Source organism: Gorilla gorilla, chromosome 13 (assembly GCF_029281585.2).
Source record: "Gorilla gorilla gorilla isolate KB3781 chromosome 13, NHGRI_mGorGor1-v2.1_pri, whole genome shotgun sequence".
Lineage (NCBI taxonomy): Eukaryota > Metazoa > Chordata > Mammalia > Primates > Hominidae > Gorilla > Gorilla gorilla.
The window spans coordinates 42,855,364-42,927,452 of NC_073237.2; the positions used below are offsets into that span (position 1 = coordinate 42,855,364).

General features: G+C 38.1%; 1 protein-coding gene and 2 non-coding genes across 3 annotated transcripts in view; all 3 read left to right on the top strand.

Moving 5' to 3' along the window:
- The first annotated feature begins 32,706 nt into the window (after window positions 1–32,706).
- Window positions 32,707–32,782, top strand: LOC115935900 (small nucleolar RNA SNORD55/SNORD39). Its single transcript, XR_004071491.3, has one exon. It is a non-coding gene; the product is annotated as a small nucleolar RNA SNORD55/SNORD39 (small nucleolar RNA).
- Window positions 32,783–45,197: 12,415 nt separating this feature from the next.
- MIR31 (microRNA mir-31) lies at window positions 45,198–45,268 on the top strand. The gene has a single exon (NR_106227.1). It is a non-coding gene; the product is annotated as a microRNA mir-31 (primary transcript).
- A 23,532-nt stretch (window positions 45,269–68,800) lies between these two features.
- Window positions 68,801–72,089, top strand: part of IFNE (interferon epsilon) — a 37,372-nt gene continuing 34,083 nt past the window's right edge. Inside the window, exon 1 of the mRNA XM_063696325.1 lies at window positions 68,801–72,089. This exon is cut by the window's right edge and continues 4,556 nt beyond it. The gene's annotated coding sequence lies outside the window, so the exon portion shown is untranslated.

A 72,089-nucleotide genomic window follows, 5' to 3' on the forward strand; every position in this document is an offset into this window, starting at 1 on the left:
AAATCTCATGTGAAAATCCTTAATCATGGCTTTATCGAATACACAGCTTACTCTATTTTGTCTAAATACCAGCTTCCAAGCTGTCAGCATTAATTTAGAAGCCAATTTCTAAATTAAATGTGTTATTAAATTGATTAAGTAATTTCCAATTAAGAGCAATGTCCAAATAGCACTGATTCTTTAAGTAAAATAATAATTATATTAATAAAAATTATACTTTTGGGCAAATGGCAGGGGAAAAATGCCATTTTTATTGGCCTTGGAAACATTTATGCTAAGCAGTTTGTGGCCCAGTTTCCATTTCTGTGATTGTGCTGCCTCTGACAAAGGATCGACTACTGAGCGGTGAAAGATTGTATAGGGAAAATTAATAAAACCTGCTACGTGGGTTGATCATAGTTCTGCCTGATAAGCCTGAGTCCATATGAATCTGAGCCAGTAAAGAAGTTCTGAGTCTTAATTCACCACAGCTCTTTTACATTGATTCCTGTGAGTTAGCAGTAGTGAAGGAGTCCCCTTCTCTGCCATTTGCAAAGCCGACTTCATGATCCGCAGCAAATCAAACCCACGAAATGTTTTGGTCTTGTCCAATTCAGCTTTACTTCCTTGCCAGGGGCATAACAGTTGAAGTTAAAAGACTTAGACCCAAATGGGAAAATTAGTGCCATTTGTGTATAGGCAGTAGCCTTATTCATACTACTTTCAACCTAATTAGAAAAAAATAAAGTTTGATTTGATTGTAAGTCCCCCAGGGTAGGTAGCATATAGGGGAGTGTGGCTCAAGAATCTAAGTTTTTCACTTATTTTGAATTATTAAGAGTTTGCGTTATAGTTCTCTTTTTTGTTTTACTTCTATAGAGTGCTTCTACAATTTGGAAGAGGGGAAAAGTACAATAAAATGGCAAATATTAAAGTGACCAAGAAGGCATAGCATTGGTTACAAAAAAGTTCTTTCACTTCTCCTTAGGTAATTCTGTGTTGGATTTTCTTCTTTGTATTTTAAATCTAGGTTCTTTGCTTAGAGGTAATTTTGATTCTGAGGAGGGTAGCAGGAAAGGAAAATGAACTGCATCTAAAAACCAGTGTAATCTGACAACTGACGTCTTATCTCTGCCAAATTTCAGGTGGACTTGGGCCACGTTAGTAAATTGGATATGTATAAAATAAGATAAAGAAATCATCTCAGAAAGTCCTGCTCTAGAAGCTTCTAGTATGTGAGGTGAAACTGTTTTAGAGTCCAAGGTTTGAATACAAGCAAAGGATTGATTTCCCCAAAAGTCAAACTGGTACGATCTTACTATCTAAAATAACTTGAGATTTTTGAGTTATAGCACATGTTGGAGTAGAAATTCCAGTCATAAAGTCATTATTGAATGATTATCCTGGGGAGTTTTGCCTCACTGATCAAACCTTTTACTGATTATCTCAACTTCATTAACTAAATAAAAAATTTCATATAAGAAGCAGTGGACTAAAGCACTAAAAGTGTGAGTTCTCTGTAGTAAAATCCACATGAAGTAAATGAAGCCTTAAAAATTAGGATTTAAGTAGCTTTTTAACTAGAGTGGTTTTTCAAGTAAAAACTGGTAATATTGTCACTTGACATTTTCTTTTCATATTCTGTGCCATGACTCAAAACTCATTTCCTTTTTATAGGTGAGAATGGAAGTAGATAAAATTTGAAAACAAACACACAAACCCCAGCTTTTTTGCAGCTGGACTTTAATAATTTTATAACATGGCTGCATGTTTCCTAGCACGTTAACAGTGATAAAATTTTACATTGCTTTTTATGCTTTTGGAATTGGGATTAGGATGATATAACAGAATGAAAACTGCAACATTAATTCGCTTTTCAAATGAATATGTTTATGCAAATTAAATGGAGGTATTGAAAAACAGTAGTTTGAATTGTAATTCAAAGTAAAAATTACAGGTTAATACCTGGACTGATATGTGTTAAGTAGCTTTCTAATTGCTTCTAATAATCGAATAATCAGAATTTTATCATAACTTTTTAATCTCTGGAAATAAATTTCTAGTTTTTATATGAGGAAAAATTTAATGACATATTAATGTTATTAAGTATTAAATAATATAAGCTAAAAGATATTTTCTTTCAATACCCAGAAATGACTGAAAATATTTTTGTAGACAAAAGAAGACTATATGGAAAGGTAATGGAAAGAGATATAAAAGACTACCCAACTAGATGGTTTTTTGAATAATAAATCTTTAATATAAATTTTATTTTTGCTGCTAAGAGGTTTTCAAATTCTGGAGAAATAGCCATAAATCTTATGAACTGACAAAGATGATCAAAACATTTTAAAGATTCAGCTTCCTTTTAAAATAAATGTATTTATCAATTGGTCAAAGCTAATGTTCTGTATTTCCTTTTGTAAATTAACACACTGTCAAAAGGAAATATAAAAATGGAGAGCTAATTATAGCCCAGTTAAGAATAATTTAAAAAACAGATTTATTTGAAAAGTAAATTTTCCTTTTGAAGATGTTCGTTATGCTAATCGTAAGTGTTGGTGGCCTTTTTGTTTTGCAAAATTTATTGAAGTAGAGATGATAAGACCACATATTTCAGAATAATGGGCAAGTTACTATGTGTTAGATAGTTCTATTAGCTAAGCTATAAACATAAATTTTACTGGAAATATTAAAATATAAATGGAAATAAATTATTAAAATATAAACAGAGCCACATAATTGACTGTTGTCTACTTTTATTTCAGAACACATCTAAAATACTAACTAGAACTAACACAAAACTGTTTTCTAAAACTGCCAGGGTGTCAGCTTCATCCAAATATTTTGTTCAAAAGTAAATATTAAAATAAAATGCATCCAACTCTTCTGATTGTCAAAGCAGTGATAACAATTATAGCGCTTTCTGTTGATCATTTCCTGGGTTCCATGCTTTACTTGTATTACCGCAGATAAGCTTCAAATAACCCTCCCATCTAAGCGCCATGATTGTTCCTATTTTACAGAGAAGAAAACTGGCCTAGTAAGATTAAAGGGGTCAGACAGCTAATAAATGGTGTAGTACTGGGACTCCAATCCAAGTCTTTCCTATTTCTATGTCTCTGCTCTTAATTACTTTGTTATATATCACATTAATTAAGCAGAATATCTGTGGAACTCTTCTTGAAACCTGTTTGGGAGTCATTTGTACAGCATTTTGGATGTCCTCAGCTATAGCACATATTTTAATTTTTATTTTTAGAACTAATTCAAAGTCCTTCATGTCCAAGTCTGGCAAAAGACACAGATGGTATAGGTAGTAATTAATGTTTATGACCAAAAGAGGCAGATAGTGTCTTTAAAGTACTAAATCTGATATTTAAATTTTCTCTGAAGACCATACTAAAGGAACCATATAGATCATTGTTTTTAGAGCCATGGCATTGGAATTGGAATATAAGTATAGTCTTCGAGGCACCTAACCCAAAATTGGTGTTCATTGAACATTTCTTAAAACAATGAATGAGACAATGAATAAAAGGATAACATGTCTTTGCCTATGAAAATTATAATATGTGCTTGCGAAGTATAGTAACAAGCGTGGGTAGCTTATCATTAAAAATGATAATTCCCTCTTCATTATTATCACACCTGACCTTTGGCGTGGATATATAGATCTTGTGTGTGGGTATAAAGTCTGTTGGAATTGTGGACTTGAGACAGAACTGTCAGAGCCAGCCATAATTAAGATGTGTGCTGAAACAAGATTTCATAGAACTAAATTCACAAGAGAAAAAGTAAAAGCCAAAGAATAAGGTGGAAATGTTGCTTTGCTAGTATTAGCAAATAGTATTCACAAATAGTATTAGCAAATAGTATTTGCAAATAGTATTTACAAATAGTATTAGCAAATAGTATTTGCTAGTATCCTACTATTAGAGGAAGGGATCTGGGTTGCCATGCTGAATCTCTAGTGTTTACTCCCATGTGGCTTTGGGTGAGTTGCCTGGGCTATCAATGTGTAAGCTGAGGACCCACTTCAGGGCTGCCTAAGAGTTTTTAAAATCTTCAAGGTCTCCTTGCTAAGTTTCACGTGACTGCTGTTACTGTAACTCTTCTAGGGAACTTATGGGAACTCCACATGTGAGGACACTACCATTGCATACACACACACACATCCATATCCAGGTGAAGCACTACTGGGACCTATGCTTTCCCTTTGGCTCTAGTCTACCTTCCCTCTCAGGGCTTCCCCACTGCTTTCTATCCCTGATGGCAGAGGAAGTTGGAACTAGTTTTTATTTTGTGGTGGTTAATGATCCTGCACTCCTGAATAGGGTAAATGCAAAGGCCCTTTTCAGGGCTCACATTTTGCAGTGTCTGAAATTCAGCATGGGGACACAATAAAAGAACCAAAACAGAGGACTGAACAGTGAACGGAGTCAGTTTGCAAATGAAACAAAACAGTGATTAAAATGCAAAGAAACAAAAGGAGCTTTAATAGCAAAAACATTGATAACAGGGTATGTTCAAAGGTCAAAGCAAAAAGGTTAAAGACAAAACTAGACAAATTTATATGATAAATTTTATAATGGAAAATGGCTTTTAAATAGTAAAAGTAATTAAAGCTTTAGATTTTTAAAATCAGAATTTTTCTTTTGAGGCTCACCAGAGCAGAGTGGTTATGTTCTAGGAAAGCAAAGCTTGTGCATGGGGGGAGAGGTTGAGAGCAGGATGATGTAAACCAACATTCTGGGACACCACCAAAGACAACCAAACCTCAACATTTTGAAAGAGATTCTGAACAAAAGAATATTCTAAAGCAGTTTGAAAAGAGGAAGCCATTGTCTCTTTTTGTGTCTGGAAATGAAAAACAGGGACTACATTTAAATTCATCTGAAACATAAGGTTTCGAAAGAAAAAAAGACAAACAAGTTTGTCATCAGAAATAGAGTTAGTGGAACCTATGGAATTCTAGAAAATGACACTAGTTTATGCATAGTCATGTATGAGAGTGAACAATGAGGAAATGAGCAGATGTTGCTTATCAGTTACCACGGCCTGTTCAATCTAAGCAGTACCTGGGTTAAGAGGGTTGCTGAGGATAGAAGAGTCTTAGCATACACCTTGGTTTCTCCCTCCCTGACCCCAAGATTACAGATGCCATGCAGAGTCATAAAATGGGTATGGACTTTAATAGATTAAAAGAAAGGATAACCTATATGTACACTGGCTATTCTTCCAGAGTAAAAGATTCCAGTTATACAATTTAAAATATCTTAAGGTTGTAATATGAAGAAATCGTGCCCTGGACAATACAAGGCATACTCATTTCACTTTGTATCCCAGAAAAGTACATCTCTGTCGTGCGTAGAGGATTCAGGCCAAACTTTTACCAGTGCACTCAGGGAGGAAGAGTATAGTGAATGACAAATAGTACACATGCCCTGCAGTTTAAATACCTTCCTGGCCCCTGTCAATGATGGCTGAACAATAAGGTGGTATAAAACACTTACTTGGAAACCCAAACGAAAAGATAAATGTTTATATTTCATTTTTAAATTTTATTTTGTATTTTGCTGTTGTGCATTTGACTTATCAAAAATGGCAATAACTGAGATGACTCTGCTCCCATTGGTCTTTGTTTAAATTGTCAGCACTCACTGGATGTCTGATATATGTGCATTTTTCTCCCCAAATAGAGTTTTAGTTCCTTGAGGTAGCAATCCTTTCTTGCCGTATTCTGTGCTGATTTTATTTAGCACCTAAAAGATAATTGAGGAGATAATACTGGTCTACACTTTAAGTAGTTGAGATTTTTAAAAAATTGCACCATATTGTTCTTTGCTAGCTTTGCTTTCTGTTTAAAAAGTTAGACTGCATTTGCAAAAACACAACAGATAAGGCTAGTTTTTATATCATGTTCCTCTTGATTTCCCACATTGGATATTTGAGCTTCCTTAGTAACAGGAATTTGGGGAGCATAATTATCCTGGGAATTGTCATAGCTCTTCATTTTGCTTGACCCTGGTGTCCTTGACATCTGACAGTGCATGTCTTTGAGGTCTGCAGTGATATGCTACAACCAGGAGCATCAGAGAAGCTGAGACTTTCTGATCTGGAAGGGCTTTTTTTTTTTTTTTTTTTTTTGCGTTGGTGATCACTGAGGCCAAGAAAAGTCAAGGGCCTTACCCAGCTTCATGGCAGATAAGTGATAGACTCAAGAGCTGAATCCTGTTTATAGAGTCTCAGTATATGCCCTTTCACCACACCGGCCTTTCCCTAAAAGTGTTCAGTCCTGCAAGATTCTGCATAGGATTCTTTGGTCAGATCAATGTGAAATTCTCCATGTCCTATATTTTTGCTTATTAGAGATTCCAAGCATTTACACAACAAAGAAACTTGTGTGATTTTAACCTACCATTTTCCAACTTTATTTTAACACAGAATCCTCTTTCACCCCAAGAATTCACCTAATAAAGGGTCATGCTGCATGGTGGTAAGCTTTGATGATGATGATGCTGGTGGTGATAAGAGTGACATTTATTTAGCACCTACTTATGTCATAGGCGTGGTTTTAAATGCTTTACATAAATCAGACTCAATCCTCACAACAACACAATGAAGAGGCACTATAATCATCTTTATTTTACAGATGAGGAGACAGGATCAGAGAGGCAGCTGGAGTATAGTAGTTGTGTTGTCCACGAAATATTATTGCATTGAAAACCAGGGTTTCTCAACCTTGGTAGTATTGACATTTTGACCATATAATGTCTTGTTATGGGGGGCTGTCCTATGCATTGTAGGATGTTTAGCAGCATCCCTGTCTTTTACCCAGTAGTGTCAGCCAAAAATGTCTCCAGACATTGCCAAATGTTCCCTAAATTGTTCCTGGTTGAGAACTAAAGTTATAACAAAAATATGCTTTTTTTGAACAACCTTCTCAGTAACTTTTACAGTGACTCATGGTCATGATTGGGCAAATTACACATTGCAGGTTTTGTGACTACGTCAAGCAGCGTACACTTGTGTGGGGGTGCATGTGAGTTAAACCTGACCCGTACTGTTCTTTTCCGCTCCATTTCCTTACACTACTTCTGCTGAGAGCCAAAAGGCCAAAATTGTTGATTCTGCCTTCAAAGTCTTTTAACTGCCCGATGCACACACCCCCAATTTATATTGTTTCCATTTTTTATTTCCTCTTGGACATGATCAATATAAACACACACACACACACACACACACGCATACACACGAGAGAGAGTCTTGTTTTTTCTCTGTGTAATAGAGGACTTAACGTATCTGAATTACTCTACAGTAAGAACTTATGTCAGAGCCAAGATTAACAGCTGCCAAGAAAAACATACCCAGCAGTGAATAACTCACAAAGATTTGGCAAATAAAAAGTAAAGTTATGTGATGAAGTATATTACTAAGTTATAGGGTTTTATTTTTCCAGCACGATAACTTGTTAACAATTCACACACTTCAAATGGGTTTGAGGCTTCTGGTCATTGTTTCTTTGTAATTTAATATGCCATTTTTAAGAGCAGCTGAGGTATAATAAAGAGCAATGAAATACCTAGTTTAAAATCCTGGCTCTGCCAAGCATTTACTAATTGTGTGACCTCACTTCTTTTTTCCAAGTGTTTGGTTTCCCACCAGTAAAATGGGTTGATGATATGAAACTAAATAGATTGTTGAAGGGTTGAAATAAGAAAATACATGCACTAATATCCAGTCCATGTTTTGGCAGGTCCTTCTTTCCAGTTATCAAGGGACTCTATCATGATTTGTAATCTTTTTTGGTAATTCCTTAAGTGTAAACTAATTGTTTTTGAAAATAACAGAGATACCATCAAGTAGCCTAGTACAGGTAACTCTTATTAAAAGGTGGAGTTTGGAGAGCAGGGACGGTACATACAGTACTCAAAGTGATTGAATTTTGAAAGCTTTATATTTAAAGATAGCAAAGTAGCCAAAAGATGGAGTGCAAGGAGCTACAGAGGGCCTTCAGAAACCGAAGCTTACCCTCTGATCTTCTTAGTGGCCGTTTACTGATTCACCTCTTAGTGGTTATTTGAGTGCCCGCTCTGTTCTGGATGCTCTGCAAGCACTGGGGGTACAAACAGTGCAAAATAATAAAAATAGCTACTCTGTCCCTGCACTTTGTCCTCTTAAAACTTAGGTAGTGACTGTGTCCCAACTATAGTTGATACTCGCTGCCTGGAATGCTTGTTTGAAATGGATTCTGAAGCTTAGCTGAACTTGCTGGGAAGAATGCTGGGATTTATGAATAATATGCCATGGGCAAGAAGATTTGATAGTCTTCTGGTATAATGTTTTTCAAAATGTGGATCTGATTCATTAGTGTATCATGAAATCAGTTTTGTGGGTCACCATGAGCATTACTTAAGAAGTTAAATAGAAATAGAGAAATATCATAGTGCATTGCACATAGCGATAAGTCTTGCTTTCTAAAAGTTTTGTTTTAGTTATGTATGTATTGTGTACCAGGTCATGATGTAAAATGCATATCCTACAATGGTTCATGTAAAAAATGTGAGTCTAGTGGCTATATGAACTCCTACTCCTTTCTCTCTACATTCAAACTTTTTTGCTTTTTCTGAAATGACATGACACATTTCATAGTTTGAGCCCTATTAATCCAAACTATAGGATGACATATTCATTCTAGTAGCATTCTTCAATATGCGATATGTTTATCCTTTGAGTCTACTTTTATTTGAGTCTTTATAGTTTGTCTGGGATGGTTAATAATTATATTTATAGTCAGTTCTGGTGGGAGGCAAAAATATTCAAGTATTTAGAAACTTAGTTGCTGGAGTAACACTTGCTTTCCAATATAGACCATACCACTTTAGAGTGATGCTTTTTTACTGCATGGCCAGATGATCATATACACGTGGCAGAATTTGTAGAAACAGCATTAAACACAGAAAGTAAAAATGTATATATATTGCAGGTATTGGGAGCATGTCCACTGTGAATGGTTAGGAACTGCAAGCCCTATTTTATTACTTGATCTTTATTATAGATTTTGTATTTCTTGTAGGGTAAGAGGTCTCACTGAAGACTTGTTTTTATACTTTTCTGAATTGGTAAAATGAAGCTATTAGACTATCCCGTCTAGTTTAATAAAGGTTCCATCCAAATTTTCTTTTTTTTTTTTTTTGAGACGGAGTCTCGCTCTGTCACCCAGCCTGGAGTGCAGTGGTGCGATCTCCGCTCACTGCAAGCTCCGCCTCCCGGGTTCACGCCATTCTCCTGCCTCAGCCTCCCGAGTAGCTGGGACTACAGGCGCCCGCCACCACGCCCGGCTAATTTTTTTGTATTTTTAGTAGAGACGGGGTTTCACCATGTTAGCCAGGATGGTCTCGATCTCCTGACCTCGTGATCCGCCCGCCTCGGCCTCCCAAAGTGCTGGGATTACAGGCGTGAGCCACCGCGCCCGGCCCCATCCAAATTTTCATATCCTATGACTCAGTGGTTCTTTCTTCAATTGGATTATGATCTTCAGTGTCCCTCTTAACTTTTCTTCTAATGTATTATCTTGAAGGCTTTTCTGCTTCCAGTTGGCTTGAGTGGTAACTATACTTCCAATTAAAACGTGAGCAAAAATAGATGCTCTGTTCCTGACACTTTCAATCCCTACCTCCTAAAATCAGTGGCTGTAGGGAGATCCCTTGTCTGTTTCCTCAAGAATTGCTGAAAGTAGGACTTCTTTTTGAGAAGTAATTCACAAAGTGCCAAGTGACAAGCCATACTTGCATGTGAACACAAAGCGATGTTTATCTTTGTCCAAACAAGTACCTGTTATGGCATGCACTTTATAAAAACAGCCAGAAAAATGCGCCTCAGTTAATGGGCACTTTAAAAGAGCATTCATTCATTTGGGTTACTGAGAAGGACCAACTCAGAAATGACCCTGCTTGCCTAAGAGAAATATGCCACACCATGATTTCTCTAACCATTTCAAGAGTTTGCTGCCCTTGATCCCTGAATGATTTTGATGTGTATTTTCTGTTCCATTCCTCTGTAGGTTGGCGTTAACCTGTCTAACCACTCATAGCTCTCCTGGACTTTTTATATGACAGTTTTCTGCTTGGTTAGTTATGAGTTTAAAAGACTTGAGAATACTGGTTTTAGGGGAAGGTTTTGAAATTGCCACCTTGCATATTGTAGAACACTTTATCACCACAGTTAAAATTGTAGGGGTTACTAATTGAGGAATAACACAAATTATATTTCAGTAACACAGAAGATAGCAATTTATTATCTTCCTGGACTTGGGGATACTTTTATCAATTAATTTCAAACTGCGGTGTTTCAAATTATTGAAATTTATGAATATTTAATTTTACCTTTTAAGAGTTACTAATTCAGAAGCGTGATCTTTTAATACATATGATATGAAATGTTTACAGATTTACTGGCAAAATACTGTAATTATGAGTCCCAATGGAGTAAATGCTTTTAAAAATTGTATTCACTTAAGTTAGCCAGCTGTGTTCTGCCTTTATACTGTTAATATTATTTTTCTCAGATTGTTATAAGCAATGAGCTTTCATTAAATCTTTGGACACTAGATTATAAATTTAGGAATACCCTGCAAGATACAGAAAAGACTAAATAAATAATCATATGCAAAAATCAAAATTATTATTTAAATAGACCTACTAAAAATTAATGGTGTTTTAACTTATTTTAAAGTTGTTGGCTCATCCTTTAAAATGTTTTAAAAAATGTTTGACATTCATTATCAGAATGAGGGAAAATTTAAATAATTCCGTTTCTTCTTTTGCTAGTAGGCATATTATGCTAATAAAATTACTAGATTAAAAGTGTGTCAAGGATTTGACAAACTGCCATTTTTCTCCAGAAGTCAAGCCCCTAAGTGATTGTCTAGAGGCAAGAATTTTCTGATATGTTGTCTCAACAATGCTTCTCACTTTGTCTTCAGGTGCCCCAACCCGCAAGTACACATACTATGTACTCACTTGAAAATGTTTAAAAAAAAAAAAAAAAAAAAGTGCTTTAAGGAAAGGCCAAACAGTACAAAGGCTTATTAGTAGGCAGAAATAATGGGGGTGCGGAGTGGGTGGGCATCCAACCTCAGGCTTAACCATGGGTTATAATTTCCAGCAAGGAAATCACTAGGTTCTTCTAAATTCTTAGAATTAAGTTCTCACTACTAGATGCACCAAGGATTTTGTCTTTTGAGAGATCTACTATTTAAAGTTTTTAAAATTGTTAATAATTATATAATTAATCAAATTTCCATTGTCAATCTGAATCATGCTTTTTGATGATAGAATAAAAGAGCTGATTTCCAACACTTGGTTATTTTAGGTAGCACAGATAGTGTTGAAGCTCAGTAGAGTCTGCTTAGAGGATGTAGTCCACCTCTCCTCTCCTTTATAGTTATTGGAATTGTGGTCACTATCACACCAAGCCTATCTGGTCCATTTCTGTCTCACTGCTTTTAAATGCAGTGCCTCTTTGATGCATTTAAAACATGCATGATGTACTTAGGGCCTAAAAGTTGTGAAGAGCAAAATCTGGTGTGAAAATAAGTGCATTTGTTTTTTCATACATGCTTGTATGTACTTAGGGCCTAAAAGTTGTGGAGAGCAAAACGTGGTGTGAAAAGTGCATTTGTGTTTTGTTTGCTTGTTTGTTTGGCTTTGCATTTACTTGAAAGAAAATATAGACAATATTTGTACATCTACACTGCCTCCTGACTTTGGGGGATATTAGATAAAAAAAAAACACACACACAAAATTATAGAATGGCAACTTCTTGTGATTTTATTTTTATTTTAAGAATAATTATTACTCTTGACATTTTATTTTATCCTCAAAGTGCTTGGTCAATGTTAATTTACTTTTTAAGACTTTAAAGGAACTCAACTCAGCTTCCTTTTTCATAGTGGCCCATTGAAGTCAAGTGGTATAAGATTGAGCTATAGTAGAATTAACAAAATATTCTTTTAGGATGCTTGGGATTCAAAAAACAGAGATCTAACTGGAGTAAAGTAATGTGCATCTAAGAAAGTAATTTGGTTCATGCTGAAGAAAAACTGAATTTATTGTCTTGGCCAAATAAATTCACGGCCAAATAAAATTTCTTAATGGTGAAAAAATTGCACTGGGTATAAATTTGATTTCTGTACTATTCAGGAGACTGTAGAGTGACACTTGACCTAGTATCTGCATTAACCATTTGTAGATTTTGGCTTACATAGACATATTAAAGAATTACATTTTTCAGTGTAATATATATACACCATGGAATACTACTCAGCCATAAAAAAGAATGAAATAATGTCTTTTGCAGCAATGTGGATGGATTTTGAGGCCGTTATTCTAAGTGAAATAACTCAGAAATGGAAAACCAAATATTGTATATTCTCACTTATAAGGGAGAACTAAGCTATGTGTACACAGTGGCATACAGAGTGGTATAATGGACTTTGGAGGCTCAAGAGGGAGTGGGAGGCAGTGGGGGGTGAGAGATTTAAAAAATACGTATCGGGTGCAGTGTATACTGCTCTGATGACAGTGCACTAAAATCTCATAGTTCACCATTATACAGTTCATCCATGTACCAAAAACCACTTGTACCTTAAAAGCTATTGAAATAAAAAAAAAAGAAAAGAGAAAAAGGAAGCTAGGTGAGTTCATCTGAAGTGGTAAATTCTTTATAATTGAAACATGAATAACCTTACCAAGTTAATGATACTTAACTTCCCAGTTATGCCTTCACTGATTGTATAAGTCTGTTTTCATGCCGCTGATAAAGACATACCTGAGACTGGACAATTTACAAAAGAAAGAGGTTTAATGCACTTACAGTTCCACATGGCTAGGGAAGCCTCACAATCATGGCAGAAGGTGAAAGGCAAGTCTGACGTTTCAGCAGACAAGAGAAGAGAGCTTGTGCAGGGAAACTCCCCTTCTTAAAACTGTGAGATCTCGTGAGACCTATTCACAAGCACAGGAATAGCATGGGAAAGACCTGCCCCCCATGATTCAATTACCTCCCACCAAGTTCTTCCCATAACGTGGAAATTCAAGATGAGATTTGGGTGGGGACACAACTAAACCATATTACTGACATTGTCATAATTAAACCCAACCAAAAGATAAAAAAAGAATTATGGTTTTCATAGTTAACTTGAGAAGTAGCAAAAAATAATCCCAGAATTAACCCCTTGTAATAAAATAAATGATTGAAAATGCCTACCATTGAAAAATATTTTCAAAACAATAAATGCAAAAGTTTAGAACATTCTACAATTTTAAAGTAATTTAATTCCCATATTGAACTTCTGAAAGTTTTGCTTTCATTGAAGGTTTTACTTTTAAGGTGATTATTCCAGTATAGCACTCATTATTTCCTGATTAATTGCTCACCAAACTGCTGATATTTTTGCAATACTTCATTTCCACCTGCGCCTAAACCCACCCACCCACACATGTACATACATGTTGGACAGGTATCAGCATGAGTTAATATTTAACTCCTGTGGCAATGAGGAAGTGCGCTAGTAGGTAAATCCAAAACCTTGAACACCACCAATTTATCTTAATCCTTTCTATGTAATGAGAACAACTGATAGAATACGATAATAGCATATATACATGAGAATACTATGTAGATAAAGTAACTAACCACCCATCAGGGTGTAAATTCCAGGAATATCTAAGAGGGTTCTTACTTACCGGAGCCTCAGTTTTCTCATTTCCTCCATTAAAGACAAAACAAAACACTAGCTCAATTTTTGTCACTTAGAATGTTTTTCATAAATGCTTATTCCTTCCAGTCAAAGTCAAGATCCTTGCAAGTTTCTATTTTAGGAGAAAGAAAGCAGAGCTAATTCTGTTTAGTTCCTGGCTGTTTCATGCTCGAGAACATTTGCATGGGGGTGTTTCTTTCCTAGAAAAGCTTCATCCTGCCATATCTGGTTTTTGAACTCCTGTTTAGCCTTCAGAATCCTGCTCAGTCATCACTTCCTCTGTGAAGCTTTCCATGACCTCCTTCCATAAAAAAAATTTGTGTCTTTTCCCTGTATTTTTGTATCTTTAGATATTTCTGGTTTTGCTTGTATCATAGCGATTCATTATTTTTTTATCTGACAACCATCTCCACTTGGTTGTCAGGTCAGTGATGCCGAACTGCATCAAGTTAATCTCTGTTCTCTATTCCCTGATATATCAAGGTAAAGTAGTAAATCTTTGTTCTGATGAAGTGAAAATGCTTTATACCACAGTAACTAAAAGATTTTTAAGATTCAGTTTAAAATGTAGCAGCTTTTTTTTTACTGTGCTCCATTTTTAAAAAGTAATGTTATCTTTGCTATAAAATACATCAGTTTAATGGCAGAAATTTTGGAAAACATACATTTGTAAAGAAGAAAATTAAATTATTATTCCACTACTCATAAACATTAGTATTAGCATTTTGATATAGTTCCTCAGTCTATTTACTTAAAGATGTAAATATATGTATACATACATATTTAAATAAAATTGAGATTGTACAGCCTATATTTTGTAACTGCTCTGCTTTTTGCTAAGTAGTTTGTATCTTCACAAATCAGTAAATACTTGTCCAAGACATTTTTTATGCTTCATTGCATTCTATGATATGAACCTTTATGGTTTATGATAAATAATAATTTATTATTGAAAATATATTTTTTCCAGTTTTGTTTGCTGTTATGTCATTCTGCATAAGGATTATTATTTGTAGGATTGACTATCAGCCAGTTTAGCCATACTGGTTGTTAAAATACTGAAATGTTTCCATATTGATGAGAAAACAGTCATATCCTGTGTTTCCCCGCCTCCCTCTCCTGGACTGCTGATGATCCAGTAAGCTAAGGGCACATAGCAGGTGGTATAGGTGGCATCCTTTCCTATTAGTCCTGATTGTGATATATCTGTCCAAAGTCGTTAATAACACCCCTGAAATTTTGCGTGCATCTCGTTATTTCTTTAAATACCTAGAAGTAGGAATCCTTTTTTTTTTTTTTTTATACTTTAAGTTTTAGGGTACATGTGCACATTGTGCAGGTTAGTTACATATGTATACATGTGCCATGCTGGTGCGCTGCACCCAGTAACTCGTCATCTAGCATTAGGTACATTACGTATATCTCCCAATGCTATCCCTCCCCCCTACCCCCACCCCACCACAGTCCCCAGAGTGTGATATTCCCCCTCCTGTGTCCATGTGATCTCATTGTTCAATTCCCACCTATGAGTGAGGATATGCGGTGTTTGGTTTTTTGTTCTTGCGATAGTTTACTGAGAATGATGATTTCCAATTTCATCCATGTCCCTACAAAGGACATGAACTCATCATTTTTTATGGCTGCATAGTATTCCATGGTGTATAAGTGCCACATTTTCTTAATCCAGTCTGTCATTGTTGGACATTTGGGTTGGTTCCAAGTCTTTGCTATTGTGAATAATGCCGCAATAAACATACGTGTGCATGTGTCTTTATAGCAGCATGATTTATAGTCCTTTGGGTATATACCCAGTAATGGGATGGCTGGGTCAAATGGTATTTCTAGTTCTAGATCCCTGAGGAATTGCCACACTGACTTCCACAATGGTTGAACTAGTTTACAGTCCCACCAACAGTGTAAAAGTGTTCCTATTTCTCCACATCCTCCCCAGCACCCGTTGTTTCCTGAGTTTTTAATGATTGCCATTCTAACTGGTGTGAGATGGTATCTCATTGTGGTTTTGATTTGCATTTCTCTGATGGCCAGTGATGATGAGCATTTTTTCATGTGTTTTTTGGCTGCATAAATATCTTCTTTTGAGAAGTGTCTGTTCATATCCTTCGCCCACTTTTTGATGGGGTTGTTGGTTTTTTTCTTGTAAATTTGTTTGAGTTCATTGTAGATTCTGGATATTAGCCCTTTGTCAGATGAGTAGGTTGCGAAAATTTTCTCCCATTTTGTAGGTTTCCTGTTTACTCTGATGGTAGTTTCTTTTGCTGTGCATAAGCTCTTTAGTTTAATTAGATCCCATTTGTCAATTTTGGCTTTTGTTGCCATTGCTTTTGGTGTTTTGGACATGAAGTCCTCGCCCATGCCTGTGTCCTGAATGGTAATGCCTAGGTTTTCTTCTAGGGTTTTTATGGTTTTAGGTCTAACGTTTAAGTCTTTAATCCATCTTGAATTGATTTTTGTATAAGGTGTAAGGAAGGGATCCAGTTTCAGCTTTCTACATATGGCTAGCCAGTTTTCCCAGCACCATTTATTAAATAGGGAATCCTTTCCCCATTGCTTGTTTTTCTCAGGTTTGTCAAAGATCAGATGGTTGTAGATATGCGGCGTTATTTCTGAGGGCTCTGTTCTGTTCCATTGATCTATATCTCTGTTTTGGTACCAGTACCATGCTGTTTTGGTTACTGTAGGCTTGTAGTATAGTTTGAAGTCAGGTAGTGTGATGCCTCCAGCTTTGTTCTTTTGGCTTAGGATTGACTTGGTGATGCGGGCTCTTTTTTGGTTCCATATGAACTTTAAAGTAGTTTTTTCCAGTTCTGTGAAGAAAGTCATTGGTAGCTTGATGGGGATGGCATTGAATCTATAAATTACCTTGGGCAGTATGGCCATTTTCACGATATTGATTCTTTCTACCCATGAGCATGGAATATTCTTCCATTTGTTTGTATCCTCTTTTATTTCCTTGACCAGTGGTTTGTAGTTCTCCTTGAAGAGGTCCTTCACATCCCTTGTAAGTTGGATTCCTAGGTATTTTATTCTCTTGGAAGCAATTGTGAATGGGAGTTCACTCATGATTTGGCTCTCTGTTTGTCTGTTGTTGGTGTATAAGAATGCTTGTGATTTTTGTACATTGATTTTGTATCCTGAGACTTTGCTGAAGTTGCTTATCAGCTTAAGGAGATTTTGGGCTGAGACGATGGGGTTTTCTAGATGTGCAATCATGTCATCTGCAAACAGGGACAATTTGACTTCCTCTTTTCCTAATTGAATACCCTTTATTTCCTTCTCCTGCCTAATTGCCCTGGCCAGAACTTCCAACACTATGTTGAATAGGAGTGGTGAGAGAGGGCATCCCTGTCTTGTGCCAGTTTTCAAAGGGAATGCTTCCAGTTTTTGCCCATTCAGTATGATATTGGCTGTGGGTTTGTCATAGATAGCTCTTATTATTTTGAAATACATCCCATCAATACCTAATTTATTGAGAGTTTTTAGCATGAAGGGTTGTTGAATTTTGTCAAAGGCTTTTTCTGCATCTATTGAGATAATCATGTGGTTTTTGTTTTTGGCTCTGTTTATATGCTGGATTACATTTATTGATTTGCGTATATTGAACCAGCCTTGCATCCCAGGGATGAAGCCCACTTGATCATGGTGGATAAGCTTTTTGATGTGCTGCTGGATTCGTTTTGCCAGTATTTTATTGAGGATTTTTGCATCAATGTTCATCAAGGATATTGGTCTAAAATTCTCTTTTTTGGTTGTGTCTCTGCCCGGCTTTGGTATCAGAATGATGCTGGCCTCATAAAATGAGTTAGGGAGGATTCCCTCTTTTTCTATTGATTGGAATAGTTTCAGAAGGAATGGTACCAGTTCCTCCTTGTACCTCTGGTAGAATTTGGCTGTGAATCCATCTGGTCCTGGACTCTTTTTGGTTGGTAAACTATTGATTATTGCCACAATTTCAGCTCCTGTTATTGGTCTATTCAGAGATTCAACTTCTTCCTGGTTTAGTCTTGGGAGAGTGTATGTGTCGAGGAATTTATCCATTTCTTCTAGATTTTCTAGTTTATTTGCGTAGAGGTGTTTGTAGTATTCTCTGATGGTAGTTTGTATTTCTGTGGGATCGGTGGTGATATCCCCTTTATCATTTTTCATTGTGTCTATCTGATTCTTCTCTCTTTTTTTCTTTATTAGTCTTGCTAGCGGTCTATCAATTTTGTTGATCCTTTCAAAAAACCAGCTCCTGGATTCATTGATTTTTTGAAGGGTTTTTTGTGTCTCTATTTCCTTCAGTTCTGCTCTGATTTTAGTTATTTCTTGCCTTCTGCTAGCTTTTGAATGTGTTTGCTCTTGCTTTTCTAGTTCTTTTAATTGTGATGTTAGGGTGTCAATTTTGGATCTTTCCTGCTTTCTCTTGTGGGCATTTAGTGCTATAAATTTCCCTCTACACACTGCTTTGAATGCGTCCCAGAGATTCTGGTATGTTGTGTCTTTGTTCTCGTTGGTTTCAAAGAACATCTTTATTTCTGCCTTCATTTCGTTATGTACCCAGTAGTCATTCAGGAGCAGGTTGTTCAGTTTCCATGTAGTTGAGCGGCTTTGAGTGAGATTCTTAATCCTGAGTTCTAGTTTGATTGCATTGTGGTCTGAGAGAGTTTGTTATAATTTCTGTTCTTTTACATTTGCTGAGGAGAGCTTTACTTCCAAGTATGTGGTCAATTTTGGAATAGGTGTGGTGTGGTGCTGAAAAAAATGTATATTCTGTTGATTTGGGGTGGAGAGTTCTGTAGATGTCTATTAGGTCCACTTGGTGCAGAGCTGAGTTCAATTCCTGGGTGTCCTTGTTGACTTTCTGTCCCGTTGATCTGTCTAATGTTGACAGTGGGGTGTTAAAGTCTCCCATTATTAATGTGTGGGAGTCTAAGTCTCTTTGTAGGTCACTCAGGACTTGCTTTATGAATCTGGGTGCTCCTGTATTGGGTGCATATATATTTAGGATAGTTAGCTCTTCTTGTTGAATTGATCCCTTTACCATTATGTAATGGACTTCTTTGTCTCTTTTGATCTTTGTTGGTTTAAAGTCTGTTTTATCAGAGACTAGGATTGCAACCCCTGCCTTTTTTTGTTTTCCATTTGCTTGGTAGATCTTCCTCCATCCTTTTATTTTGAGCCTATGTGTGTCTCTGCACGTGAGATGAGTTTCCTGAATACAGCACACTGATGGGTCTTGACTCTTTATCCAATTTGCCAGTCTGTGTCTTTTAATTGGAGCATTTAGACCATTTACATTTAAAGTTAATATTGTTATGTGTGAATTTGATTCTGTCATTATGATGTTAGCTGGTTATTTTGCTCGTTAGTTGATGCAGTTTCTTCCTAGTCTCGATGGTCTTTACATTTTGGCATGATTTTGCAGCGGCTGGTACCGGTTGTTCCTTTCCATGTTTAGCGCTTCCTTCAGGAGCTCTTTTAGGGCAGGCCTGGTGGTGACAAAATCTCTCAGCATTTGCTTGTCTGTAAAGTATTTTATTTCTCCTTCACTTATGAAGCTTAGTTTGGCTGGATATGAAATTCTGGGTTGAAAATTATTTTCTTTAAGAATGTTGAATATTGGCCCCCACTCTCTTCTGGCTTGTAGGGTTTCTGCCGAGAGATCCGCTGTTAGTCTGATGGGCTTCCCTTTGAGAGTAAGCCGACCTTTCTCTCTGGCTGCCCTTAACATTTTTTCCTTCATTTCAACTTTGGTGAATCTGACAATTATGTGTCTTGGAGTTGCTCTTCTCGAGGAGTATCTTTGTGGCATTCTCTGTATTTCCTGAATCTGAACGTTGGCCTGCCTTGCTAGATTGGGGAAGTTCTCCTGGATAATATCCTGCAGAGTGTTTTCCAACTTGGTTCCATTCTCCCCATCACTTTCAGGTACACCAATCAGACGTAGATTTGGTCTTTTCACATAGTCCCATATTTCTTGGAGGCTTTGCTCATTTCTTTTTATTCTTTTTTCTCTAAACTTCCCTTCTTGCTTCATTTCATTCATTTCATCTTCCATTGCTGATACCCTTTCTTCCAGTTGATGGCATCGGCTCCTGAGGCTTCTGCATTCTTCACGTAGTTCTCGAGCCTTGGTTTTCAGCTCCATCAGCTCCTTTAAGCACTTCTCTGTATTGGTTATTCTAGTTATACATTCTTCTAAATTTTTTGGTTTTCAGCTCCATCAGCTCCTTTAAGCACTTCTCTGTATTGGTTATTCTAGTTATACATTCTTCTAAATTTTTTTCAAAGTTTTCAACTTCTTTGCCTTTGGTTTGAATGTCCTCCCGTAGCTCAGAGTAATTTGATCGTCTGAAGCCTTCTTCTCTCAGCTCGTCAAAGTCATTCTCCATCCAGCTTTGTTCCGTTGCTGGTGAGGAACTGTGTTCCTTTGGAGGAGGAGAGGCGCTCTGCGTTTTAGAGTTTCCAGTTTTTCGGTTCTGTTTTTTCCCCATCTTTGTGGTTTTATCTACTTTTGGTCTTTGATGATGGTGATGTACAGATGGGTTTTCGGTGTGGATGTCCTTTCTGTTTGTTAGTTTGCCTTCTAACAGACAGGACCCTCAGCTGTAGGTCTCAGATGGAAATGCAGAAATCACCCGTCTTCTGCGTTGCTCACGCTGGGAGCTGTAGACCAGAGCTGTTCCTATTCGGCCATCTTGGCTCCTCTGTAGAAATCCTTGATTAACAAAATATGTGTCAGGTGTCAGGAGTCTATCAGAAAATGGCTCATTAAAATTAGGATAATTCACGGAAGGTTCAATAAAGGAACTATTTAAAAGCAAAGAGTAGAGTGTGAGCAACCCTGATAAAAGCCAGGATGGTTTTCACCAGTTGGCATAAATGTGATGGGGGGAGTAGTTACTGCAACCTGCAAGGAGACAGCCACTTTGAGAAGAATGGAGAATTCCAGTTGAAGGTCACAGTCAATCTGTGGCAGCTCCACCAGGAGTAAGCCCAGAAAATGGATATACCAGCTTCCCTCCTTTCCTATCCTCTGGTTTCCTGTCAGGGCTCCTCCTTGCTGGCCCTGACGGGAAGTCAGAGGACTGGGGAATCTGCTTCTGTCATCCCCTGCAAGTCAGCCTCCCATGGTGGAAGGTTCATTTGGATGAGTAAACTCAACAGAGAGCTGGCACACATTTATCCTCTTTATTCCATAGTGAAAATTTGTCTCCAGAAAAATGTTTTAGAGCCTCAAATGTACTCTGTAATCTCAATGTGAGTTGACATTTACTTTACAGGTAATCAGAATTGACCTGTAAGGGGGTGTAGTCAGGTGCAGTGTTAAGAGGGAAAAATCACAGCAGTTATTGAGTACCTGACAGATAAAAGGAGAGGGAAGAGCCACTGTGTTTGTAGGCGGACCTTGGATAAAAGCCTTCTGCCCACAAAATAAACCAGTGGGAAGAGTAACTGTGGAGAGCAAGCATCATTGTGATTATCTTAAGTTCTTTTCTATGTAGGCCTGGTGGGCCAGTTCCTGATATTTATGGGATGTTGCAAAATTATCTCAGAAGAGACCTTAAAGAACATCTAGATTGGCTGTATTCAAACTGGTTTGGGCCACAGAACTCTTTCATGAAGTGAAGTTTCACACAGAAGCCTAACATATAAAACAAATACAGGTATGGCTGCCTTGGTTGGGAGTGGTGAGCCCTCCACCCTCCTTTCTCCCTCAGTTCTGTACCCCGGGGACTTAGATGATTTGCCTGAACTCATACAGCTTGCTGGTGATGAAGTCATCCCCAGGACTTACAGTCTCCTGACTATTGACTCCATCTTCTTGTATCTATAGATAGAGCCTTCTCCAGTAGTTATCAATTCATCATGGAAACTTCCCCTCATTTTTCTTCCACTCAACACTGTTGGTTCACCACCTTGTTAACAATAATAAGCTGACTATATGTAACATCCATCCATCTCAAAGCCTTATATATGTGTGGTCTCTTCCCCAGCAGCACATTAGAATTCTGTGGGAAGCTTTTATAAACATAACAATGCTCAGGCCCTATTTCTAGAGATTCTGATTTGTTAAGCTGTGGTGTCAGCGTCCAAGCATCAGCAGGTTTTAAAAGCTGAAAGGGTTCTAGGAAGCAGCAAGGGCTGAGAACCCCTGTTTTGGCAGAGTTCTAGCAAGCATTAGTATTCCCAGAAAGAAGAAAAGTTTGCTTACTTCCAACCCCAGGCAGCAGCTTATACTCTCAGCAGTTCCATCTCAACCCTGTGGTCACTGATCGTGAATTTAGAGGTAAATGAAAAGTAAGCTTCTTGTATTGAAGAAGGATTGGGGTCTGATTTTATGACATGGAAATTGGGACTAAATTGATCCCAGTTATGTTGTTTTTAAGACATTTTATTTATCGGAAATAATCTGAATAATAAAACTCTAGTGAGATGCCAATATCCATGCTTACAATGTGTGATTGGAGATAAAGAGTCCTATTTCTCCAGATTCATCCATTGATATCCCGTCATACACTTTAAGTGATTACTGTGTGTGTGTGTATGTGTGTGTGTGTATTGCTTGTACAAAAATAAACGTAGTTCTTAAAATTGAAGTTTTTTTGGGGGAAAGTATACATTTTAACTAGGGGTGGTCATATTTTTAATATTTCTAAAATGGCTCAGAATTAAGTTACAGAGTAAATTTTTAGTAGGATTTCTGGGCATCATTTAAAGAGAGTAGTATTTCTAAAAATATAAATTTTCCCCTTATAAATAAATATTGTGAAGGTTTAAATATGAAACTATCACACGAAGACATTTCTATAATTTGTTACTTAATGTTTTAAATAAATGAGCAGTAAGTTCTATTTTTTGTTTACATTTTCTTTTTACCAGCAATAGTTATGAAATCTGTGCATTCTTAATTTTATGTTAACCATCCCATTGTGTTTGAAAAGTGCCTTACTACCTATTAGCTTCTTCAAGTGTGGTCCACTCTTGATTCTTTATTTCAGGCGTTTAAACAGCCATTGTCCTTAGAGTAGTAGATGTTTTGCAGTGTAATCAATGGAAGTTTGCATTTTCTTCTGGATATCAAACCTGATAGAACCAAAGTTGAACTTTTCTGTTACTTTTTAAGGATTTTTTTTCTTACTCAAAGTCCAATACAAGTTAGAGCTCCAGAAGACAAAACTAATTATAAATTAATTAGGAAAGGATTTTTTCTCTATTTCTGTTGTAAAAGTGTAACATGTTTATTTGTCTTAGAATGCCATGTGTTAATGTCTGCCATGAGGAAATGAAATAGTTTTTCTTTTGGGCTTCTTGGTAAAAGATAATTCCTCTCAATACAGGCAGAAACAAACTAATTAAGAATATATAAATGGCTCTTCACTGTAAGAAAAACAGATTTGTGATAATATGTTCAGTTCCATGGCAGACAAAATTCCAAAGGGCAGGGACTTCCTCACCATATGGGGGAATAAGCACTTTTTCCTTGTGATTATATCAGATTACCAAATGCTGGTAGAAAGATTAACATAAAAGGCTAGTGATGACAATTTGAGTATGAGATTGCTACTGTGGTCCAGAGGGCAGCCCCGTCAACACCCTGCCAATTCACATTGTTGTTTGGACTTTACTTCTCTTCGCTGAAGTTGGACTTGGGGCTTTTAGGTTTTCAAGTCTTCTTTCAGTCTTCTTGTTTCCTCTCTCCTGTTTCTTGAGTTATTTGAGCTGCTCATGGGTGTTTTTAGGGAAATGATTTATAAACTTTAAGAGGTATTTCCAGAGCAGCTTAGCTGTTTAGAGGAAATATCTAAAAATGCACACTTTTACTTTAATTCTTGTTTAACATGTATTGATATTTTATCTCTAGGTGGGACTTTGGAGATACATTTACTGAAAGGGGAGCCCAACTGGACCAGGTACAAATGAAAAAACTTGGTATTATTTTGTTTTTGAACAACAGAGAATTCCCTTTCATGAATCAGATTTGGGTTATGAATCAAAATCTGTATCAGATTTGGGTTACAAAGTATCATTTCTGTACATTCTATATAAAGAGAATAAAATGAGAATGAAGATGCTTACCTTGCAGTGCTTTAGGGAGGACTGGAAATAATTCAGTAATGCCTGCATAGAGCAGAAACACTGACAATTGTCACTGTTGTTGTTGTTGTTACAACTTTTGTTTTCTCCTCCAGACTGTCCATCCCTCCACTCCCAACCCTAGATTACTTGTAACCTGTGCACTCTGACTTTAACTCGGCTCCGTAATGTAGTCAGACCATATTTCTTCCTGAAACTCCCTCTAATATCTAGCTCTTCTTGGAGCCTTAGTGGTCTTGGATCTGAAAACTGTCCTGTCATCATTAGTGGCTCAGGGCATTAGATTTTAATTAGAACAATAGCCTCTGCAAAAATATACAGTGATTGGGCCCAGTTTGCTAATGTGCCTTCATCAGCAACACCAAAATGACCCGCAAGGGAAAGTTGAGGAACAAACAAGCAAAAAACAAACATCTAGTAAATATAATTTATCATTCCTTATCTAGTCTATTCCTTTGTTGGAATAAGGCGTTTGTCATCATCATCATTATATTTGTATGTTTGGAATGCTGTCACAAAATAGTATAAACTGGGTGGCTTAAGCAACATTTATTTATTTTCTCATGGTTCCAAAGGTGGCTTAAGCAACATTAATTTATTTCCTCATGGCACCTAAAGCAAGGTGCCAGCTGATTTGGTTTCTCCTGTCCTGGCTTGCAGATGACCACTTTCTTACTATGTCCTCACGTTGCCTATCCTCAGTATGTGCATGTGGAAGGAGAGAGAGCAGAAGCTCTCTGGGGTCTCTTCTTATAAGGCCACCAATCTTATTAGAGCCAGGGTCCCACCCTGATGAGCTTATTTAACCCTAATCACTTCCTTAGAGGCCCCATCTGTAAATACAGTTATACTTGGGGTTAGGGCTTCAAAATGTTGATTTTGGGGAGACATACACATCCAGTCCAAAATGATCATATTTATCATCATTATCATTTATTTGATGACTTTTATCATTCAAAAGAATGGAAAAGGATAAAACAGATTGCATTTTAGGTTGTATTGAAGATCTGCTAGATGCTAACTGCTGTGGCAAACTCGTACGTACATTATTTTGTTTAATTCTTACATCATTTTATTCTCACAACCCTATGAAGTAGGTATTATTTTCCCGATTTGGTAGATAGAAAAGCAAGACTCAGGTAAATTAAGTAATTTGGTTATTATACATTGTGCAAGTATGTATAAGGGCTGAGATGAGAATGTATCTTCTGTCATTCAGCCTGTACTCTAAACTACCACATCACAGAATTATTATGAAGACACTTAAGAGGGGTGGGATGACTTTTGTTTATCTGGGGTGGAGACCTTATATATTTATAGCTGTTTGACTTTATTCTCCAATGTAAGATTCGTAGTTGACTCCCAATTGGCTTAAATCACCTCTCCAGTCCAGCCTCTGAGGGGAATTACCTGTATAGCATTTTACCAAGACTCCCAAGGTAGGGAAAACTTCCAGGATAGCTGGGAATCTCTGCCAAGATATTAATTGAACCTCTCCAAGGCAGCCACAAAACCACCTCCACTTTTTTCTGCCTCTCAATTTTATATCATATTCAAAATCTCAGTGGTAGATTTTATTGGATGTGGAAACTGACTTTTTGATTCCCTCCACCAAAACAAATTGAGAAACTCAGATGTAGGTCACACACTAAAAAAATACTAGGGAAAGCTCTGATCGCTATGAAGAGAGAAATAAGGGAAGGAGGAGGAGACTCAGTTGGCACAAGGTTAATGTAATTACATTGCTAATGGTCAACTTCATGTTCCTGAATTGTCAAATAGCTTGTTTATTAGATTTAAAAAACAACATATTTTTAACTTTATTCTTTGCTTAATAATTTGATGTACTATTTTTGAGTAGATGAAAAGAAGAAAGGCATGAGAACACAAAGTATTGCTATTAGAAATAATCCTAGCCAGAAATCCACAAAGATTTAGACACAGAAGAATTTGTCATCATAATGTTATTTCCACAGGGCCCCAGTCTCCACTTGGTTTCTCATTTTTGATTTGTGCTACCTTAATTTTTTTTGTGGATTCACCACTTGAGATTTTTTGCTTTCTTTTCTGTTTCACATCCTCCCATAGTTTCTGCAGAAGGTTCTGCTGCCTGTGTATACCCTGCCACAATGGTTTGCGTAGCAAGAGAGCTATATTAGCACAGCCTTTCTAGTGAGTGCTGACCATCATCTTCCTTGAAAATAGGCTTAGCTGTGAATAAACGTACAGGCACACTTTGTTTTATTGTGCTTCACTTTATTGCACTTCACAGATATTGTGCTTTTTACAAATTGCAAGTTTGTGGCAACCTTGCATCCAGTAAATTTATCAGAACCATTTTCCCAACAGCATGTGCTCACTGGGTATCTCTATCGCATTTTGTTAATTCTAACAGTATTTCATACTTTATTATTATTATTATTATATCTGCTATGGTGATCTGTAATCTTTGATGTTACTATTGCAGTTGTTTTGGGTGCCATGAACCATACCCATATAAGACAGGGGACTTAATTGACAAATGTGTGTGTTCTCACTACGCCATTGACCACCTGTTTCCCTGTCTTCTTCCTCTCCTTGGGCCTCCCTATTCTTTGACACACAAGGATGTTGAAGTTGGGCCAATTACTAACCCAACAGTGGCCTCTTAAGTGTTCAAGTAGAAGAAAAAGTCACACATCTGTCACTTTAACTTAAAAGGTAGAAATGATTAAGCATAGTGAGGAAGGCATCTCTAACACTAAGATGGGCTGAAAGCTGGGCCTCTTGTACCAAATAATCAAGCTTTTAGTATAAAGAAAAAGTTCTTGAAGTAAATTAAAATTGCTACTCCAGTGAACACACAAATGATAAGAAAGCAAAACAGCTTTATTGTGATATGTAGAAAGTTTTAGGGGTTAAACTGTTCTTGTAAAATTTCATTTAATAAAGGATTATATTTATTTGACAAAAAAAAAAAAAGAAAGTTTTAGGGGTTTGGATGGAAGATCAGACCAGCCAACCATAACTTTCCCTTACGCCAAAGCCTAATCCAGAACAAGGCCCTAACTCTCTTCAATTCTATCAAGTCTTAGAGGTAAGGAAGCTGCAGAAGAAAAGTTTGAAGCTACCAGAGGTTGCTTCATGAGAAGGAGCCTAATGTAAAAGTACATGGTGAAGCAGCAGGTGCTTGTGTAGAAGCTGCAGTAAGTTATCTAGAAGATATAGCTAAGATAATTTATGAAGGTGGCTGCACTAAACAGCAGATTTTCAGTGTAGACAAAACAGCCTTCTATTGGAAGAGGATGCCATCTAGGAATCATAGCTAGAGAGGAGAAGTCAATACGTGGTTTCAGAGTTTCAAAGGACAAGGTGATTCTTTTGTTAGGGGCTAATACAGCCAGTAACTTTAAGTTGAAGCCAGTGCTCATTTACCATTCTAGAAATCCTAGGGCCCTTAAATATTATGCTAAGTTGACTCTGCCTGTGCTCTATCAATGGAACAACAATGTGTCTGGAAGACAGCACATCTGTTTACAGCATCATTTACTGAGTATTTTAAGCCCACTGTTGAGAGCTGCTCAGAAAAAAAGATTTCTTTTAAAATACTACTGCTCATTGATAATGTACCTGATCACCCAAGAGCTCCGATGGAGATGTACTAGGAGATGAATGTTGTTTTCCTGGCTGCCAACACAACACCCTTGCTGTAGCCCATGGATCAATGTTTAATTTTGACTTTCAAGTGTTGCTATTTAAGAACTACATTTTATAAGGCTATAGATGCCATAGATAGTGACTTCTCTGGTGGATCTGGGTTGCATAAATAGAAAGTCGTCTGGAAATGACTTATCATTCTAGATGTCATTAAGAACATTTATGATTCATGGGGGAGGGTCAAAATATCAACATTAACAGGAGTTTGGAAAAAGTTTATTCCAGCCCTTATGGATGACTTTAAGTCGTTCAAGACTTCAGTGGAAGAGGTAACTGCAGATGTGGTGTGAACAGCAAAATTTGAATTAGAAGTGGAGCCTGAAGATGTGACTGAATTGCTGCAGTCGTATAATAAAACTTTAATAGATAAGGAGTTGATTCTTATAGGTGACCAAGAAAGTGGTTTCTTGAGGTGGAACAACTCCTTGTGAAGATACCGTGAATATTGTTGGAATGACAATAAAGGATTTAGAATATTCCATAAACTTAGTTGATAAAGCAGTTGCAGTGTTTGAGAAGATTGACTCCAGTTTTGAAGGAAATGTTATGGGCAAAATGCTAAATAGCATCCCATGCTATTTCTTTAAAGGAGAGTTGATTAATGCTGTTTTAGTTAAGAAATTGCAGGGAGAGAGCAAGATGGCCAACCAGATGGACCCAGGAAGAACAGCTACCACTGATGGACCAAGACACTGGCGCACACTCCTAACAGATATTCAGAGGGAAGGCACCGAGAGTAGATGGAAGGAAGACACAGAAGCTGGGCTGAAGTGGGAGGAAGCTTGGAATTCTGCACAGGATTACCATGCACCGGGACTCATTCCTGGCCCTTAAAGACTCCAGGGGAACTGGTGAGTTGAACTGGCAAGGAGCAAGCCACTTTCACCACGGGCCTCTGGCTGCTTAGAGAAGTGGTAGGAGCCTCATGCCAGCTGAAGTGGAGCCCAGAGCTCTTGGTGTGGGAGTGTCTGTAGCAGAGCACTGCCAGGGAAGCCCATCTCCCTAGGCTCGACTTGCTCCCATAGGAGACCTTAGCCCTAGGGGAACTGTTGGACCTGAACTCTGCAGGGTGGTCTTACCCACCATATGGCACCAGTCTGATCTGAGCACCACTTGGTGTGCTGGCCTCTCCTAGGTCCCAGCCTGGCCACACCTACTTGCAGGGCAGCCTCAGGTACCTTGGGGGCCCACATCATAGCTTCTGCACTGGTGGACCCTGCCTGACTAGTGGAGAGCTCCAGCAGAGCAACCCCCACAGCCACACACCAGCCCACCCACACCCTCCCCGCACAGCCACTTCCCCAGGGCCCAAAGCAACCTCCCACATTGCTTTGCCAGCACGTGTGTATGGGAGCAGGTTTTGCCGCCTTTGTTCTGTGAGTGTGCCTGTGTGTGTGCACCCTCCTCTGCCACTGCTGCAGTGGGAGTGCACTCTGCTCTTTCTTCCCCTGCCAGACCACCATTGAAGTCAGAGTGTTGGTGGACCCATGGAAAATCACCCCCACTCCCACTAGTACCACACCCTTGCACCAACACTGCCACAGAAGTGAAACTAGGCACAGAGAACAGCAGACCCTCCCCTACCCTGAGAAACCACCCCTTCATGCAGTTTACAGAGAATGCATACAGACCTGTACCCACCAGCACCCTGCCCCTATGCATCCCCAAGACAGCACAATCATGTGTAATAATCATCAGCAGGGGTCCCCAACCTCTGGAACCCTGCTGTCTCCACCACTGTGGTGAACACCTGCACGGAGGCAGGCACCCAGTAACCCACTGGTACCCTGTCACAGCTGATGAGCATGTACCCTGCTGCGCTGTCACTGCTGCTGGCATATGCAAATGAGGAAGAATGCTGCTGCCACTGCACTATGAGCACACAGTCCTGAGGTTGGGAGCTGAGTGTTGGCCCCCTAAAACCTTCCAGAAACAAACCAGTAGACTAAATCCACCTTATACCACAAACTCTCAAGGTCATCAAGTAAGATAAAAGGAAAATAAAAACATCCAATAGTCAGCAACTTCAAAGATTGAAGAAACACCAGCTCATAAAAATGAGAAAGAATCAGCACAAGAACACTGACAACTCAAAAGCCAGAGTACCTTCTTTCCTATAAACAACTGCAAGTGTTCTGAACTGGGCTGAGATAGCTGAAATGACAGAAATAAAATTCAAAATATGGATAGGAACAAAGATCACTGGGCTTCAGGGCACATTGAAACCCAATCCAAGGAAGCTAAGAATCACAATAAAACAGTGCAGGAGCTGACAGACACAATGGCCAGTGTAGAAAAGAACATAACCACCCTAATAGAGCTGAAAAACACACTACAAGAATTTCATGGTGCAGTCACAATTATTAATAGCAGAGCAGAACAAGAGGAGGAAAGAATCAGAGCTTGAAGACTGGCTTTCTGAAATAAGACAGTCAGACAAGAATAGAGAATAAAGAATGGAAATGAATGAACAAAACCTCTGAAAAATATGGAGTTCTGTAAAGAGACCAAATCTGTGACCCATTGATGTCCCTGATTGGAAAGAGATGAGGAGAGTATAAGCAACTTGTAAAATGTATTTCAGTATATCATCCATGGAAACACTTCCAACCTAGGTAGGGAAGCCAACATTCAAATTCAGGAAGTGCAGAGAACCCTAGTAAGGTACTTCACAAGAAGATCATCCCCAAGACACATAATTATCAGATTCTCCAAGGTCAAAATGAAAGAACAAATGTTAAAGGCAGCTAGAAAGAAAGGTCAGGTCACCTACATAGGGAAGCCTATCAAAGTAAGAGCAGACCTCTCAGCAGAAACCCTACAAACCAAAAGAGACTGGGGACCAATATTCAACATTCCTAAAAAAATTCTAACCCAGAATTTCATATCTTGTCAAACTAGTCTTGATAAGCAAAGGAGAAATAAGATCCTTTCCAATCAAGCAAATGCTGATGGAATTCATTACCTCCTGACCTGCCTTACAAGAGCTTCTCAAGGAAGCTCTAAATATGGAAAAACTGTTATCAGCCACTAAAAAACACACGGAAGTACACAGACCAGTGACACTATAAAGCAACCACACAAACAAGTCTGCATGATAACCAGCTAACATCATAATGACAGGATCAAACCCACACATATAAATACTAACCTTGAATGTAAATGGGCTAAATGCATTTGCAGAAGGTTAAAACTGGACCCCCCTCCTTATACCATATAGAAAAGTTAAAATGGATTAAATGTAAAATCAAAAACTGTAAAAACCCCGGAAGACAACCTAGGCAGTACCATTCAGGACATAGGCATGGGCAAAGATTTCATGCCAAAAGCAGTTGCAACAAAATAAAAAATTCACAGATGGGATCTAATAAAATGAAAGAGCTTCTGCACAGCACAAGAAAGTATCAACAGAGTAAACAGACAACCTACAGAATGGGAGAAAATTTCTGTAAACTATGCATTTGACAATGGTCTAATATCCAGCATCTATAAGGAACTTAAACAAATTTGCAAGAAAAAAACAACCCCATTAAAAAGTGGGCAAAGGACAGGAACAAACACTTTTCAAAACGAGACATACATACATAGCCCACAATCATGAAAAATGCTGAACATCACTGATCATTAGAAAAATACAAATCAAAACCACAGTGAGATATAATTCTCAATCAGAATGACTACTATTAAAATGTCAAAAAAATAACAGATGCCAGCAAGGTTGTGGAGACAAAGGGATGCATATACACTGTTGATGGGTGTATAAATTAGTTCAACCATTGTGGAAGAGAGTGTGGTGATTCCTCAGAGACCTAAAACCAAATACCATTTGACCCAGCAATCCCATTACCAGGTATATACTGGAAGGAAGATAAATAATTCTGTCATAAAGACACAGGCATATGTATGTTCATTGCAGCACTATTCACAATAGCAAAGACATGGAATCAACCTAAATGTCCATCAATAATAGACTCGATAGAGAAAATGTGGTACATATACACCATGGAATACTGTGCAGCCATAAAAAAGAATGAAATCATGTCCTTTGCAAAAATGTGCATGGAGCCGAGACCATTATTTTTAGCAAACTAACACAAGAACAGAAAACCAAATACTGCATATTCTCACTTATAAATTGGAGCTGAATGGTGAGAACACATGGACACATAGAGGGGAACAAGTCACACTTGGACCTATTGGAGGATGGAGGGTATGCGAAAATAGAGGATCAGGAAAAATAACTAATGAATACTAGGCTTAATACCGGTGTGATGAAATAATCTGTACAACAAACCCCCGTGATACAAGTTTACCTATGTAACAAACCTGCCCGTGTACTTCTGAAGTTAAAAGTAAAAAATAAAAGGAATTATAAGAAATATTTAACACAAAAAAGATTTTTAAAAATGGGTGAAATACCCCAATTAAGAGGCACATAGTGGCAAGCTGGATTAGGAACCAAGACTCATTGGTACGTTGTCTTCAAGAGACCCATCTCACATGCAGTGAGACCCATAGGCCCAAAATAAAGGGCCAGAGAAAAATCTACCAAGCAAACAGAAAACAGAAAAATCCTAATTTCAGACAAAAGAAACTTTAAACCAGCAAAGATTACAAAAAGGATATCACATAATGGTAAAGGCTTCAATTCAACAGGAAGACCTAACTAATCTAAATATATATGCACCCAACAGAGGAGCATCCAGATTCATAAAGCAAGTTCTTAGAGACCTATGAAGAGACTTAGATAACCACAAAATAATAGTGAGAGACTTCAACACCACACTGACAATATTAGACGGATCATCAAGGCAGAAAATTAACAAGGATATTCAGGACCTGAACTCAGCACTGGACCAAATGTACTGATAGACATCTGCAGACATCTCCATCCAAAAGCAACAGAGTATACATTATTCTCACTGCCACATGGTACATACTCTAAAATCAATGACATAATTGTACACAAAACATTCCTCACCAAATGCTGTATAATGAGTACTAGGCTCATTATAATGACCACCCTCTCAGACCACACCACAATCAAATTAGAAAACAAGACTAAGAAATCCACTTAAAACCATATATTTAAATGGAAATAGAATAACCTACTCCTGAATGACTTTTGGGTAAATAGTAAAATTAAGGCAGAAAACAAGTTCTTTGAAACTATTGAGAACAAAGATGCAACATACCACTCGAGTGTGCAGTGGGGAAGCCAACCTTGGACAGCTGAGCATGTGAGAAAAAAAAAAAAAAGATGCAACATACCAGAATCTGTGGGACACAGCTAAGGCAGTGTTAAGCAGGAAATTTATAGCACTAAATGCTCACATCAAAAGTTAGAAATACCTCAGTTTAACAACCTGACATCACAACCAAAAGGACTAGAGAACCAATAGCAAACAAACCCCAAAGTTAGCAGAAGACAAGAAATACCCAAAATCAGAGCTGAACTGAGATTGAGACATGAAAAAAAACATTCAAAAGATCAATGAATTCAGGAGTGGGTTTTTGAAAAAATTACTAAAGTAGGTAGACTGCTAGCTAGACTAATAAGAAAAACTGGAAGATCCAAATAAACACAATTAGAAATGTCAAAGAGGATATTACTGCTGACCCTAAAGAAATACAGATAACCATCAGAGAACATTATGCACATAAACTAGAAAATCTCAAAGAAATGGATAAATTCCTGGAGACATACATCCTCCCAAGACTGAGCCAAGAAGAAATTGAATCCCCGAACAGACCAATAACGAGCTCCAAAATTGAATTAGTAATAAATAGCCTACCAACCAAACAGAACTAGAGCCAAATTCTACCATATGTACAAAGAAGAGCTAATACCATTCCTACTGAAACTATTCCAAAAATTGAGGAGGGACTCCTCCCTAACTCATCCTATGAGGCCAACATCATTCTGATAACAAAACCTGGCAGAGACACAACAACAACAAAAAAACTTGAGGCCAGTATCCTTGATGAATATCAGTGCAAAAATCCTCAACAAAATACTGGTAAACCAAATCCAGCAGCACATCAAAAAGCTTATCCACCACAATCAAGTAGGCTTTATCCCTGGTATACAAGTTGGTTCAACATACACAAATCAATAAATGTGATTCATCACATAAATGGAGCTAAAGACAAAAACCATATGATTATCTCAGTAGATACAGAAAAGGCTTTTGATAAAATTCAACACCCCTGCATGTTAAAATCTTTCAATAAACTAGGTATTGAAGGAACACACCTCAAAATAATGAGAGCCATTTATAGCAAACCCACAGCCAACATCATACTGAGTGGGCAAAAGCTGGAAGCATCTCTCTTGAAAACGGACACAAGACAAGGATGCTGTCTCTCACACCTCCTATTCAACATAGTATTGGATGTCCTGTCCAGAGCAATAGGCAAGAGAAATAAAGGGCATCCAAATAGGAAGAGAGGAAGTCAAACTATTTCTGTTTGCAGACAACATGATCCTAAACCTAGAAAACCTCATATTCTTGGTTCAAAAGCTCCTTCAGCTGATAAACAACTTCAAAGTCCGAGGATACAAAATCAGGGTACAAAAATCACTAGCATTACTTTAGACCAACAACAGTAACTAAACTAGAAATGCTTTATACCAATTTGGCCAAGAGCCAGATCAAGAGCACAATCCCATTCACAATTGCTACAAAAGAATAAAGTACCTAGGAATACAGCTAACCAGGGTGGTGAAAGCTCTCTTCAAGGAGGACTACAAAACACTTTTCAAAGAAATCAGAGGTAACATAAACAAATGGAAAAATATTCCATGCTAACGGATAGGAAGAATCAATATTGTTAAAATGGCCATACTGCTCAAAGCAGTTTATAGATTCAGTGTTATTCCTATCAAATGACCAATGACATTCTTCACAGAACTAGAAAAAAAACTATTTAAAAATTCATATGGAACCAAAAAAGAGCCGAAAACGCAAGAAGATCCTAAGCGAAAAGAACAAAGCTGAGGGCATCATGCTACCTGACTTCAGATCATACTCTAGGGCTATAATAACCAAAACAGCATGGTGCTGGTACAAAAACAGACAAATAAACCATTGGAACAGAATAGAGAGCCCAGAAATAAGGCCTTGCACCTACAACTATCTGACCTTTGATGAAGTTGACAAGAATAAGCAATGGGGAAAGGACTCCATATTCAATAAATGGTGCTGGGATAACTGGCTAGCCGTATGCAGAAGACTGAAACTGGACCCCTTCCTTATACAGTATACAGAAATCACCTAAAGATGGGTTAAAGACTAAATGTAAAACCCAAAACTATAAAAACTCTGTAAGACAACCTAAGCAATTCCATTCTGGACATAGGCAAAGATTTTATGATGAAGACACCAAAAGCAATTTCAACAAAAGCAAAAATTGGCAAATGGGATCTAATTAAAGAGTTTCTGTGTAGCAAAAGAAACTATCAACAGAGTAAACAGACAACCTACAGAATGGGAGAAAAATTTTGCAAACTATGCTTCTGAGAAAGGTGTAATATCCAGCATCTATACGAAACTTAAACCAATTTACAAGAAAAAAAAAACCATTAAAAAATGGGCACAGGATAAAAAGGAATGAGTTCCTGTCCTTTGCAGGGACATGGATGGAGCTAGAAGCCATTATCCTCAGCAAACTAATGCAGGAACAGAAAACCAAACACCACATGATCTTGTCATAAATGGGAGCTGAACAAGGAGAATGCATGGAAATGGAGGGGAACAACACACACTGGGGGCTGTCAAGGTGAGGTCAGGAGGAGGGAGCCATCAGGAAAAATAGCTAATGCATGCTAAGCTTAATACTTAGAATTTGGGTTGATAGGTGCAGCAAACCACCACGACACACATTTACGTAACAAACCTGTGTATCCTGCACATGTGCCCTGTAACTTAAAAAAAAAAAGTGGGTGAATGATGTGAACAGACACTTTTCAAAAGGAGACATACACACAGCCAACAGGCATATGAAAAAAAGCTGAACATCACTGATCATTAGAGAAATACAAATCAAAACAATGAGATACTGTCTCACACCAGTCAGAATGGCTTTTATTAAAAATTCAAGAAATAACAGATGCTGGCAAGGTTGTGGAGAAAAAGGAATGCTTATTCACTGTTGGTAGGAATGTAAATTTGTTCAACCATTGTGGAAGACAGATACCTCAAAAACCTAAAAAGAGAAATAACCATTCAACCCAGCAATCCCATTACTAGGATATAAATCATTCTGTCATAAAGGAATATAAACCATGCTGTTACAAAGGAATATAAGTCATTCTGTCATAAAGACACATGCACGTGTATGTTCATTGTGGCACTATTCACAATAACAAAGACATGAAATTAACCAAAATGTACATCAGTGATAGACTGGATAAAGAAAATGTGATACAGATAAATCCTGGAATACTATGTAGCCATAAAAAAGAACACGTAGGAACATGGATGGAGCTGGAGGCCATTTATCCTTAGCAAACTGACACATGAACAGAAAACCAAATACCAGGTATTTTCACTTATAAGTGGGAGCTAAATGATGAGAACACATGGACACGTAGAAGGGAACAACAGACACTGGGGCTTACAAGAGGGTGAAGGTTGGGAGGAGGGAGAAGATCAGGAAACATAACTAATGAGTACTAGGCTTAATACTTTGGTGACTAAATAATATGTACAACAAACCCCGATGACACAAGTTTACCAATATAACAAAGCTGCACATATACTCCTGAGCTTAAAATAAATGTTAAAAAAAAAACAGTGAGAAAAAAAAAATTGCCAGTCACCCCAGCCTTCAGCTGACACCACTGTATGATCAGCCAGTAGCTATCAAGATCAAGATAAGACCTTCCACCAGTAAAAATGTTACAACTTGCTGGAGGCTCAGCTGATCATTAGCGCTTTTTAGCAATATTTTAAAAATAAGATATGTACTTTTATTTAGACATAATGCTAGTGCACAGTTTATAGACTACAGTGTAATATAACTTCTGTATGCACTGGAAAGCAAATTTGTGTCACTTGCTGTATTGTGATATTCAGTTTATTGTGGTGGTCTGGAACAGACCCACAATATCTCCAAGATATGCCTGTAGGAGCTTCTCTAGACCTTTGATATTTGGCTGGATATTATAAAAATAAACACACCCCATTCCTGAATCCAGAAGTTTTTCAATCACAGTGTCAATATCTGTAGGTCATGAGCGTGCCCATTCAGCATTTATTGGGCTTAATGTATGTGCAGGTTCTTTGGTGGGCCTTGGGATAAAAAGTGTAAGAAGACATGGTCCATGCCCACAAAGAGCTCAAAAGCTAGTGGGAGAGGTATGTGTACAATGAGAATAGGGACTACATTAAGGTGTGTGGTGGAAGTGGAGAGACACAAGCAAAGAAGGGGGCACTACCTAACCATTGTCTTAAAGGATTAATTCTGGTTTGCCAGGTAGACCAAGCGGCATGTTCAGGGAGTGTTACAGAGTTAGGGAACAACACTTGGAAAGGGCTCAAGACTTAGCATTCTAAGGGAATGCCACTTGTGGGTGATGGAAATATCTGGAAGCCCTTGACTTTTGGATTAGTTGGGAAATTCCTCTGAAATGTGTGCATTATGTCTGACTTTGGTCTTAGTTGGGTCACAGGCAACCATTAGCCTGATAATATAAATGTTTTGTATTTTATGTGTTTCGACAGTATTCAGAAGCTTATTGACAAACCGGAAAATGGAGTCATTTATAGTTTTGTTGTGAATCAACATGGTGAATCATTGTTTTGTTTTGAGCTCAGAATGCTTCCTTTTGGAATGATGAAGCAGAATGACCATTTGAGGAATATTTCAGGGGCAGAAGAAATGGCAGGAACAAAGTGGGAATAGTATGCCAGGGGGTAGTGAGGAGATGATTCCAGCCCCAAAGAAAAGCCCCATTGGTCCGTAGAAAATAAGCGTGGTAATGTTGGAAGTTAGTTTGGGGGCACAGATAGAATGCAGACTCTGAGGGAAGACATGCTGAATTCAGATTCTAACATTAACTAGCACTGTGATTGTGAACTAATGACTTAACCTTTCTGAGGTTTAGTTTTCTCAGCTATGTAGTATAAAATGGAAAAAAATTCTTCAACAGCTTTTCAGTATGGAGTTAGGATTTAATAAAAGAATAGATGTACAGCTCTTGACAATATATTCTAAATACATCTTACCTTTGGTTCAGACTTTGGAGGATATAGAATATGAATTTAATGTGTAAATCAACCATTACAAATATTTTATTTTTTAAAGATATGCACATGTCATAGTCCATTTGTGCTGCTATAACAAAATCCCACAGGCTAGGTAATTTATAAATAAGAGAAATTTATTTTTCACAGTACTGGAGGCAGGGAGATCAAGGCACTGGCAGGTTTTGTGTTTGCTGAGAGCCAGGTCTTCACTTCAAAGATGGTGCCTTTTTGCTGCCTCTGTCTGAGAGGATGGACACTGTGTAGTCACATGGCCAGAAGGTGGAAAGGCAAGAGAGTGCTCCCTTCAACCTCCAGCCCTTTTATAAGGATTCGAATCTCATCCATGAGGGTGGAATCCTTATGACCTAATCACTTTTCAGAGGCCACGCCTCTTAATCCTGTTGCGTTGGGGATTGTCTTAACGTAAATTTTGGAGGGGCACCATTTTTCAAACTAAAGCAGCACTGTACTAAATCTTTATGGGTGGTGGCTATACAGTAATGAAAAAGTCCGTTTGAAATGTCTTTTTTTGATGAAAAAGTGCTTGCCTGGGTCGTAGGAAGCACCATATAAATACTGGTAAGTCACTGAGCTCCTCATGTCACTCATAATGGTCCCAAATTCTCTACATTTCCACACATGAAAACGTTGTTCACCCACTTTCAGAATGCTTTGGTTTCTTTCCAGAAGTGTTGATGGGTTTGCATGGATCTCTCCCTACTTTCACCACCCTCGTTCCTTTAATGTCAACAGCACACATTTTTTAGGTGACTGACTAGGATTTGGGTGGCAGTCCATGGCCATGAAATCCAGAGAAAGTAGAATGGCTCATACGTAAAGACAGAAATGGCTCTAGTAGAGAATAAACATTTGAATTAACTAATGTGATAAGGTACATGTTCTAAAGTCTAGTTCAATTTTTAGATTCATGGAAAATTCGTGAAGCAGGAAAGAACTCATCCTCAGTCTCTAAAGCTGATTTTAAATTAGGCATGTATACTCTTTCCTTCTTAAGCTTAGTTTCCTTAGAAGGTTCAATATAGTTCAAGAAGTTTCCACAGTGGGGCTGTATTTTGCCATCTAGCAAAGGTTCAGCACAGCCTTCCTTCAGGCCACTTCAGCTACATAAGGCAAATGAAGTTTTCTAGTGCAACAGGGAGTGATTTAGTGTTCAAGGAATATCATTCTTCACATAAATTGATGTCACAGATTCTTTGAATAGATGTTCCCAGTGGTGGCCTTAGACTAGGATTAACTCAGAGTCTCTCTGAGTCTGCATTTTTAAAGTATCTGTTGTGTTTTTGAGCTCCCTATCAGTGAAAGTCACCACTGCTCATGTAGGAGCATAGAGCAGAAAACTGTTTTTTTTCTTGGTTCTTCCATTTTCTTAGGCCCTCAAGCCTCAAGCAAATTTTTCTCTTCTGCTTTCCAAATATATCTTGAATCTATGTGCTTTTTTTTTTCTAATCCAAGGTTACACCATCTCTGCACAGACAGCCTTGGTGGCTCCTAGATGGTTTCTGTGCATCCATTCTGGCCCCTCCTGTCCGTTTACCCCTATAGAGCAGCCAAAGTAATCTTGTCAAACACAAATCTTGTTTGGCTTCCTTACAGCCCTTTAGTGGTTTCCCATCCATCTTAATAAGGTAATCCAAATTCGTAGTACTTTCTCATGTAACCAGTACTGACTGATCTCTCTATAAGTCTCTTTCATCACAGTGTATGCTGGGCACACAGAGATAAGTAAGGCTTTCCTCCTACTCTTAAGGAACCTATAGTCTAGCAAAACAATTAATCAATGTTTACTCATTTATCTATAAATGTTCATTGAAATCCTATCATTTACCAGCACAGTGCAGAATAAGGAGTTGGTGACTTTGTTGTTGTGCATGTGATGAAATGGGTGACTTGAATTCACATGGCCTATTTGCTGTTCTAATGACAATTTTGACCTGGTTAGCCTAAATCCAAAGCATGTGGTTTTAATCATTATACTTATATCAGTTATTTTCTACAATAATACTACATAGCAAACAACTAAAAAACCTCAAATAAGTTCAGCAGTGTTTACTGCTTACACATCTGGGGTGGGTCACCTAAGCAGCTCTATTAATTTTGGTTGGCTTTGCTCACATGTTGGGGTTGGCTTGCTTTTGGCTGATCTAGATGGGCCTTGGCTGGGGGGATAACTAGGGAGACGTGGCCATGTTCTTTGTGCCTTATTCTTTAGTAGAGTAGTCTGGGTATGCTCTCATGATGACAAAGGATCAAGAGAGCAGGCAGGCCTAGTCTCACCAGTGCTTTTTAAGCTCTGTTTGCATCATGTCTTGCTCACATCACAAGCTGACCAAGACAAATTGTACAGCTAACTCCAGAGTCAGAATATGTACTGCAAAGTCACATGGCCACGATTTGGATTCAGGGAGAATTCAGCCATCATTGTAATCCATCATGATGCTGTATTTGTTCTTATTATAGCTTGTGTATAATTTGATCATAGGATTTACCAAATTATGTGGAAATATATACTGTCACCTCCCACTTGGAAACCCATTATAGGTAAAGGCCCTGTCTTCAGCACGGTGCCTGGCATATAATAGAAGACCAACAAATGTTAAATTAATGGAATTATTAGTAGGTTGATGACTTTGAGATGTTTACTCTAGATAAACTTTTTCAGCCTCAGCTTAGTCAGTTATAAATAGGCGATAATAATATCTACCACTGCCAGTTTTCTGAGGATTAAGTATGGGAAAAATGTAAAAGTATATACTGCTTACTCAGAAAAGATAGTTACTTCTCCCCTCGTCCCCCACCTTCCCTTTTCAGTGGGTTTTTATGAATTTTGGAAAATAGGAAATGTTTTAATTTTGGCCCATTTTAAGCAAGGGGTTATAGAATAGAGAGCTCTGAATTCAAAATATCTTCCATATTTTCTAATTACTAGTTTAGTATAATACTTGTCTCCTAAAAATTGGGATCCCTTTGGATGCTTAAGCTTATTAACAATTTGCAGTTTGTCTTGAATCCTTATAATGTAGGGGTAGATTTCCTCTTCCTCATTGCTATAGACAACATATGTGAAGAGGAAACGGGAATTTAGAAGGGTAGTGGAGTGGAATTTTGGGAAATAGGGCATTTTGTGGGAGGACAAGCCTGGTGTAGGTACTGTGGTGTGTCTGTATATTGGGGGGTGTGGGAAGTTGGATAGGCAGAGGGAAGAGAGTGTGATGAGGTCTTCCAGCAGGCAAGACAGGGCTGGTGGGGCAGAGAATAAAAACCTAACTCCTTTTTGTCAGTTTTTCTATACTTTGTAGTTGCCCTGGGGATCGTTTCTGATACCTGATAGAGATATTCAGTTGTATTTTATTTAAATTTAAAATAATTCCTAAATTTAAAAGAGTTATATTCTGTCTTCGGTGGTGTTCTTCCATAAAAAAGATTATATAAAAATTAAAATTACGTATGCTATGTATGTGTATACGCACACATGTATACATATACAGGCTTGCTAATGTAAAGACACTTCAAAAATCTTTGATTTTATAAATTCTTTTCTTAGCCATTCCTATATGTTGCCTTTTTTTACTCTAAAAGTGTCTGTAATTATTTCAGTATTTCTCCTCAATAATACTATAGATGACTGTTTAAGCACAAATAAATAAAATATCTTTCTATTGTAATTGTTTTTTCCTTCATTGGTACTTTTTTGTGCGATATGGATGGTGATCAAGTGTACAATGAATGGCATTAATACATGGAACCCTCCATAGGTTTTGAGTCCTTCCAGGGGCCATAATGTTGTCTTCGCCAATTTATAAGAGATTGTATTTATTCATTCATTTGAATATATATATATATTTATTTATTTATTTTGAATATATGTATATATAATTGTACTCCTTTCTTCCTGCAAACGACTCCCCACAGACGTAGGGCAGAGACACATATGGCTTCTATCAATTTAGGGAGTAGCTTAGAGCACATCCTGTTAAATTGTCTATTCCCAAAGGCAATACCAACACATTCAGTGAATGTTATTTTTTCCTACAGTTATATTCTTGATTGGACCACAAAGTTTTTCATAATACTGTACATGAAAAATAGGACATTCTAACTTTTTATACATAATCAACCCCTACCCCAACCCCTTTTTAGAAAACGCTTTTTTAAAAATGAGGCATTAAGTAGACTGTGTTTCAGCTCTGAAAAGCCACAGTGAGTGTTAGTTACTCCATTTTTTTCAGTTACTGTGATTGAGTTCTTATTCTTTATGTCTGTGTATTAATTGGGGTTGGTATAGCTAACTCCCCCTTGCCCTTCATATGTCTGGAACATGCTAGATTTGCTGCCAGAATAGTTTTATATCAGTTATTTAGAAGTAAAGTCACCTTATTAATTTTAAATGAATTTAAAGTTAGAATAATTTGAAGAATCCTAGACTTTGAACTTTATTTTGTTAGTTACAATACTAAAAGTTTGAAATGTAAAAGAAAATTTCTTCGTTTAGGAAAAAAATTATAAATGGGCCCTGCATTCTCTCCAGGGCAATTTTTTGTCAGCATTTTTCAAGGTTTAACCTTAACTGCTAAGGGCTATAATCAGGTATATATGTATACCTGATTTGTTTTCCCATTGTAACAATTCCTGGTTAGGTTAGATTTTTGCAAGAAATTTGTTTAAGGTATATGTGGTGAGGGTGTGGGTTTTACCAGTAACCTGGTGAAAGCCATGATTCTCAGGATATATTAGAGAAATTAAAGAAAGCACCTCAGTTTCAACAGCAACAGCTTCTTCAAAAGAGTACAGTTTTTTTCTAGACTTTTCAATTACACATTGAGAAATTATTTGATAACCTAAAAAGTAAGTTTTCTTCCTCCTTTTAAATATTCAGGTATCTGCTACATCTGACTGGTAAATCAGATAGTTGCTGTTATTCAATTTTCTTTGCAAAATGAATCTGAATTTTTTTTTGAGAAAGAGCCTCGCTCTGTCATCCATGCTGGAGTACAGTACTACAGCCTCAAACTCCTGTGCTCAAGCAGTCCTCATGTCTCATTCTCCCAAGTAGCTAGGACTACAGGTGCATGCCACCACAGTTGGCTAATTTATTTTTATTTTTAGTAGAGATGGAATCTTGCTATATTTCTCTGGCTGATCTTGATCTCCTGGCCTCAAGTGATCCTTCCACCTTGGCCTTCAAAAGTGCTGAGATGTATTCAAGACCATGCCTGGCCTTGAATCTGAAATTTTTATGTGCAAAATGGAACTGAAAAAAGTCACAAGAAATTATTGTTTTCAAATATGTACCATATACCTTCTAAAATGATGCAGCTTGTACCTGCCTCTTAATTATGAATATCAGATACTAGTAATATTTTTTAAAATAATGAGTTTATTGGAGAAGCTTTATTCAGTTAAATCTTCTTAATTCAGAATTTTGTTACCTAATCTGTTTTGCATTTGCCATTAATTTTGATTCAATGCTCTGTACTTAATGATCCCCAAATTCCTAAATACCCTTACATTAATAGATCATGCAATTAAGTTGAATTGTATCCTAGGAAGTCAATTAGTACCTCTTCCACAAGTTACCTAGCCTCAGGATAAGATGTTACAGGCTCTTGTGCAATAGAACACTCATAAGTTCCTACCCTCACTAGAACAGACACCACATACTGTATATGCATGAGTGATTGCATATGTGTATACCTAGTACCAGGCTTAGGTAATGCTGGACTTTTGTTTCTGGCAAAGGCAATTGATACTAGAATCATATTTAAAAGAGTATGCTTCTTCCTTATCTATACCTTGGTAGCACTGTATAACAAAATGTTTTACCTTTATAGGTTACCTTACACTCTATTTTGGGTAAATAATACGTATTACTTACTAGTTTTTTAATAGAGACATATAAAGAGGAAAGCAAACATAATTTATAATCCTATCCAATTTTTTTATTTAAAATAATAAATTGCTCATTTATCCTTTAATAAAAAATATATATGTATGCCCTCCAGGTATGTGTCTGTGTATACATTTCCACTTGCACAAAAGTTATACATAATGTCATTATTCTTATGCCTTACTGTTTTGTAAGGACCACCAAATACTCTGTTGTATAACTATATTATTTATTTAGCCTGTACCAATCATACTGATGAGTGTTCAAGTTGTCTCCAGTCTTTTACTATTAAAAACAGTGTTGCAGTGAACATCCTTGGACCTAGAACTTAGTGGTACTTTTGCAAATGTACTTGTGAAATAAGTTTCTAGCTGGGAATTTTTGGCTCAAAAGAGCATTATTTTTGGCAGGGCATGGTGGCTCATGCCTGTAATCCAAACACTTTGGGAGGTGGAGGCAGGAGTATGGCTTGAGTTTAAGGGTTTGAGACCAGCCTGGGCAACATAGTGAGACCTTGTCTCTACTAAAAATACAAAAAAAAAAAAAAGGCCGGGCGCGGTGGCTCACGCCTGTAATCCCAGCACTTTGGGAGGCCGAGGTGGGCGGATCACGAGGTCAGGAGATCGAGACCACGGTGAAACCCCATCTCTACTAAAAATACAAAAAATTAGCCGGGCTCAGTGGCGGGCGCCTGTAGTCCCAGCTACTAGGGAGGCTGAGGCAGGAGAATGGCGTGAACCCGGGAGGCGGAGCTTGCAGTGAGCCGAGATTGCACCACTGCACTCCAGCCTGGGTGACAGAGCGAGACTCCGTCTCAAAAAAAAAAAAAAAAAAAAAGAGTGATGGCACACACCTGTAGTCCCAGTTGCTTGGGAGGCTAGGGTGGGAGGATTCACCTGAGCCTGGGAGATTGAGGCTGCAGTGAGCTATGGTCGCACCACTGCACTCTATCCTGGATGACAGAGCAAGAATGTCTTTAAAAAAATCCAAAAATAACATTATTTTTAAGAGCACATAAAGCAGTGAACTAACTACACACTGCTGAGCCACAGTTTGTTATTGTTTAAATACATTTGAGTGGCAGAAATTGACCAAGTAAAGTTATTAGAGTAAAAATAAAATTGTACTGAGAGTCACTGGGATATTTTGTGGGCTGTAAATATGGTGGTAATAGCCTATAATTAACTGTCATCAACTTTAGACATTATTGAATTAATAAAATTTTTGTCACAATTTCATCCCTGTGGTTTCACAAGTAGTCCATAAACATTCTCGAGGTTCATTTTAGATCAAAGACCACTAAAAAATGGAACTACCCACAAACCTCCTGTGCCTAACTACATCTTCAAAAGTGTACACTCTAAGGAAGACTATGTTGTTATGATCAGAAATAAGTGTGCTTTCAATTAATGAGTGTGTTTTCCCTCCCTCAGGTGAAAGGAAAAATTCTGGAAAAGTAAAACACTGAAGACTCATAGTATTCTCCTGTAACTTGGAACTGGAGAGGAGGCAAGATGCTGGCATAGCTGTTGAACTGGGAACCTGCTATGCCAACATATTGCCATCTTTCCTGTCTGACAGCAGCCATGGCCACCTGCATGCCAGTCCTTCGTGTATTGCTGTGTATGTGCGCCCTTCCTTGGATGTGGATTTCCATGACATGGCCTTTCTCACCTTCCTTACTTCCTGTCCTGCTATGTATTGTGTCCTACCATGAATTCACTCCATGCTAGCCACATTGGCCTGTATGGCTATTCCTTGGACATACCTAGGATGTTCTTACCTCTTAGCTTGCCTACCTTTCTCTCATCATTTGGGCCTCAGCGAGGATATCATCTCCTCAGAGAAGCCTTCTGTGACCATGCTATCTAAAATACTCCAGCACTTCAGTCACCCTTTATCCCATTACTCTGCTTTTTCAGAAACATTGGTGCTCCCTGAAACATATTTGTTTACTTGCTTAGTGTCTTTTCTCCCGCACTACCATGTAAGCTTCTTGAGGGTTAGGGACCTTGTTAGGGATAACCACTGTATCCTTAGAGTGTGTGACACATAGTAGGTTCTCAATACATATTTTTGAAACTCTACCCTGATGCAAAAGAGATATCAAATAATTATAGTTTTTGCATTATAAATGTCTTTGGTGAAATCCCTGGCACAAAACTAATAATAAAGAAATAAACAGATAATGTTGAGTTCTGGGCCTGCAAACCTAACTCTTTAAAGCAGTCACAGTAAATGTGTCATTGGATCCATAGACTTGTGGAAATCAGCATATTTTATTGGGAAAAGCATGAGCTTCAAAGTAAAACTTATGGTCAAATCTCATTACTGGTGCGTTCTTAAGTCATTTAACCTCTGAGCCACAGTTTACACAAATGTAAAATGAGAATAATAATAGTGACTCCATAGGACCCTCGAGATAAGGAAATAAGGTATTTTATCAGATGATTCTTATCACATGTCTAAAAATTTAGTGTCTCTAAAATTCTTGATATATGCATACCAGTAGACACTCAACACATTTATTTCACTACTAAGAAAAAGTTTTCTTTAGTTAGAGACAAGGGATTTTATGTGAAATGTGTAGAAATTCTATGCCAGAACTATAGTACATGTAGAATTCTTTGTAAAGACAGAAATCTTGAGAGACCAAGGAGTTAATTGTCAAGGATCTCAAGTTCTTCTCCTGGTTAGTTCACATTCCTCGTCTTCCTTTGTTTCTGGAGTTACTCATTATTTGTAGATCTCTTTTAAAAGTGGTTTTTACACATTCACTTTAAAGAGTAAGAATGTTCAATAAATACAATTGTATTTTAATGTTTAATACTAATGTTTAATAAATACTGTTTGATGTTTCATGTTTTTAAGCATTGAAGTTTTAATAAAAAGCTTTGCTTTTAATAAATAAAATATCATGTTAATTTTAATGCTTTTCCAAGAAATAAAGTAGCAATCACTGTTCTCCATTGTCATTATTATTACTCAGGGTATTAAAACATACAGAAAGATCACATTATACCTTCATTTCATGCCTCTTGGAGTATATTAAACTAAGCTGCTAATTTAACAAAAATGTGTAGCACAAAAGTGAGGTAGTTTTAGTCTACAACTTTTATAAGCATCTCTTTATATAAGGATAATTTGTTTAAAGACATCATTGTACAAGCTGATCTTGCCTATGAAGGCTTTTAAGAACTCACAAAACAGCTTTAGCTGGAAATTAGATTCACAGTGCCTTATCCATTCTTTATATTAATAGTAATTTGTTGCAGGGTCAGTTGGCCAGGACATACAGTTTATTACAAGAGCTGGTTTATTTGTTTTACCTATAACTTAGTTTTAAAAACTTGTTTCATCAGTTTATTTGGGCTTCTTTTGCATTTTGCAGAGTTCCATGTACCCTCATCTACATCAGTTACAGACATATCCAGTGCCCCCGTGACCTCAATGTAGTTGATGAGCTGGGTTCCATGTGTGGAAATGAACATTGCTTGCCAAGCGCCATCCTCCACATCTGAATGTATTTTACTCTAATTACTAAACACCTGAAGCTTCTTTTTTGATTCCAAGTGAACAATGTTTGCGGGGAGAAACCCAAACCCCTAAAACTTCAGACTTAGGAACATCAGTGTAAGAGACTAAAATAATTAATATTCTAAAGTGTCCAATAACTTCTTGAAGTCAGTGGTTTTTAAACTTCATTGTTGTATTATCACCTAGAGAGCTTGTTTAAAAATGCAGATTCCCAAACCATTCCCTAGACATTCTATTTAATGCATCTTGACTGAGACTTCAAATCTTCATTTTTAATAAGCATCCTCCTATTGATTCTGATCCAGCTTGACAACTATGCTTTGAGGCCGGGTGTGGTGGCTCACGCCTGTAATCCCAGCACTTTGGGAGGCCGGGGCAGGTGGATCACCTGAGGTCAGGAGTTCGAGACCAGCCAGGCCAACACGGTGAAACCCCGTCTCTACTAAAAATAGAAAAATTAGCCAGGTGCAATGGCACGCGCCTGTAATCCCAGCTACTTGGGAGGCTGAGGCAGGAGAATTGCTTGAGCCAGGGAGGTGGAGGTTGCGGTGAGCTGAGATCACGCCACTGTACTCTAGCGTGGGTGACAGAGCGAGACTCCATCTCAAGAATATGTATATATATGTATGTATACATATTCTCGAGAATATATATACATGTGTATATATATACATATATGTGTGTGTATATATATATACATATATGTGTGTGTGTGTGTATATATACTGTCCTAAGTCTTATACAATTCCCAGTATAGAACTTGGTCGTGGTCTTAAATGCAGCCTGCTTTCCCACTGTATCTGTGCTTATGAAAAACTGGAAAAAGGCTTTGTAATTGTCCTTCTTACTCTGAGGTTTCTTACATAAACAGCCTTATAACTATTCACAGGAGCACTCACTGCACCATGTATGGGGTGATGGTGATACGCTTCCAGAGTTGTTTTTAACTTCAATGCTTTTTTTCTCCATTGGCTCATATTATAATTTTCAAGATGTTTTGTTTTCTTTTTTGATTGCCTTGATACTGACCCAAATCCTTTACCTCTAAATATTCTTTCTCTAGGATTTGTGTCAAATTGTAAATGACATATGAGCTCTTTTCGGCTACAGACTAGGTCTAATTATGCAGAAGGAATTATCAAGATTTTTAGGACTCTTACTGTGATAAGTCTTTCTGTAAACTAAAGGATCATATCTTGAGCTATTTCTTATTTTTGCAGATTTTAAAAAATTGAGATGTCTTTTCCTTTATGAGGTAGTGTAGTGTAGTAGAAGGAGTGTCAGAATGAAATGCACAAAGATCTGGGTCCTAGTCCCAGTTCTGCCATTTTGTAACCATGTACATGAGTTGGGGAAGATCGTTTAACCTGTTTTCTTATTTGTAAATTGGGGGTAATAGTAGAAGAGATTATATGGTGTATTAGAAAGAAAAGAGGGAAAAGCAAAATACAGCTGTGAAAACTACGTAAGCAAATTGGAAGACAATTTATAAAAAAAGTTGGGTTTTTTTAGTAATTGTGTTTAAATTTATTTCAGTGTTTTATTGTTTTATGTTGTTTTTGTCTAACTTAAATGTGAGAAAAAAAGCAGAGTTCTGGATAGAAGGCAGATAACCTTTGTTCTCATCCAACCTGAAGCACTTATTTGCTAAATAATTCCAGTCAAAAACAGAAGAAATGTGGTATTTTAGTTTTATCTTGAGGAAAGGTCCTGCTTCTCTTTATCTAAATGCCTAGAAATAAAATGATAATTATTCTATGACTCATATACTTGCTTTTTATGTCATTGGCTTATTATGAGATTCAAATCAGGTAAGGTATATAAAACTGCTTTGAGAATGGTAAGAAGCTGTACAAATAAAAGTTCTAAGATATGGCTTATAAATTCTTTTCAACCCTCCGTTTTTCCTTTCACTCCTACAAAAGTTTGCTTTTGAAATGATTAAAATTTTTAAAAAATTAAAATATTTTATTCTAAGCCTGGCTGTACTGTTTTAATTTGTAGGATTTTAATCGTTTACCATTGTATTTGTAGCAGCTAGACTGATAGGAAATTTGTGTTGTTGAGTCCATCCCCTTTCAGCTATCTCATCTAGGAATGCAGAAGCAAAAAGGTAGGGCAGGCTGGTTGGATCCACTAGAATGGATTTCCTACTGAATCAATACTTGTCTCAAAACCACATTAAAGCGAGGAACAGTGGCATGCACCTATAATCCCAGCTACTCGGGAGGCTGAGGTGGGAGGATGGCTGCATCCCAGGAATTAAGGCCAGCCTGAGTAACATAGCAAGACCCTGTCTTGTAAAACAAACAAAACCAAAGCATTAAAACCAAAGTACTTTTAGTTTTCACTGAAACCTAGATGATGTTCTTATTTCTATATAATGTTTTGTATATTAATATACATTAGAAAAATACACAGCATCTCCTTTTAAAAGTAAATTTGTTTTAATATTTTTAAAATTAAATAAAATGTTAAGGCATTTATAGTCAAGGAATATGACAAAAATTGTGAAAGTGCTGCTCAAGTAGCCAAACTTTGGGAAACCTAATAGGAATGTGGGTAAGCAAGATCCTCCTGTCGCGTAGCTGGGGAAGACTTCATAGATAACACGTTAGATGTTACCTAAGGTTTCTTGAATGCATGGTTCAGTTTAAGAAGTATGTTTAGTTATTACTCTTGGATGAAGAAAATACTAGTTTTAAGTGAGTGTTAATGGACTTTGCCCATGAACTGCATACATGGTCATATATTTTTACTGTTAAGAATTACTGATATGTCCCAGATGTAAAGATCATAGTTTTTATGTCCTTGAGAGCAAAGCCCAGTTGGTAAATGATAAGAAAGTTCATTATAAGTTCATTAGTCAATCTGAGTAAGTATTTGAGTAAGTATCAGGGCAGGTGTGTGTCCTTTTTTGAAGATAAGATTACCAAAGAGTGGCAGTTTACACTGTCTGAGCAGGCACATAATCTACATGTATCCAACAAAAGCAGAAACCCTTTCTGTCAATAAAGTTAATTTGATAAGTTTAGGAGTCAAAATCTGGAAGTCCAAAAAGATCCATAGTGAGGAGAATCATCAAGCATGCATGAGGAAACAAACTGGGATGGCATTACAGGAAAATGATGTAGTTACTTGGAAGCAAGCCACCTTCGTGGTTTGCATTCTTTGGAAATATGTTCTATCTAATTGCTTAACTTTGCGAAAAAATGAGTGATTTGACTTGCTGATTCCAAGTTAATTACTTGGCCATTGAAAGTTTTTATAGAAGAGCATTCATGGAATTTGTATGACCCGGAATGATCCCTGCCTGTGTTTTCTCACCTGCCTTTCTTCTTGCAAACCTTTCTTGATTTGTAAAACGTGTATAAGAAACTCAAATATTGGACTTGGGAGACTTCTCATAAAAAATTATGTTGAACTATTGCAGGATCTTGGAGAGACAGAGGTTATCTTGGGAAGGAGATCCAGGTCTAGTGTACTTGAAAAAACAATCGGAACTTGAGAATGAAAAAGAGGTAAAAAAAACGAAGCAAATATAATTGGCGGTAAGGTCACAAATCCAATAATAAGAGAAAGCCCATATATTAAAATTGAAATATTAGAGTCTATAGATGAATATTTCCCTAAATGTAACACATTCAAAGTTATTACATGGTGCTTATAATTATTTTGAATTAGATAACTCTTCTTTGCATCATTACCTGAATTGAATATAAAAGTCCTAGCAGTTTTATTAGAAGCACAGAAAGCCTTTTCCTGACTTCCTGTGCCATGACCTAGATTTTTTCAGTTATTTATTCATCATTCAGTATTTATTAAGCACCTCCCATGTACCATACATAGTCCGTACCTTTCCATGACTTGCAGTCTAAGAAAAAAGATAACCATTGCAAGTTTGATTATTATGGCGAAGGACTTTCTTGTTTGTGTATGGAAACATAACAAAGACACCTAATTTAGACAGGAAGTGGTAAAGGAAAACCACTTTAAGGAAGAAATATTATTTAAGATCAGGCAAAAAAAAAAAAAAAAGAGGTCGCGGGGCAGGGGAAGAGTATCCCAGACAGCATATGTGAGAGCTGTGAAGCTAGAAATTTTGGCACATCAACAACTGACATGTCTGGAGTGTTGAGAATAACGGTGAAAAGAGGAAATGGGGTGTGCAATACACGGATGGGGCCCAACACAGGTCTCCTAAGCCTTATGAGAAGTACAAGTAATATCATAAGTTAGATGAGGGGCCATTGAAGGATTTAATGTCACTGTCTCATGAAACAAAACTTTTTTCTTGGATATTCACATTCTCTCCACAGGTTTATTCACTTCTGCCCTCTCGTGTATCTAAAAATTAAACTTCCCTGGATGCTGTCACTCCTCTTTGTTACTGGCCCATCCATCATATTCTCTTTGTGCCCTAACTTCTAGCAAAAAGAGCTAATATTTATTGCATCTGTTTCTTCATGACACGTTACAATCTATCCTCTGTTCTCATAATTAGATTGGAACTGCTGCTTCCAAAGGTGAGGTGTTCATGACTGAATCATCAGCGAACCCAGTAGTCACTTCCATTGTTGACCATTAGTTCCCTCAAGGCTCCCTTTTTGATGTTCATGACACTACTCTTATTCATCACATTTGTAACAACTGTCTCTCAGTCTTCTCTCTGACTAGTCACTGAATTCACCCTTCCTCTTAAAGCAGATTTTCAATAGTTTTCCAATCTTTTAAATCTTGATTTCTCTTTCTTCCTAGGGCATCTGTATCTACCATTTGGTTTTCAGCTCTTACAAACACTGAAGATGTGCTACCTAACATTTTTAGTCCAGACTTCTCTGCTTTACTGCAGTTTTGCATTTTCTAGCTGCTTTTTTAATCCCCCCAAATGGCTGTGCCATTTGTACCACAAACTCAATCCTTAGAAAACCAGAATCCTACTGCAATCTAAATGGCTTCTTGTCTTATCTTGGTTAAAAGCTTTGCCACGCATTCACATTGGGAACCTGAATGTTACCTTTCATTTTTTTCTCACCTACTCTTACACGTCCTCCCCCCATCTAATCATGTGTCAAATCCTGTTGATTAAATCTCTGCAGTGTCTCTCAGGTAGTCACTGCTTCCCATTACTGCTGCCATTGCCTTTGTTCATACCCAGCTCACAAGCAGCCAGCTTAAAATCTTCTAATTCATCTCCCAGCCTCTATTTCCTGCCTTTCTCCCAATCTGAACCTGTTTTCCATGTCTGCTAGAGTTATCCTCCTAAAACATACATTTGATGATCTTAATGTCTTGCTGTTTTACTTAATAAAGTCATAATTCCTTAGCCTTATAATTAATGTGCTCCACAAATTTGCACCAAACCATTTTTCCTCTCTTGCATCTCCCAGGTACCTGTGCCCTAACCAAAGCAGACTGTTCTAAAAATCTAACACACATTTACATCGTCATGCCATTTTGTGTATTTTTCCATGTTTCTCTTTTTACTGAAGAACTGCCCATCCCATAATGCCCAGTGAAAATTACATTTCTTTGATGAAATCTTCCCTGATCCTCTTAAATAAAATTGCTTTTTTCCTATGTGTCCCAAAAGCATTGTATGTGATTCAATCATATAAAGCATTTGTTTCTGTAAAACATCATTGTGCACCTGCCGTGTTTAAAGGGCGGAATTTATTCTTCAGCTTATTCGTGGTTGTGAGGGAGAAAAAAGAGATCCTCCTCTAAGTATTGTTTGAAGATAGAGTGCACGTCTTCTCTGTATATTTTTATCTTCACAGTATCTAGTACAAAACCTTGCACATATAACACATTTGTTGAATATCTGTCATAGCAATTATCATTTGTTCTGTTTCATATACAAAGTACTTCCAAGGAGTCAGCTTTTAAGGTGTAAACACACACACACAGAGACACACACACGCACACACACGCACAATGCTGCAGTTGCTTTCAATAAATGAGGACACATTTCTCTGCTCAGGCTTTCCAGCAGTGCTTTATTATATAAGCTATTCTGGTTAGCTCTATTTTATGGATCAGATGCTTGCCCTGGCTACCTCGAGGAGAAGGGGTCCAGTGTAAGAATTTGTAAGGCCTAGGACCAGATGATGTCAGGAACCAAAGCAGCTTTAAGGGTATGCTCTTTTCCTCACCTGTCATTTTCTTTATGACTATGCTCAATGCTTCCCTCCTCCCCTCTGAGAGTCTTTTTCACTTTACCTTTTTTTTTACTCGTTTTTCCTCTTACCATAGACTTGTCTTAGAGAGAATTGTATGGGTACTGTCATCTGTCTCTACTTCATGACCTTTCAGCTTCACCTCCCACCGTTAATTGTAGCAGAGTCTTTACCTATCCCAGTTCCAGTTCCCAAGAGAGAACCTGATGGGCCCAGTTCTCCTTTTGGACCAGGCCTCATTATAGGTTTCTCGCATAGGCAGCCCTTTGGTCATATATACCACCTCTGGTCCAACCACCTCCAGCCTGCTACACAACGTGGCTGGCTCAGTCATAGGAATTTATGAATGGGGTAGTTCCTCTTCATAAGGGATGTAAGCCTTTTCTGCCTACACTCACCAAATGCCATCACTGGATAGAAGTATTTATATATCTAAGTACACTTAAAATTTTGAATTATTTTCCTACTCTCTTAACAGAACTTCCACAAACACTAAAATAGTTGTATTGATTTAAAAACTTATGACCCCAATTATTGATTCTCTCTTTTTCATAATGTGCCTTGTCCTTCAAGCCACACACTTACAAGATTTAGGATTGCTAACATTTGAAAAAGTCTTGAATTTTAAAGATTCTTTTTCTTTATTCTTCCTCACCTTTTCTAAATAGAGCCCATGTAAATTCCCAACATTTCGTGTTTGCCCTCTCTTTTACTATCTCTTATTTTATTGCTTCCAATAATTTTAGATGAACTCTGGAGAAGATGTGAGGCTGAGTCTCTTCACTTTGTGCTCAACTTTAGGTCAAGTTCTTTTGACACTTACACCACAAATGGATTTTATGTTCAGTGATTTGCTGAGTGAAGAAGTTAGAGAAGCCATGAAAATAAAAAGGATTTTTCTAGATTAAAGTCATCCAGTCTAATAGTCTGTGAAATTTCCAAGATTTTTCAACTTTGATTTCATTCCTAAGTTGTGTAATACCAAATATCTCAGTAAATCATTTTATAGCTATAGCATGAATATCCCATTTCTAATTTAATCTCATCTTTTGCTTTTCTTCATGTGCTCCTGAAAGCAGCCTTTTATGGCTGTACCCAGAATCAGTTTAGCATTCCTTTATCCTAGTCTTCTTTAATTTTTTAAACATTAATGGACTGTTTTTAAAAGTAGTAATCAAGCAGCATGCTGATAATGCAAAGTCTTCCATGGCATTTCTCTTGCCTTTAGCTAATATTTGTAATTCTTTGTTAATATATTTTGGTATGTGTGTTTTTTTCTGCAGCTGTTAGGACATGGCAAAATTACAATTGAATCTAAAAACTAGCAACTTCTTGTTCTCAGGAAAGCCAAGAAAAACGATATAATGAAACATTAAAACCAATCTCTAAGGAATCAAATGTGGAATATCTAGGTTTCAGTGCTATCATTGGTAGGCACTCAGTAAATATTTGTTAAAATGACTGACAGAATTTTTATTAAGTGAATAGAATTTATGATCATTTCAAACCCTTACAATCTAGGTTTCAAAGGCAAAGCAAGTAGGTAAAAATCAAGTTTCTTTTTGGAGACACATAAGGCACAACTAATGACAGCACTGACTTCCCGAAAAGTCTCGAAGTTAATTGTGTATCACTCACTAGAACGTCATCCTTTGAAAAGACAGCCAACGACATCCACATTGCCTCGCATGCAACGCCCTACATTTCCACGGACCACATCCAGTGTCCTCATTTCTGCTTGAGGCCCAGGGGAAGCATGCCTGGTCTTTCTCTTTATTTCACAGCTTGAAATTACCCATCTGCCAATAGATCAATAGTATTAGTCTATTGTCTTGTAACTTCTTTAAGGGAAAGAACATCTAGGAGTCATGGTGCTTTTAACGGAACACGGTGAAGTATTGCTATGACAACCTTAATTGTATATTATAGGCAAATCAGATACCACCTTGAGAAGACAAGATAAACAATTGCCTGCACTAATGGCTTAAGACAAATTTATGAGAAAAAAAATGCTTATAATTTAGAAAGCTGTATCCATTAACTTGTGTATGAATTGGAAAATGCCTGCTTTTATTTAGTTTTAGCAGTAAAGCACCTAGCTTCAACTTGCAAAATATTTGTTCCATTAAATCTGAGAACCAATGATCTTAGTGATTTACCTCCTGATAATTAAACAAAATGACAAATTAATCTATTGTAAAGTCTAATGTAAAATTTTTTAGACTTTCAGAAAATGTATCACTGCTTTTTTATTTTAAGAAAGTGTTTGTGTCTGTATTTATATCTCAACAAATTATAAAATGCTCTGTACCTATTGCCTCTCTTTTAATGCCCTTGGCTTCCTACCACACTTATCCTGTACCATGCACATATGTACATTTTCCTTTCACATCAGTATGTAATTTTCTAGTTATAACCAGATATGTTAATGAGAAATAGACATTAATTAGAAGTGGAAAAGTTCAATTTTACTAATCTAAACTTAAACACTATAGTGTTCAGTCTTATATTTAAGAAAATAATCACTGTTTTTTTACTGTCTGGGATGGTGATATGAAAGCCAAAATAATGCGGAGTTATGATTCAAAATTACACCCTTTTAAAAGTCCATGTGATGCAACCTCAAAGTCTTGAAGTACCACAATACTTGGTATCTAGGCACTCAATCCTAAATAATAGCTGTCTGGCAACTATTTCATAGTGTCTGTTTTCTGCCTTCCATAATAGAATTTGTTTTTTTTTAATGCTTTTTTCTGTTTGGTACATAAATATGTATGTTGATGGTTCAGAAAGAAAAAACAACTCTAAGGGCCTCAGAAACTGAAGTAATTAAACCATTTTGAAAATTATCGGTGCACCTCTAGCCAGGAGTTGATTCATTTCAGGGAGATCTTAATCTTGTCCTGACCTTCAGAATGGATGAGATGAGTAGGAAGAAGCTCAGTTCATATTCCCAAGGCAAATGAATCGTTTCATTGTATGACCTGACTGTATCTACAGCACAGACTCAGTGACAAAGAGGACATTTGTTTCTGTGTGTTAAGATGTTTTTAAGAACCTTTATTCCTGCCCCAAACAGGAGAACTGTTGAACTGTCACCACACAGGATGCTTATCAAAGACACTGACATCTTTCCAGACTTCTTCACCTGTGCCCCAATTGCTACCTGTTGTTGGGTGTGTGTTACCACTTCCAAGCCATCTTCTCTTGAATTTCAAGAGAAGCCACTCTGAGCAGCAGTCTCTCAGTTTCACGACTTTAGAATGACCTCTTTCATTTTGCATTTATACGTGACCAAAGGTGGCTCAGATTTGGGTTTCCCAGCTTCCTAGGTTAGTCAAAGTGAAGTTTGACACCGAGAGATGGGGTCAAGCTAGGGTGCCCTCAGGAAGTTAATCAGGAAGATTAATTGGCCCAATATTTAAGTGTAATTAAGCCCAGAAAAAATTGAAATTGTATCTAAGTACATCTGTCTAACACTCTTCCCTCTTTGTACCCCAGGCACACCAGTTTTAGTCTTTATAATGAGCTTTACAGATCTAATATTACAATTTTAATTAAGATTTTTTTAAGCAGCAATATCTTGTCTTAGTTTTAGCTGATTTATTTAGAAAGTACCTTGTTTAAGATGGCAATTCTTATGTTAGCCCACAAGCGTATTTTTACCTGGCATTCAGATGAACTTGGGTTTCTGGCATAGCATTCTATAGGTCATTTGGATAGCCTCCCATCTGGTCTTTTGATACCACTTGCACCAATCTCAGTATTTCCTGTAACCATTTTAGACCGTAGCCTTCACACATCCTTTTGGTCCTGGCTGTTGACTGTGCCAAGAAAAATGTGTAACCAGGTAGTTAGACTTCGTTGCTCAGCAAACTCATTAATCTCTGGACCAGGTCAGGCACCAGTCTTCATATCTGATTTTTGGTAGTTACACAAAGTAAGCAGTATTGATTTTAGACAACTCCGTCATTTGGTAATTGCTTAGAGCTTTGAGAAATGTAGGCCAGATTAAGAAGGCAAAGGGCAAAGGTTCCAGTTCTTTAATATTATATAGTCTTCTCATTTATTTTTCTCTTTGCTCTACCAAGGAGTGAAGTCAACTGAGTTCTTCTCAAAACTCAGATTAATGAATTCCAAATGTGACAAAAACGCTGTGAGGTTACAATGACTTCTCTGGTGTTTGTCTCTTTTAATCTCTCAAATATTTCTTCAGGAAAGGAAGACGTGACAAGTCTAAACTGAAGAAGTTGATATCAGAGGGCCAGTGGAATGGAATCTTAGTTCAGTTCCCGCAAAAGGAGGATTTCTTGGTACCAAGAGATAAAATAAATATGAATTGGGGGACTGGGGCAGGACTTCAAAGGGGCAGAGAATAAATAAATATTAAATTACTAATGTCTTTACTAGGCAATTTATACATGTTATCTTCTTTAGTCCTTATAATTACTCTGCAAGTTAATTATCAGCATTCCTCTTTTACAGAAATGGAGCCTTACTAAAAAGTTAACTCTCTTCCCAAGCACTGTACATTTGGTAGGCTAGATTTCAGAGCCAGTATTATCTTAGTGTAAAACACTGACACTTCCAGTATGTTGTTTCTTCCAAGAGAAAAACAGAGCATTAATTCCAAGGTAAAGTTGACTTGCTATATTTCCTAAATTATATTGGCAGATCCTTTTCTGTGATGATTTCCACCTAGAATGCCTGTTACCTTTTTTAGGTCAGAAGAGCAGTATTCATTAAGACTTTGCATGCTATTCAGAGAAAAATATGTTCACTGATATCATCTGACCCACCCAGGACCAACCCCCTACACACACACACACGCACACACACACACACGCACACTCAGACACACACACACCACATCATACCACACCATAACTTTTCCTGAGTCTGGGTCAGGCCTTCTAATCAGCAATATTTCTTTAGTTTCTTGAATATACATGAGAATTTTAGGGTTTTTGTCTATCAGCTATGGAAAAAGATTTATGTGCCTACGTGTCAAGCAACATGGTAATACTTTCCTACCTGTAGTATCAATTATTGCTTTGTATGAAGTAGGCCTTTCTATGTTGATTTAACAGATGAAGGAATAAACTCAGTTTCCGAAGATTCATGTAGGTTTACCTAGTTGATAAGTTACAGAGCTAGAATTTGAGCCTCTGTCTATTTTGATTCTAAAACTGTTCTTTTCCTTGTGTCATGGCCATTTGTCCCTCTACTCATGGTCCCTCTGTTTGGGGTGACATGCATGCTTTTGTTGTTAGCTGTGGCTTTTTACAGAGCACCATACAATGGAATGCACCATGGAAAACGATAATACCTTACAGTCACATGGAGCTGACTTTTAATTTTATTTACTATCGATTGTCTTTGTTTGTTGTGTTTGGCTATCTAATGACCTTTACAGATATTGTATTTTATATCTTGAACATTTGTTTCAAGATTTCATTTATTTTTATACTTAATTTCTTGTATATCTTTGAATACATGGAGCCTATTTATGAGAGCAGTTTAATATTTTTGCTAATTCTATCATCTCATTTATTTTCTATTAATTTTTCTCCTGATTATAGGTTATATATTCTTATTTCCTATGTCTGGTAGTTTTTTTAATTGAATGCCAGTTATTGTGATTGTATGTTTATGTGTGATGGATTTTGTTGTATTCCTTTAAACAGGTTGGATTTTGTTTTACTAGGCAGCTATGGTAATTGTGGATTAGTTTGATTAAAGTCTTGTTTTTATGTTCTTTTAAGACAGATCTGGAGCAGTCTTTACTTTCGGGCTAATTTAGCCCCACATTTAAGTTTTAGCCCTTTTAGGGTCTTTTGCCCCGTGGCTGGTGGGAACTTGAACAATTTTCAGTCTGAATGTGCGCTTAAGTTGTTTGGCTTAAAGCTCCCCAGCAATTATTCTTTCTTTGGAGGCTGTACTTGCTGGGCCTCATGGGGCTTTACCCAGTGCATGTACACATTAGCATTTACCAAAGACTCAAGGGGACCCTTATAAAAAAATTCTAGAACTCTTTCTCTGGGTAGCTTACTTCTTTTGGGTACTCTGTCTTGCAAATTTCATATGCTTTGGCTTCCTCAGACTTTTATCTCTGTCTCCTGAACTCAGAGAGATTGCTCAGAAAGGGTCCTCCTCCCTGCAACACAGTCTAAAAATTGCCCCCAGGCAAAAAGCCTCATTTGTTTCCCATCTCTCAGGGATCACAGTCCTGGACTGGCTATTCTTCAATGACTGAAAATAGTTGTTTCCTATATTTTGTTTAGTTTTTAAATTGTTTGTAGACGGAGGGTAATTCTTGACCCTGTCAGTCCCTCATGACCAGAAGTAGAAATCCCAGCTGACCATGTTTGGAAATGTTAACTTTTCTAAATCATAGGTTTCTTTTATTTTCATTTTAAAATGATCTTATTATCATAAGACCTGCCTCTCAAGAATATTATAAAGATTAGAAATAACATTATATTTATTCTCTCAATAATGCACACAACATTTGGATTTAATATGTCAGTAGCTCAGTTTCCTTATTTGTGCAATGGGGATAATAATAGTACTTCATAAGGTAGATTTGTGGATTAAATAAATTACTAATAATATTTGTGATTCCTTTAGACAAATGCCTAGCACATAGTAAGAGTATTAAGTGTCAATAAAATAATTTTGGACAGCCAAGGGTGTGTTGTCTACTCCCAGAAATAAAACAATCTCATGGTTAATCAACAGTGAACACACCTAGAGTTAGAGAACATTCAAACTATCTCTTAACTTCTTTTAATGAGATGTTTTTCAGTCCACAGACATCCATCTCAGATGGTTGTCCAGGGTTTCATATCTCTCATCTCCCCCCCCCCCCCTCCATTTTCCCTCTGTCTTAACCTCTCCTCCCTTTTCTGCTCATGTTTTTGGTTCACTCTTGGACACATGATGAAACGTTCTCAGAATCATGATGATCATACTTGCCTACATCTTTTTGAGAGTGTTCATGTACCTTTTAACATTTACCTTTAAAAAGCTTAGGTTTTTAAATTTTGTCACAATGGAGCATCTGTAGGATAAATTTTTCTCTTGATAACTAGGCCACTTCTTGTAACTTTGATATGTTGTTATGCTAACAGAGTCTCTGTTTCTTTACTATATTTTACCAGAGAATCCTGCTGAGGATTAAGAGGGAAAGAAAAGAATTAGATGATGAGGACCAAATACATAAAGCTCTTCAAGAAGTGTCTTATACATAATATATACTCAGTAAGTAATGGCTGTTATTTTGATATCACCATTTGAGTGGACACACAAGTGACACTGTACATCTAACAGTGTGACTTGTGTATTAAATATTACATTGTGCGTAAAGTGTTAAGACTAAAGACTAATATTAAGACTTAAACATGAGCAGAGGGTTTGGGGAGGACTACGTTGCCCCTGAATTTGATAATCTATGTACAATTCAAACTTATGTGTTGTAGATCATGGGGTCTAATACTTCTACAGCTCTCTTACCAATATCCTAGAATCCCTTGTTTCATTGTCATTCAGTTGACTCTCACCTGCCAAAGTCCCAACCTTGGATGGACTGTGAACCTTCTCTGCTTATTTAAATCAAGACAAATTGGTGCCTCTATTAATTTAGTTCACCAATCTATGTAAGCAGATACTCAATATTGCTCTCCTGTCTTTGTCAACTCTCCCTCGCATTCTTTCTATCACAACCCTAAAATTTGCCTCCTCCCTTCAAGTTTAGAACACCTCTTTCTCCTCTATTGAATAAGTTCATTTATTCATTCAATATTTATGGGATATTTATTGGGTGTCTACTGTATTTTGGGCTGGAATGTAGTGTGCTACACTGTGTGGCTGCACTGTAAGCAAAATATAGAAATGGATAGGACCCTCTGAAGGGAGAGAGAGAAATTAGTCAAATGGTCACAAATCTTATAGACTATAATGATAGCTATGAATGGAGCTATAAGCCCATGTGTAAGAGCATGTCAGCTGGGTGAAGAGGAGTTGAACTGGGAGACAAGACAGGTTTCAAAGCAAAGAAAATAGAATGTGCCAGGGCACATGTTAATCTCATAGATGGTCCATCACGTGCTCTAGTCTTCCACTTCACCAAGAAAACAAATAGAAACCATCAGAATGAAACACTGAGCTTCCTCTTCTAAACCTGCACTCAAACCTGTGTTGATCCTATTCTTTTCTCCTTCCTGTTACAGACCAAGCCCAACATGAGGCTCTGGTTCCATTTCTTCCCCACTCTACTGGTTTCTTCTAATCAACAGAGAGTATTTCTCACTTTAAAAAACAAAACAAGATAAAAAAACTTTCAAAGACTGAACCTCTCACTCCTATTTTCAGTTAATTTTTCTCTTCGATGTAGTGATCAAATTTTTGTGGGCATATCCTATATCATTTTGTTGTTTATTTCCATTTCCTCTTATAAGAATTGAAATCTGGCTTCCACCGTAATACTCCATTGAAAATTCCATTTGCCAAAGTCACTGATAATGTCCATGTAATTAACTTCAACATATGTTTTCAAGTACTTACTTTTCTTGCCCACTTAGTGGTGTGTGACACTGTTAGACAATCCTTTGTTCTTGAAAACTGGTTTTCCTTCTGATCTAGACACTCTTTTTTTTTTGAGACAAAGACTTGATCTTGTCCCCCAGGCTGCAGTGCGATAGCGCAATCTCGGCTCACTGCAACCTTTGCCTCCTGAGTTCATGCGATTCTCTTGCCTCAGCCTCCTGAGTAGCTGGGATTACAGGCACCCACCACCATGCCTGGCTAATTTTTGTATTTTCAGTAGAGACAGGGTTTCACCATGTTGACCAGGCTGGTCTCGAACTCCTGACCTCAGGTGATCCACCCGCCTCAGCCTCCTAAAGTGCTGGGATTACAGGTGTGAGCCACTGCACCTGGCCTAGACATTGTTTATTTCACTTTTTGGTCTCCTCTTCTACTCATTCCTTAAATATTGGTGTTTCTTGGGGATTGATCTTGAGCAATTTGTGTCATTCTGTATACAGAAGGTCAATAACTTTAGAAAAAAAGAGATGCTCCTAATTGATTTTACTCTGGTATACATCTGCATTATAGAATGCTATAACAGGGGTCACCAATCCCCAGGCCACAGTCTGGTACTGCTCCGTTGCCTGTTAGGAACCAGGGCCACACAGCAGGAGGTGAGCAGCGGGTGAGTGCATAAAGCTTCATCTGTATTTATAGCAACTCCCCACTGCTCACATTACCTCTTGAGCTCTGCCTCCTGTCAGATCAGTGGCAGCACTAGATTCTCATAGGAGTGCGAACCCTGTTGTGAACTAGGCATAGGAGGGATCTAGGTTGCGTGCTCCCTGTGAGAATCTAGTGCCTGATGATCTGTCACTGTCTCCCATCACCTCCAGATGGGAAATATAGTTTCCCTCCAAATGAGAAAGATAGTTGCAGGAAAGCAAGCTCAGGGCTCCCACTGGTTCTACATTATGGTGAGTTGTATAATTATTTTTAGTATACATTACAATATAATAGTAATAGAAATAAAGTGCACAATAAATGTGATGTGCTTGAATCATCCCGAAACCATTCCCCCACCCTGGTCCATGGAAAAAATTATCTTCCACAAAACAGGTTCCTGGTGCCAAAAAGGTTGGGGACTGCTGTGCTATATCATTTGCTTATACTCTACTATTTCTCCCCTTTTACCCTACCTAATCCAATCAAATTCCGTTCCAGGGATCTTTATCTCTGTTTAACTGAACAGGGCCTGGAGCAATGCTAGGACCACAATAAGCAATCAATAAACATTTCTTGAATGAATTAATAACATGAGGACCAATACATGTCATCTAAGTGCTTCTAGAGTATGCACACACTTGGTTCTTCTTTCTTTGAATTAATTGACATTTGTTGAAAAAGCAGTTAATAGAAAATGGGCTTCATCTTATTTCCAGCTGTGACTGATTAATAGGGGCTACCCTCAGAGCATTTTGAAAGTACTTACCTAGAGCTTGATGGAACAGAGTGCCGTTATCTATTAATAATATCATTTTAGCATAAATGATATTTTAATAATAACAATAACATTTTAATAATAACATAATAACATTTATTATGCATGGATCACATGCCATGCACTATACTAAACATAATAGGTGGATTATCTCAATTAGATTTCACAACAACTCCAAGAGACACCATTATTATACTTGTCTTAACATTGATGAAACTGAGACACAGAGAAGTTAATAGCTTGCTAAAAACCACACAGCAAGCAAGTAGTAGAGTTGGGGTTTAAACCTATTCTGTTGCACATTAAAGCCCATGTGCTGAGTATCATGTTATACAATTTTCATGAGAAGTGGTGGTCGTTTCCTTTCTACTGTGCTTTTGCCATTCTTGGCCTAAATTATGAAGAGGGAAAGGGAGAACAGTATAGTTGATGATAGTGTACAAAAAGAAGGCTATTCTGCTCTGTTAGACCTCTGTCATCATGTCTCAAATGTGGATTATTTAGTTAAAAAATACAAACACACTTTTTATCCTTTGAAATAATCATGAAAGTTGAAAATACAGGAGAGAGAATCTTGTTTTTGAAATAATTTAAGTTGCCAAGCTGATGCACCAATACTGTCAAATGCTTTAATGTGTGTTTCCTACCAACAGAGATATTTTCCCTGCATAACCACAACAAAATTCAGAAATTAACATTGTTACGTTAGCACCATATGATACTCAGTGTTCGTATTTAGATTTGTAGTCCAGTAGTCCCAATAATCCAATAATATTCTTTTTTTTTTTTTTTTGAAATGGAGTCTTGTTCTGTCACCCAGGCTGGAGTGCAGTGGCATAATCTCAGTTTACGGCACTCTCCACCTCCCAGGTTCAAGCTATTCTCCTGCCTCAGCCTCCCAAGTAGCTGGGATTACAGGCACCCGCCACCATGCCTGGCTAATTTTTGTATTTTTGGTAGAGATGGGGATACACCATGTTGGCCGGGCTGGTCTCAAGCTCCTGACCTCAGGTGATACACCCACCTCCACCTCCCAAAGTGCCGGGATTACAGGCACCCGTCACCACACCCAACTAATTTTTGTATTTTTGGTAGAGATGGGGTTACACCATGTTGGCCAGGCTGGTTTCAAACTCCTGACCTCAGGTGATACACCCGCCTCAGCCTCCCAAAGTGCTGGGATTACAGGTGTGAGCCACTGTGCTTGGACCCTATAATATTCCTAGTAGCAAATGGATCCTGTTCAGGATCATGCTATGCATTCAGTTGCTATATTCTTTAGTCAATTATAGTCTGGAGCAGTTGCTGGGTCTTTGTTGATTTTCATGACCTTGAACGATTACAGGGCAATTGTTTTACAGAATATTTCTCCTCACTCCACTCAAGTTATGACTCCCCACAGCAGCCCTGCTCCACGGATGCTCTAATCACTCTTAGGCTGTGACACCCATGCCAGGTTCTCTCTCCACGTAAACAGTCACCTTTGCCTGTCTGAGCTCCAGCAGTGTGGCTTCCTGCCCTTTCCAGCAAAATGCTTACATTGTTTTGTCCATCTATTGTCTTTAGGACTGAATTTTTCAAAAAGGGAAAGGGAAGCAGAGATTAGATATCAATTTAAGATCAATTCCAGCTCCAGAATTCTATGATAGATAAATTAATATGGTCAAATATTTGAAAGTTTATGCTCAGAAAATGGAGTAGAGCTGTGTCGATATCATTGGGAAAAATAACCATATCTGAAATAATAACTGAGGCCAGAGCAAAGGGAGGCACTGAGTAGCTTGGGATAGGGCTAGATGTGGCACCCTGTGTGTGGCACGCTGGGGAGTCTGGCCAGAGCACAAGATCCCAGAGTGGTCAGAGAAGTCAGAATATGTTTACAGACGCCCCCACCCCCCGACCCCCAGAAAGGGAGAGGAGGTAGTGGATGGCCAGAAAGCAAGGCATGTCCATTAGAGTGGTCAAGGCAAAAAAGGAAAATATAACAATACTAACCAGCAAGTATCTTAACATGGATTAGACAGACTAGTGAGCTAATGTGTTATGGGAACAGTACACCTGGTCTGAGTAATGTATTGCTGATCATATATTATTAGACCACTAGATACCATTAATTTGTGATATCTTACCAACAGCGAAGTTTATCCCAGGCTCTAAGTAATTGATATTATGCTGCCATCCTTTGGTTGAATTTAAAATGCCTCGTTTACTAACTGGAACTATTTTTGTATATTTTAAACAGAGGGTATCACAATTTTAATTACTTTTTTAGATTGACAGTAATGATAAATAATTTATTGAGACAAGTGAATAAATAAAACTTGATACTTATGTAATAAATTTAAAAGTCACTGAAAAGCCCATTCTAGCTAAAGATGAACTACCAGTCATTTATTTATTTTAGAGACTTCGTCATACTCACTGATACTTAAGATTTAGCCCTTTTTTCATCATCATGACACTTTTCCATTGTTTTTCTCTAAGCAATGTAAGCATGCAGTGAATTTCCTTAATACCATCCTTAGGTTCAGACAAGAGTGACCTATGCTCTACTCTAGGTCTTGCCCTTTTGAGAAACCTGAATATCAGACATGATTCAATCTATACAACACATGTGTATGCACACACGGAAGTGCACATACACACACATGCATAGACACACACATTTTAAAAAAGCATCTAGTACCCACATCACTTAGGATCTGGTACTCAGTGCTCACATATGGCCCAATAACTCTAAATATACATGCTCATTAGTAATTCCATTTGGTACAGGGAGATATTTCTCCACATCTCTTGCTTTCAGTCCCCTACAAAAAAGTGACTGTACCTGATGCCATGAAGGAGACGTTGCCTTGGAATGTAGGGGATTTGAGCTGCAGAGGAAAGAGAAGACACATTAATTGTCTAGTAAACCCTTCCTCAAGGACAGCAGGAATGCAATAGATTCTTACAAAATGAAATACCATGTCTCAATAGTCCCCAGTGTCCATTCTCTTGCTTGTCTTTACGTAACAATTAGTGATTCAGCTGTTTGGTGGTCTCTTCACACGGACGCGCATGAAATTTGGTGCCGTGACTCGGAACAGGGGACCTCCCTTGGGAGATCAATCCCCCATCCTCCTGCTCTTTGCTCCGTGAGAAAGATCCACCTACGACCTCAGGTCCTCAGACCGACCAGCCCAAGGAACATCTCACCAATTTCAAATCCGGTAAGCGGCCTCATCTTACTCTCTTCTCCAACCTCTCTCACTGTCCCTCAACCACTTTCTCCTATCCACTCTTCAATCTCTCCCTTCTCTTAATTTCAATTCCTTTCATTTTCTGGGAGAGACAAAGGAGACACGTTTTATTCGTGGACCCAAAACTCCGGCGCCGGTCATGGATTGGGAAGGCAGCCTTCCCTTGGTGTTTAATCATTGCAGGGACGCCTCTCTGATCATTCAGCCATGTTTCAAGGGTGTCAGACCACGCAGGGACGCCTGCCTTCGTCCTTCACCCTTAGCGGCAAGTCCCGCTTTTCTGGGGAAGGGGCAAGTACCTCAACCCCTTCTCTCCTTGTCTCTACCCCTTCTCTGCTTTTCTGGGAGAGGGGCAAGTACCCCTCAACCTCTTCTCTCCTTGTCTCTACCCCTTCTCTGCTTTCCTGGGGCAGGGGCAAGTACCCCTCAACCCCTTCTCCTTCACCCTTAGCGGCAAGTCCCGCTTTCCTGGGGCAGGGGCAAGTACCCCTCAACCCCTTCTCCTTCACCCTTAGCAGCAAGTCCCGCTTTCCTGGGGCAGGGGCAAGTACCCCTCAACCCCTTCTCCTTCACCCTTAGCGGCGAGTCCCGCTTTCCTAGGGGGCAAGAACCCCCCAATCGCTTATTTCCATACCCCAACCTCTTATCTCTGCGCCCCAACCTGTTATCTCTGCACCCCAATCCCTTATTTCCGCGCCCCAACCTCTTATCTCTGCGCCCCAATCCCTTATTTCCATGCCCCAACCCTTTCTCTGCTTTTCTGGAGGGCAAGAAACCCCCACCCCTTCTCCGTGTCTCTACTCTTTTCTCTGGGCTTGCCTCCTTCACTATGGGCAAGCTTCCACCTTCCATTCCTCCTTCTTCTCCCTTAGCCTGTATTCTTAAGAACTTAAAACCTCTTCAATTCTCACCTGACCTAAAACCTAAATGCCTTATTTTCTTCTGCAATGCCGCTTGACCCCAATACAAACTCGACAGTAGTTCCAAATAGCCAGAAAATGGCACTTTGAATTTTTCCATCCTGCAATATCTAAATAATTCTTGTCGTAAAATAGGCAAACGGTCTGAGGTGCCTGACGTCCAGGCATTCTTTTACACATGAGTCCCTTCCTAGTCTCTGTGCCCAGTGCAACTCGTCCCAAATCTTCCTTCTTTCCCTCCCGCCTGTCCCCTCAGTCCCAACCCCAAGCATCGCTGAGTCTTTCTAATCTTCCTTTTCTACAGACCCATCTGACCTCTCCCCTCCTCGCCAGGCCGAGCTAGGTCCCAATTCTTCCTCAGCCTCCGCTCCTCCACCCTATAATCTTATTATCGCCTCCCCTCCTCACACCTGGTCGGGCTTACAGTTTCGTTCCGTGACTAGCCCTCCCCCACCTGCCCAGCAATTTACTCTTAAAAAGGTGGCTGGAGCCAAAGGCATAATCAAGGTTAATGCTCCTTTTTCTTTATCCCAAATCAGATAGCGTTTAGGCTCTTTTTCATCAAATATAAAAACCCAGCCCAGTTCATGGCTCGTTCGGCAGCAACCCCGAGATGCTTTACAGCCCTAGACCCTAAAAGGTCAAAAGGCCATCTTATTCTCAATATACATTTTATTACCCAATCTGCTCCCAACATTAAATAAAACTCCAAAAATTAAATTCCGGCCCTCAAACCCCACAACAGGATTTAATTAACCTTGCCTTCAAGGTGTACAATAATAGAAAAAAGTTGCAATTCCTTGCCTCCACTGTGAGACAAACCCCAGCCACATCTCCAGCACACAAGAAGTTCCAAACGCCTGAACCGCAGCGGCCAGGCATTCCTCCAGAAACTCCTCCTCCAGGAGTTTGCTGCAAGTGCCAGAAATGTGGCCACCAGGCCAAGGAATGCCTGCAGCCCAAGATTCCTCCTAAGCCGTGTCCCATCTGTGCGGGACCCCGCTGGAAATCGGACTGTCCAACTCACCTGGCAGCCACTCCCAGAGTCCCTGGAACTCTGGCCCAAGGCTCTCTGACTGCTTCCCAGATCTTCATGGCTTAGCGGCTGAAGACTGACGCTGCCCGATCACCTCGGAAGCCCCCTAGACCATCATGGACGCCGAGCTTCGGGTAACTCTCACAGTGGAAGGTAAGTCTGTCCCCTTCTTAATCAATACGGAGGCTACCCACTCCACATTACCTTCTTTTCAAGGGCCTGTTTCCCTTGCCTCCATAACTGTTGTGGGTATTGACGGCCAGGCTTCTAAACCTCTTAAAACTCCCCAACTCTGGTGCCAACTTAGACAATACTCTTTTAAGCACTCCTTTTTATTTATCCCCACCTGCCCAGTTCCCTTATTAGGCTGAGACATTTTAACCAAATTATCTGCTTCCCTGACTATTCCTGGACCATAGCCACATCTCATTGATGCCCTTCTTCCCAATCCAAAGCCTCCTTTGCGTCCTCCTCTTGTATTGCCCCATCTTAACCCACAAGTATAAGATACCTCTACTCCCTCCTTGGCGACCAATCATGCACCCCTTACCATCTCATTAAAACCTAATCACCCTTACCCGGCTCAATGCCAATATCCCATCCCACAGCATGCTTTGAAAGGATTAAAGCCTGTTAACACTTGCCTTCACTTAGACTGACCCTGACACCCATTAGGCTCAGCAAATTACCTGGGCTGTACTGCCGCAAGGCTTCACAGACAGCCCCCATTACTTCAGTCAAGCCCAAATTTCATCCTCATCTGTTAGTCATACTCCTATTCACCGTTCTCAACTACTCATACATGCCCTGCTCTTGTTTACACTGCTGGTTTACACTGTTTCTCCAAGCCATCACAGCTGATATCTCCTGGTGCTATCCCCAAACTGCCACTCTAAACTCTTGAAGTAAATAAATAATCTTTGCTGGCAGGACTATGCTGAATCTCCTTAGGCACTCTCTAATTAGATGTCCTAGGTCCTCCCAATTCTTAGTCCTTTTATACCTGTTTTTCTCCTTCTCTTATTCCATTTAGTTTCTCAATTCATCCAAAACCGTATCCAGGCCAACCAATCATTCTATATGACAGATGTTTCTTCTAACATCCCCACAATATCACCCCTTACCACAAGACCTCCCTTCAGCTTAATCTCTCCCACTCTAGGTTCCCACGCCGCCCCAATCCCGCTTGAAGCAGCCCTGAGAAACATCGCCCATTCTCTGTCCATATCACCCCCCAAAAATTTTTGCCACCCCAACACTTCACTATTTTGTTTTATTTTTCTTATTAATATAAGAAGGCAGGAATGCCAGGCCTCTGAGCCCAAGCCAAGCCATTGCATCCCCTGTGACTTGCACGTATATGCCCAGATGGCCTAAAGTAACTGAAGATCACAAAAGAAGTGAATATGCCCTGCCCCACCTTAACTGATGACATTCCACCACAAAAGAAGTGTAAATGGCCGGTCCTTGCCTTAAGTGATGACATTACCTTGTGAAAGTCCTTTTCCTGGCTCATCCTGGCTCAAAAACACCCCCACTGAGCACCTTTCGAGCCCCCACTCCTGCCCACCAGAGAACAAACCCCCTTTGAGTGTAATTTTCCTTTACCTACCCAAATCCTATAAAACGGCCCCACCCTTATCTCCCTTCCCTGACTCTCTTTTCGGACTCAGCCCGCCTGCACCCAGGTGAAATAAAGAGCCACATTGCTCAAAAAAAAAAAAAAAAAAAACAATTAGTGCAATTAGTGATTCAGGAGGGACTCATAAATTATGATGGGCATTGGCAATAGTTGTACATGGAGGCTGGAAAATATTTCTCAATATTAATCAATTTATTTTACTCTTAAATCTTAATTTATGTTGGTCTAGACATATGCTGGAAATGTGATACTTTTTTTACATTGTCATCCATATGAACCTTGTAAGATAGAATTGCATGTAATTTTACTTTTATAAACATTTTTAATGTTTAATACTTTTTTAATTAAAAGGTTAAGTATATGCTTTAAATACTGTCAGTTTAAATTTGATATTAATTATACCACACATGTTGTCTTTTAATTTTGATAGATAACATTGTATAAAATATTTCATGTTTTTTGAAAATATAAAATATGTAATATTTTTAACATTTACTTTAGATTATATTTTTTGTGAAAATATTTTCAAAATTTCTAGACTTTGAATACAATTATATTTTGTTTTTTAATCTTTTAGATCAGGGTTCAGCAAACCTTTCTGTAAAAGACCAGAGAGTAAATATTTCAGGTTTTGTAGACCATATAGTTCCTATCACAACTATTCAGCCTTGCTATTGTAGCATGAAAGTGCCATATACACTTTATAAACAAATGAGCATCATTGTGTTCTAATAAAACTTTATTTACAAAAGTAGGTGGTAGGCCGGATGCAGTGGCTCACGCCTGTAATTCCAGCACTTTGGGAGGCCAAGGCGGGCAGATCATGAGGTCAGGAGATCGAGACTATCCTGGCTAAAACAGTGAAACCCCATCTCTACTAAAAATATAAAAAATTAGCTGGGTGTGGTGGTGGGCGCCTGTAGTCCCAGCTACTCGGGAGGCTGAGGCAGGAGAATGGCGTGAACCTGGGAGGTGGAGCTTGTGGTTAGCCGAGATCGAGCCACTGCACTCCAGCCTGGGCGACAAAGCAAAACTCCATCTCAAAAAAAAAAAAAGAAGCAGGTGGTAGGACAGATTTGGTCCATAGGCTATAGTTTGCCAACTCCCACTTTAGATTATTTATAATGAGAGAACCTCCACTTCTAGTCATGAGGGACAACTAGATTTATCATCTCACTTTGAACAACTAGAATACTGAGTAAAATATATGAAAAATAGTTTTTAGACATTGGATAACGGACAGCATAAGATAATGATCCTTGAGAGAAAGGAAAGAAATACAGTAAGCCCTACAATTGCTCCAGCTTAATGCTGGATAGAAAATTGGCAGGCCGCAGCCCAAAGAGGAGGAAACTCCAAAAGACCAGTGTTCTCAATGAGTTGATATGTCATAGTTTGGAGTTCAGGGAGGCAGCAAAATATTGGAGAAGATATTGCTGCACAGAGGGAAATTGGGGAAGAATGAATGAGAGCTACGAAGATCTGTAAAAATGTCTTCAGGAGTCTTTAGCTAATGTGTGGTTTGTGTATGGTGTATGTATGTAAAAGAGTTACCCAATTAGGAAAAGAACACCCAGAAAGGAGCAGGCAGTACAGGCTGTCCCCAGTGCTAACACAGGGCTGGGGATATTTCATGTTTCCAGCAGCCAGAGGGCAAAAATCTCCAAATTCAGAGAGCATTAAGTAGAGTCCTCAAAAGACTACATTCCTGGTTGCAAAGGCATTGCCCTAAATTATAAAGTCTGCTTCACTCATGCTAACAAAGCCAGTGTCAGAGGAATCCAATTCCAAGTAACTCAACTATAC